Source organism: Callospermophilus lateralis, chromosome 6 (assembly GCF_048772815.1).
Source record: "Callospermophilus lateralis isolate mCalLat2 chromosome 6, mCalLat2.hap1, whole genome shotgun sequence".
Classification (NCBI taxonomy): Eukaryota; Metazoa; Chordata; class Mammalia; order Rodentia; family Sciuridae; genus Callospermophilus; species Callospermophilus lateralis.
This window is the reverse complement of record NC_135310.1, coordinates 102,935,969-103,004,618: the sequence shown is the minus strand read 5'-3', so window position 1 is coordinate 103,004,618 and position 68,650 is coordinate 102,935,969. Positions and strand designations below refer to the sequence as shown.

The window sequence follows — 68,650 nt, the reverse complement described above, 5'->3', positions numbered from 1 at the left end:
GTAACTGAGAATTCCTTCCCCTCAAAAAAAAAGTGCTTAAATAGTAGAATTCTGATATAATGGGGAGGAATTAGTCTATACCCATTTTTAGCCAAAATTCTGGTTTCACTTCTTTGTATGTTTGCAGTTGTATTATCTATCATAAAGGGTTGCGGTGAGGATTAAAGAAGATGAAGGCATTTGAATCACTTGGTTTTCTTCTCACTTTTTATGTCTCAAGTTTGCTTCCTCAGAGGGGTTTCCTCACTATCTATGCAGAGCTCTCACTTGTCCTTGATCCTCAAGTACTCTATCATTGTCCCTATTTAAAATTCTTCACATTCTGATCAAAGGCTCTAATTATTGTGATATTTAATCACCTTCCTTTCCTTATTCCTTCCTTGCTATCCACCCAGCTTCCTTTCTTCCTTCCTTCCTTTTCTGTCTCTTTTCACTAAAAAGTGTATTCCATGAGGTTCAAAGGAATACACATTGTCCATCTCTTTGACCATTGTACCCTGCACCAATGCAACAAAACATAGATTAAGACTCAAAAACAATTTCCTGCATCATGAATAAATTCCTACAATTCAGACGAACTGGCTTTAGGCTCTCTCCACACTTGATCACATAGAGGATCCAAGGATAAATCTTAACCTTTCTGGACCCCAGTGCATTCATCTGTAAAGTAAGGTCACTGGACATATTGAGGTGAAGATGGCCCCCAAATTTTGATGCTATCTTCTTCAATTTTCGTTTCCTTACAATAACACTGGAATAAGAGCGGATCCAAAGAAGGAAGCCTGGATGGGACTTGAGGAAGAGCAGCAAAATAGTAGAGAACAGTGCATGCACATCCCAGGAGCCTGGGGCCAGGCTGCCCCTACAGTGCACAATAGCCTCCCTCCTGCAGTGTGGGGGATGTTTCTCCATGAAATTCCCCTCCCTGCACAACAGCTTCCCAGTGGTAACCTGACAAAAGGATCACTGGAAGAGAGGAACACAGAATGGGAAGGAGCACCATGTCTGGAAGGGCCCCTTGCTGGGAGGTCCAGGGTGGGTAGAGTTGACCAGTGAAGGTGTCATGAGGAAGAGACACTGACACAGACTGGAGAGATGTGCTGGGAGGGAATCTAAGAGAAGAAGGAAAGGAGCATCACCAGAGGGGAACACTGGGGGTGCCATCCTGGAAGGTGACCCAAGCTGCCCTGCCCAGTGGTGCCTCTGCTACCTGGTGTCAGACTCTGGAAACTCCTCACAGCTTTCAACACAAGGCTGTGCTCTGGGGAGGGAGGGCTGTGTTTGGGAACTTGTTATTTATTTTGTGAAAGTTCTGACCTTGTGAAATGAGGCAGGATTAGGTGGATTAGTGTGCCATCATGTTGACAAAGAAGGTAGATGAATCACTAAATAAGAAGAGGGCCACATGAAGACATGAGCCCTGAACTGAGGAAAGCTGGAGGCTCTGGGAGAAAGTTGCTAATGGGAAGAGAGACGGGTTTGGGTTTACCAGAAGAGAACTAACAGAACTAGCTTGGCAATGATTTTCTTGTGTATTGGGCCTGGAATATCCCCCAAAGTCTCCTGTGTTCAGAGGTGGACGTTGGGGAAATCATTGAACCATGAAAGCTCTGGGATTATTCCATCCATGGCTGCATGGACTACTGACTGGGAAATGGGACCTGGCAGAGGAAGCAGGTAGCCAGTGGTGTGCCTGGAAGGGCTCATCTTCTCTCAGTTCCTTTCACCCTCTCTGCTCCTCAGCTGCCCTGGGCTGAGCAACTTTCCTCCACCGTTCCCTTCCACTGTGATGTTCTGCCTCACCTCAGGCCCAGAGCAACAAAGCTGCTGAACATAGACTGAATCCTCTGAAACCATGAGCCAAAATAAATCCTTTCTTCTCTAAGTTGTTTTTGTCAGGTACCTTGGTCATAGCAAGGAAGAGCTGACTAACCCATAGTTAGTGGTTAAAAACTGAAAGTTCAATATTCAGACAGGGAAAGGAGTATAGATTAATTGAATTTTGGAACTAAAATTAGGAAGAAAATAGTCAAAGGAAATACCGACCAGAGATGGAGATTGTTTTTTTCTGATTTGTTTTGCAGTGTTTGTGAGTTTATTCTGAGGAGTGGGGATGAATGTGGCCAAGAGGGTTAGGACAGTACAGAGATAACCCTGTCTATTAGTAAAAGAAAACATGTCAGAGAAGACAGAGGTAGCCAAGAAGGATGGAGAGCAGAGGAATATACTATAGAATAACTGTATACATTTTAAATCTGCAGTTTTTCATTTGCCTTTGTTATTTTTATTGTCAGATTCGGGAATATAATTGACTTACAATAAAGTGCACATAATGTAAGAGTACAATTGGATTACACCCATGAACTCATTACCACACTCAAGACCTGAACATATTCAAGTCCACATGCCTTTTAAAAAATTTTTTTGTAGTTGTTAATGGACCTTGACTCATTTATTTGTTTTTATATGTGGTGCTGAGAACAGAACCCAGTGTCCCACACACACTAGGCAATTGCTTTATTACTGAGCCAAATCCCCAGTCCTCCTCATGCCATTTTGAAATCGATTCATCCTGCACCGTGCTATACTACTGATATATTTTTTGTCACAATTTTCTAGAATTTTAAATAATTAAGTACTTCTAGCAGGTCCTCTAATTTTTGTCAGATTCAACCAAGGATCTGAGTCTCAGTCACTCGCAGCAGTTAGGCTTCAGACAATCACAGGCTTCCAACCAATCAGACCGTGTCCCTATGAGGCAAATTCACCACTGCATTGTACCTTATAAGGCAAAGGCCAACTGCAGCCAATTGGGTTGTTTCTGTAGGTCACTTCATTTTCTCTGTTTATAAATAAAACCTGTACATGGGGGAGGGCATTGTGCTCATCTTTGTTATGGGCTGCTGCCAGAGTCTAGATCACTTCTGTTTCTGGAAATAACTGTTCAATGTAAATGGTCTCAGGTTTTCTTTTAACCCTTTCCTGTGGACATTGTAACAAACTCTCACAAGCTGCATGGCCTAAACTGTACAAAAACATTTTCTCACATTTTCTAGAGGTCAGATATCTGAAACAAAGGTGACAGCAATTTTGTGCCCATCTGCAGACTCTGAGGGAGAAGCCGCTCCACGCCTCTCTCCCAGGTTCTCACAGCAGTCCTTGATGTTCCTGGGCTTGGAGCTGCATCAGTACAGACTGAAGGAAATGGACAGTAGAAAAGGGAGCAAAGAGGAGCCAAGGGAGGAAGGAGAAGAGAACCGGGAATGAGAAGAGGAGGTGGAAGACACCAGAAAGTGTTAAGGGCAGGTGAGGAGGACTTTCCACCTCAGCCTTTGCTGATGCAATTTTTAGTTGCTTTTTGGCAGTGTATTCCAACACAAATTTAAATTTGGTAAGAAAGTGATCTCTATCTTGCATAAAACTCATTGCCCAGGCCACTGCAAGGCCTTGTAACTGTCACTCCATGACTGAGCACCAGAGGGTGCACTGTCCAGCACAGAGTGACCTCCCTGGGGCAGGAAGGACTGCAGTCCTAGGTACAGAGCCTCCACAGTTCTCAGGAGACTTTCCACAGAAGAAACTGAGTCCAGCCTTTTGACTTCCCCCCGTCCACATCACAGACAGAGCCCACTGTCCCGTACCTCTGCCCTCTTTGGGAGCAGAACTTCTGGGAAAGGTTTTCTGTAGCCACAGTCTCCATTTCCTCACTTCTCACTTCTCCTCCACCCACTTTAGTCAGGCCACCTCTGACCTGTCCAGATCACCAGGGTCCAAGTTCCCAATTCAGTCTTCCCTCTTCAGTGCTCACACTCCTCTCCTGGATTCATGAGGCCATGCTGTCTGTCCTGAGTCCCCTGGACCCACCCTCACATCCTCCTCAGCCTCCTTGATGGCCCCACTCAGCTTCCCTTCTCCTCCCTACTGCCCTCCCCACAGGCCATCTCCTCAGTCTGTCACCATCTTACAGAGTTTGGCCTCCAATGTTAGGTTCCAGAGACCTTTTAGTTTCTGTCTTGCTCTCTCTTGTGACATTAGTGTCACAAGGACAGCCAAGAGCCCTAAAGAAGAGCAGACATATCAAGGAACTGAGATCTGTTGCCACCTTTCAGGGGGGAACTTAGTGAGGGGGCCATGTCTGAAGTGGACCACCAACAATTAATCCTTCAGGTGACGACAGTACCTGAAGGTAAACTGACTGCAACATCCTGAGACACCCTGATGCTGAATCCCCCACTAAGTTGCTCCCAGATTCCTAACTTCCATTCACAAATTGTGAGTATAGGGCTCAGGTTGTGGCTCAGCAGCAGAGCGTTCGCCTCGCATGTGTGAGGATCTGGGTTCGATCCTTAGCACCACATAAAAATAAATAAATAAATAATAAAGGTATTCTGTCCATCTACAATTTAAAAAAAATATTTTTAAAAACTGTGAGCATAATAAATGCTTGTTGCATTAAGCCACTAAACTTGGTGGCAATCTCTGCAGCAATAGATGGCTAGCACACTCATGCCCACCTCTCTGACCTCATCTTTCAGTACTTCTTCCCCAGGACCCCATAACACTTTTCCTTCCTTCCTTCCTTCCTTCCTTCCTCCCTCCCTCCCTCCCTCCCTTCCTTCCTTCCTTCCTTCCTTCCTTCCTTCCTTCCTTCCTTCCTTCCTGAAACACACCAAAGTTGTTCCTGACCAAGTTCCCTGCCTTCATCTTCCTTCTGCCTGGGGTTGTCTTAGCCTGGATCATCACATGTTAGCTTCTTTCTCTCATTCAAGCTTTGTTTTTTTATGATAGCCTCTATGCCTAAAGCAATTTGGGGAACACAATGGGTAATCAGTAAATAATAAGTAAAATAAGGAATGAAATCAGGTAGGTATCATTTAGAAGAAATATAATCCTCAAGAAGAGTCTACCAATTTCTGTGATTAAAGTCTGAACAATTTTCTATTAGTCATCCTCCTTTGTTGTCTTGTTGACTTCGACCCTTGCAACTGTACTGAAGGTTCCCAAGAACAGATAGAGTCAAACAACTATGGAGTTTAGAGGAAAGGTGAAAAAAGATTGTGTAAGATACTTTAAAGGCCCTAATGTATCAAACTCTACAAAGATTAAAATTGTGCTGATTCATCCTGCCCCATCTAAGTAGCTCTAGTTGGTAGTACACTGCGAATACACATGTGTTCTTCAAGAATATTTTGGAAAACTGAACATACACAATTCCTCCCATCTTGAATTAATCCCCCTAGTTCAGTCAGATAAGTTGACATCCACATTTACCTCAAAAATACACACATACAGCCTCTCTTTGAAAATGGTGGATTAAAAAACCAAATGTTGGGCTGGGGTTGTGGCTCAGCAGTAGAGCGCTCACCTAGCATGTGTGAAGCCCTTGGTTCTAACCTCAGTACACATAAAAATAAATAAATAAAATAAAGATGATATTGTGTCCAACTAGAAAGTAAATATTTAAAAAAAAATGTTGATTTCTTTACATTTTTATATCACAGACTACCAGGAGAAACATTAAAAATATTTAACATCTGTTATGATAAAGACCATATATAAGTCTGCATGTGTGTCTTAATTAAAAATATATTTCTTCTAATTTTCTAACTAATATAAGTGATGTGTCAGACAATATATAAGTCTGCTATCTTAAAAATGTATTTCTTCTTATTTTCTAACTAATATAAATGATGTGTCAGATAAAGATGGATAAAGCTGTGGAACAAATCGGTCATTAGTCATTGTCCAATTTTGAGTCATATTGTGATTTCATAAACTGTCCCTGCATTCTGGGCTGTTTAATTTGACAGTGGTACCTTCCTCTCTGAAGGCCATCAGGCTCTGGGAGGTGGCCCATCTTGGAGGTGTGATTCTCAGTGTGTTCCTAGGTCCCTATACTAGGACCTTGTCATTTCTGCACTTCTCATTGAGGGATGGGGTGGTAGAGTCTTCTTACTGTTGCCAGCTTCAGAGTTCTCCAGTCCCCACTTGAGGGATCTTAATCCTATACTTATATTTATAAATACGTATTTCATTCAACTTTCTTCAGTGCCTCTCTGCTCTTCTATTTTTCCTTTTTTACTGAGAACTGAACCCAGGGCTGCTCTATCACAAAGCTATACCCCAACTCATTTTTAACTTTTTATTTTGAGACATGGTCTCATGAAGTTGCCCATTGTGACCCTGAACTTGTGACCCTCCTGCTTTAGCCTCCTAAGTACCGGGATTACTGGTGTGTACCACCATGTCTGGCTTCAGCCACTCTTTTGGACTGGTTCTTTGGCTTCTTGCAGGGACCCTCCTTAGCCTAATGTGACATATTGATTTGTAATTCCTTTTATGCAAAGTTTTTTCATTGTGGTTTATTATGCATTCCTCAATCTTGTATTCCTAGCACCAAGAGCAATGAGATAAATCGTAGGAAATTCACTCCAGGATAAAAAGAAATTCTAAATGTATGTCATAAGCTAAGGAGTTCTGGATTGATGAGTTAAAAAATCTTGTTCTAGAGCATGTTAGTCAGCTTCCCTTTCCATAATAAAGGACCTGAGATAATCATCTTTAAAGAGGAAAGTTTTATTTTGGCTCACAGTTCAGGCCTTGCACTCAGGGTTCATTTGGCTCCTTTGTTTTTGTTCCTGTGGTGGGCCAGTATATCATGGCTGGCAAGAACATGTTTCAGAGGAAAACTGCTCAAATCATGTTGGCCAGGAATAAAAAAAGAGCTAAGGCAGGGTGGAGGGAGGGGGAAGAGACCAGCTCCCCACAATCCTCTTCAGAGTCACACATTCAGGCAGGTAAAAATGCCCCTCTTAAAGATTTTCACTACCTTTCGATAGTGCCAGACTGAAGAACAGTCCTTCAAATGTAGTCTTTGGATGGACATTCCAGATTCAAGGTGAAAAAAATTTGCCTCAGATCCCCAAAGTCTCATGTGTATCACAATGCAAAATACATGTTTCTGTTCTCAAGGCAGATTGAGAGTATACTGTTGAAAGGGATTTTAACGGAACCGCCCCCCCCCTAATTTTCTAAGGAGTCTCCAGGTGATAGGAAGCAGGTAAATGTGCAAAGGGAATTGGAAACCCTTTGGGAAGCTATCTAGGAAGGAACATCTTGGTTGGGCTCAGTTTACCTAACATTGAATAGACAAAAAAAAAAAAAAAAATGAGTCCCAGGTCACCCTCTGCCCTACCACAACCATCTGTGGGGAAGCTAACACTATGAAAATGGCTAGCTGGAACTAAGCCAGAAAATTCAACTCCTAGGATCCCATAGGCTTGACAGAGGACAAATGACTAATTATCTCCATCTGTATTTTGAGATTCCAGACCTGAGGGAGACCTCCTCTTCCTTCCCTTCCTGTAGGGCATGTGAATGCTGCTGCTCGGGTAGGAAAATGGTGGCCAGCTTTTGACCAAACCTCACATCAGGGAGTCTCTGAGACAGCAGGGGCAGTGTGTGCAAAGGGCAGCAGAGGACCATTCAGATTTTCAGGTATTGTTTCTGAGCTGCTTGATTCCTTGAATGGAGTAAGCCCCCAGGCTACCCGATATTATGTGGTGTTTAGAATAGTTAATTGGAGGTCACTAGGATCAGAGAACTCAGGTCCCTAAGTCTTATATATATAAACTGAAACTCGACTCTTCAGGAAGGCCATGTGCTCAGGAAATATTAACTAAAGCTCATCTCATCAGAAACTGCTGGCTGACATCTAACCAGTGACTTTCCATTTTAACCAAACAAATATTTCCCTTATTTGTTTCCTTTATTCCCTTATCATTTTCTTCTCACACCATCTGGGTGGTGACCTGATCTTTCTGGTTTGTTAATGCCAGATACATGAAATTCTGTCTCCTGAAATAAACCTGTTAAAAATTTAATGTGCCTAAACTTATCTTTCAACATGGATAAGAGACTCCCAGTGGGGAGAATGTCATTTTTCTGAATTACTTTAAAGAACAGTTTCTAAATGTGATTTCATGTCATTTTGGCAAGATAAGGCGTGTGGGTTTACTTTATGACTTTTTGTTTTGCTCAAGACAAAATCTAACTTGTTTCTATGGTCTCCAAGTCTTTCCTCCAAACTCTGAGCCCTGTTCCCTGATGTCCCCTCAGGGTCACTTGTTCCTGCTTATGCTCCAATGCTCCCCTGAGAGCAGCTGTGTTCTCTTTCCTCAAATACTTGGTGCTTGGCCTCTTCTTGGCCACTGACTGTGCTGACCTCTGCCTGGATTCTACCCCTGCTGCCCAGTGCTGGTGCCACCCATGTATACTGATTGTCCCTCCTGCTCATCTCACCTCAGATATGACTCCCCTCCTTGAGAAACCTATCTCACCCACAGATCCCAGCAGATGTCTACTGATGGTGCCCTCCCAACACTAACTCTCTGAGCATGGTGTTGTAGGAGAAAATCTGTCCTCTGAGAGAGCTATGTTTAAGTCCTACCCTTGACTACTGTCAGTGTGACCTCATCCGGAAAAAGGGTTTCTGCAGAAAGAATACAGGTGAGGTCACCCTGGAATAGGGTGGCTCTTCATCCATCTGGTGGTATCCTCATAAGAAGAGGGCAGTTTGGACAGACAACACATACAGGGAGAATGTCCTGTGACCATGAAAGAGGAGATTAGACTGTTGTGACAAAAAACTGAAAAACTCCCAGAATGGCCAGCACCTGTCAGATACTAGGGAGAGGCTAAGAAAGAGCCTTCCATAAAGCCTTCAGAGAGACCAGGGCACGGCTCATACCTGGACTTCCAACTTAGCTCCAGAACTGTAGGGGAATGAATTTCCGTTATTTAAAACCATAGCAGGTTTGTAGGAATTTCTTGTAGCAGCCTTAGGAAAGTGATACACATGCTGCGTATGATTTTAGATTAGGTTTATCTGTTTTTTTGTTTGTTTCTCTCACTAGATCCATTGCCATGAGTGTAGAGAATGTATCAGGTATTTTTTCATCATTGATTATCTGGCTCCAAGAACACAGAATATTTCATGTTGGATAAATATACATTGAATAACTAACAGGAAAAAAGTTGAAAGAAAATGGTTCTTTATACATTTGTTTTTATGTGATTTGGTGAGAAAGGTAGCAAAACACAAAACAAAAAAGAATATTTTTGTCTAAGCAGAGTGTCATATGAAAATTTCTATTTAATTTTCTTTGAGATAGTTCATGACAGATGATATAAGACAATTTTTCTTAATAGATCAAGCCTAAGAAACTTTCTCATTCTATTCAAATTTAAAGAGATATCCAGGAAGTGATCATGGTTATAAACCTCACTAAAACCAAATGTACTATATTGCAAAGAAGTCTTCATACCTTATTTCTAACTTAAATTTTGGAAAACTTTGTTAGCCTATTAGTAATCAAGATCATCTTTTGGATAAAGCCCAGTATTGTATGTGCTATATCTCCATGTCTGCCTCATTTAACTGAAAACCTTCTTTCCTGCTTCCACACGATTTTCATCATCAAAGGGTTTCCTTTGGCTGCCAGGCTGCAGAAACTTCTTCACTGTGGGCAGGTTGCTGACTCTGGTTCTTAGGGCCTGCAATGCAGAAGAACAAGCCTCAGAGTGGAGCCCAAACCAATACCCATTAACACAACCGGGAAGTCTGAATCCTTCCACCAACACAGGATGCTGTCTCGGAAACACAACAAATGAGAAAAAAATAATAATAATAATAAGAGCTAGAAAATAAAGCTCAATAACAATTTCCCCAACTTCTCTTTAAAACTGTTTTCCATTCCAGCATTCTTCTCATGTGCCTTACACTTTAATCCTGTAGATTCATTGCTACTATATGATATAAGAAAAAAATATGTGACATGTGCCTGTCACATATGAATAAAAGAATCACTCAAACAGAGTGAAAAGAAGATATGGTAAAACTGAGTTAGAAACGATGATAGAAATGGACCAGCAAATCCAGGTGGCAGTCACTACAAATTATCACACTGAGAGATAAAGATGGGATTTTGGGGGGTTGGGGGTTTGCAGAGTGAAGTATAATGTCTGAGGCTGGGAACCTGAGGGGGAGGAAGGAAACCAAATGGAAGGAGACTTGCTCAGCCTGGAAAGACAAGGGCATACATGGGACCAGGGGATTCCCAAGGAAGTCATGGTCAGAACCCAAATGGAATAGGGGCTGGGAAGAGAAAGCTGGCATTTGGTTGCACTTATTCTCCAAACTAAATATACTTCTTAGAGTAGCATCCACCTTAAATGTCCTTGCATAGAAAGATTCTTTTCATTCCACAGAATCAGAGCCTAGAAGACCTTTCTGGAGTCCAGGGCAGGGAGGGTGAAGCCTAGAGATGGAGAGAAGTCAGAACACCACCAGCCCCAGTGTTTAGATGTTAGATTCATGATGGGAGGTGTGGGCCTCTATTAGGACTTGAGAGAGAGCACCTTCAGTAGAGGGAAGTTGGCCAGAACAGTGGAGTCCAGCTCTTCTGTGTGGTAGAGAAGTTCAGTGAGGTGAACGTCAGCCTTGCTCAGCCTGTTGCCAACCAGGTAGTCTTGCCCATGGCTCTTTAACACCTGCAGAATGGGAGGAGTCAAGTCATGAACACACATAGCCAGACTGAGCCCCAGCTTGTCCCTGAGCCTGTCAGCCCAACTCTCCCCAGCTGCTGCCTCCTGGGCCATGTGGAGCTGCAGGTCTTTCTCCAGGTCCCTGACTCACAAGGGAGAGTGAGAAGTGGGGCTCTGCTCTCTCCTCTGTGAAATCCAGCATGATCCTTTCATTCTCCTTCATACATTCTTGCATTGTTCACACCCTTTACCATGACCTATGTCTTCCACACATGCCAAGGGCGTGACATCTGCTGTGCTGCCTTTCCATGAGCCCTATACTCTAAATGGCACAGCAGGTAATTTCAGGATGTTCTTCTCTCTTCTGCTCTCTCTTTCTCTCCAGTCTTCACTTTTTTTAAAAAATATATTTTTTAGTTGTTGATGGACCTTTATTTTGTATATATTCATATGTGGTGCTGAGAATCCATCCCAGTGCCTCATACATGCTAGTCAAGCAAACTTCCACTGAGTTACAACCCCCAGCCCCAGTGTCTCCACTTTAATAAGCACTTTTCCCTATAAGTATATCATTTCAGTATCTCTGTTTTTCCTCTTATTTGATTTCTTAATTTGCTGGTTATGTGTGTAGGATATAAAACAAACTTCAATCGTCATATCTTTTGTGACATTGGCTTTGAACAGTACATTGCAATCTGCATGCTGCATTATCTAGGCGTGAACTGCACTGACATCTGCATCTTAGTATGAAATGCATTGTAAAAGTAATATGTTTGACCAGCAAGATAGGAGTGGAGAGATGGGCACATGATAAAGTGGACATCATAAGATGTAAATTCTGCTATCTCAGAGGTGTGTACTTATGGGTTCTTTAAACTTTCTTTTAATTTCTATGAATGTATTAACATTTTCACAAAAGAAATTTTGGAGTAATATGTGAAATTTGTTTAAACATCTCAGCAATATTGAAGTGAGGAAGCATAAAGAAAAACCACATGGCACAACTAATTAAACAAAATATTTTGTCAACCACCCTATCAGATTAAGTATACATAGAGAAGTGTGAACAATTGCTTGGTACAAGAACAAAACACAACATCAAATTTATGCTATAATTTAGAGCACTCTTTTAGTTTTACCTCCAGTGTATTCAAAACTCCCCACTGCCCAAGGGCTAATTCTGTACTATGAATTCTGTACATAGAGAATTCTAGTTTGATTCCCAGTAATTAAAATTTCAACTTGGTATCACTAGTGCAATCCTTTCTCCCAGTCTATCTTCACACAATGCCTGAGTGCCAGAGTTCTAAATCAGTATGCAAGAAGGCCCTCTGGAAGTGAAGGTCAATGTTTAAGGAATCCCAGATACTGTTTTTCTCCTGCTTCTGTTAAGGAAAGAATATCTGAGTCCCCCAAACTCATAAGTTGTGATCCCAATCTTGTTAGGTGGGGCCTTTGGGACATAATTAGGTCCTGTGAAAAGAGTTCTCAGGAATGGCACTACTGCTCATATAATGAGACCTTAGACCCATCTACCATAGGAGAACATAGCCCAACGTCAGCCATTCATGGACCAAGAAGCAAGGCTTTCTTGACACCAATCCATCAGGTCCTTGATCTGTAACTTCTGAGCCTCCAGAACTATGAGAAATATATGTATAATGTTTAACCTTCCAGTCTATGGCATTGTTCACATAGCAGTCCTAAGTGCTAAGATAACCTGTTAGGACTAAAATGCTCTCTAGACTCTGAGACACCCTCTAAACTCTATCACTGTGCTGCATCCTGTTCTATGTGACTCTTCCCTTGTTTCCACTGGATTCTCCCATCAATAGGCAAGCCTTTCCCAGATAAAGAGAAAGCTCTTGTTTGTGCCAGCCTGATTCTGACCCCTACCCTGGTCCTTCTCACTCAAGCTATAACCTAAATCCTTCCCATGTTGATGTAAGAATACATGAAACACTGTTCTTTTCTTTATGTCTTTCCCATAGAGGTTGTATTTGGTGACAACATAGTTGAGAAGGGCTCTGGGCTGCCCCAGCTTCATCCCATCAGCCTTCAGTTTAGAAAGTGCCCTGAAGGTAAAACAGCTTCCACTTACCTTCTCAAAGGCAGGAAAATAACGGTTTCTCGCTTTCTCTTTGATTTCTGTAAGTCTTCCATCTTTGTCTCCAGGTGCAAAGGATGGGTAATAAATAATCAATTCATTCAAATCTGCCATACCTTCTGAATACATATCAATTCTGAAAGCAAAAAAAAAAAAGTACTCTGTCAAATGCCTTCTGTCCCAGACTTTATAGTTTTGAAATCCAAGAAAACAGAAAACTGGGAATGGAACCAGCATTTGACCCAGCTATCCCTCCCCTCGGTTCATACCCCAAAGACTTAAAAACAGCATACTAAAGGGACACAGCCACATCTATGTTAATAGCAGCACAATTCACAATAGCCAAACTGTGGAACCAACCTAGATGCCCTTCAGTGGATGAATGAATTAAAAAAAATGTGGCATATATACACAATGGAATTTTACTCAGCAATAAAAGAGATTTAAATCATGGCATTTGCAGGTAACTGGATGGCGTTGGAGAAGATAATGCTAAGTGAAGTTATCCAATCCCCAAAAAGCAAATGCTGAATGTTTTCTCTGATATAAGGAGGCTGACTCATAGTGGAGTAGGGAGGGGGAGCATGGGAAGAATAGATGAATTCTAGATAGGGAAGAGGGGAGGGAGGGAAAGGAAGGGGGCAGGGGATTAGCAAGGATGGTGGAATGTGATAGACATCATTATCCAAAGTACATGTATGAAGACACAAATTGGTGTCAATATACTTTATATACAAACAGAGATATGAAAAATTGTGCTGTATACAAGAAACAAGAATTGTAATGCATTACACCATCATTTGTTTTTTTAAAAATCAATTTAAAAAAAGAAATCCAAGAAAATAGAGAACATCATACAATAGCAAAATAATTCACTTCCAGTAGGTTCCCTTCAAAATCCAGTTAAAATCTTATGGGTTTTATTTATAGATTAACATTTATTTCTTAGAGCAACCTACAGGGAAGACATGTCTAAATTTTTGTTATACACCTGACCACACACGATTTCAAAGAGTACACTGGGACATTCAAATTAAGGTCTTTAGAGAATGTGGTGTCTGGAAACACTGCTAATACATATAGGCTATGCTCTCTGTGCATAGGTAAACTCAAGACAGAGCCCCTGGCCCAGCCTCTCAGACAAGTCCCTTTGCCTTGCTCTTCCTATCATATAGCACAGGATCATTTCCATATTCAATGTTAGAAATCACGTGCTCCCAATTATTTCTCATAAATCATGTTCCCTAACCTTTTCCATGTACTGTTGCCAATGCTGATCATGATTTCATTTCTTAAGGTCCCCACCCAAGATTTGGTGCAATTCTTTATATAGTTATAGTATGTGTATAGTATAGGAGAGCCTCATTTCTTTTGCTTCAAATAGGCTTTCCAAAATTCTTTTTAAAAAGCAGTTTTATTGACAAATATACACACCATAATTGTCACTCAGTTGAAGTCTACTATTCAGTGAATTTTTTAGTACACTCACAGAAATCTGCAAATACTAACACTTTCCAGTTCCACAACATTTTTACCATGCTGGATGGATTACAAAAACATGTATACCACCTCTGCTACCAGCTCCAAAACCACTAATCTACTTTCCGTCCCTGTGCATATGAGTGTTCTGCACATTCATGCTAGATAAACCATATAATATGTGGCCTCCTAAGTCTGATTTCTTCTATGTGACATAATGTTGTCAAGGTCCACCCATGTTGCCACATGCATTGGTAATTCATCTCTTTGCACAACAAATACTATTCCAGTATGACTAGAGAACCTTCCTTCATCCATTCATCCACTGCATGTTTAGTTTATTTCCACTTCATGGGATTATGAATAATGAGCTATGATCATTTGTGTACAAATACCACTCAGGGTGTGGTATATTCCCAGTACTGAAATTGCTGGGTTATTGGTAACTCTTTAACTTTTTGAGGAACTTTCCACAGTTCCAAATAAGATTTTATTTTCAATAAAGCAGTTCCAGCCAAGGAGGGAGGAGACCTAAACTCCAGTGCTGAGTCAGTGGGCTTCTTCAAGTCTACATGAAATGCTCTGCATCACCTTCATGTCTTGACACCAGACTCCACCAGCCCTCATCAAGTTGACCCATCTGTAGAAGAAGAGGGTAGCTTAGGTTCCTGCCTGTCAGTTTTGTATTTTCTGGAAATGGAAAATCAGGTGCTTCAGATATTTCCTTCACAGGGTTTCAAGTCTAGACACTCAAATCCTTCCCCTGTCCCAAGCTATTGCATAGAGTTTAACCTCTAAAGCTAAGCAAATGGAATCAGGATTCCACCATCTTCCTGAATTCATAGTTCCTCAGGATTTGCAAAACTCCATGAACCGCATTCTCTCTACATGACACTGCCCTGAATCTACTCCATGCTTACTCTTCCTGCATCTCCACAGCACTCTCCCAAACTGATCTCAGAAGCTACTAATCTACATTCTATCACTGTGGATATGAGTGTTCTACACATTCATACTAAAGAAACTATGCAATATGCCCAGAGTCAGCCTGGTGCTGTTCATGATCCCCCAGCCATGGTTTATCCCACTTAAGGAAGGACCTAAATCCTTCCCATGTTATCTGTTGATTTAAAATAGAAAATATACCATACAGGGCTCTCTCCTTTATGTCCTTCCCATAGAGGTTGTGTTTGGCAGCAATGTAGTTGAGAATGGCTCTGGTCTGCACCAGCTTCATCCCGTCGATCTCCACCATGGGCACCTGCTGGAACATCAAACTCCCATCTTGTGGAAGGAGAAAACAAACAGAATGAAATGTCTGTGGGTCAGACCTGTTCACAAAGTAGAACAGTTGTGAAAATGACTGAAGATGCAAAGGGGAAAAAATATTGCTTGGTAAATTTTCAAGTAACCCACCAATTTATTTTTAGTTTTTGTTTCTTCTTTTATTTATTCAATTGCTTTACTTTTAGCCTTGTATCTCACAGCTGTTCTAATTTCCCATCCATTCATACACATTGTGTGTCCTTGAATATTTGTGCATTTAGCCCATCTTCAGGGCTATTTTAGAAAAATGTGGGGAGCCTGCAACTGGTCAGGAGCCAATTGCATTCAGCATATAAAAGACAAGAAGAGGGCACGCAAGGGGCCCTGAGATTGTTCCTTAGCAAGGATTCACAAAGGCCTCCCTTATTTTTAGTCCCCAGAGAGTAGCCAGGTCTTACATTTTAACCACTCTTTACCTCTCCTCTGTCAGCACTGACATCCTCACGAATACATGAGTACTGTCTGATTTTTCAATCTTCCACTAGGAGCCCTCTTAAGAGACATTAAGATATGTGTTCTTACCTTTTCTTAACTTTTCCAAGTCTTCTCGAGTTTTCATGAATTTCTCTTCAAACTGAAAAGCAGAAAAGATAAATCAGTCCTGATTAGTTCACTCAATCGCCTTGCATGCTTGTCAGCTTGAATCACTCTTGTCTATGTGTGATATGAAGGAGGTAAGATTTTTGACACTGGACATATACATGGAAGAATCTGATCAAGGCTATCTGGAAATTTATACTGCATCTATCAGGAAAAATGCATGTGTCACAACCTGAAAAATGCTTGATCCCATCCATTACAGATGTGTGGGCTGCTCGAGGGCAGGGACCTCATCTGTCTAGTTCACTGTGTATCCCCAGGACCTACTACATAACCTGGTTCTTTATAGGTGCCCACACAATTATGTTGTATGACGAGTTCCATGGTTAATAGGCAGTTTGTTACTGTCTCCTCCCTCCTGCCCACCTCACAATTGTGGTGTGTATTTTCAGTATAATTGCATTCATTTTCTTATGTGGTAGAATTTAGATATTTTTTATCGGGAATTTCTGACATGCATAAAAATAAACAATTGAGTATATTGTTGCTCCTTTATCCCTCACCAATTTCAACAATTTTCAACTGGTATCAACAGACTTTCATCTAGGTGCCCACCCACTCTTCTTCTCTGGTAATAGTTTAAAGGAAGTCTCACCCCAGATTTCATACACAGTCAGGTGCCTCATAATAAAGTTTCAGTCAATCACTGATTAGGTACACAAAGATGGTGCCATTAGACTATAAAGGAACTGAAAATTTCCCATTGACTGGTGAATACATAGTTGAAGAAGAGGCTAGGGAATAGAAAACTAAAGGAGAAGAAAAGGAAGAATCCCTAAGAAAACTCAGTGAAGCATTTTTGTAGAAGTCTTTGTAGACCTCCATAAGTTCCATCAAAATACTGAAAACATGAGGACTGCAGCATAGCGCTCAGTGGTAGAGCACTTGCCTGTCTTACACACTGCCCTGAGTTCAGTCCCCAGCACTGTGAAAACGACAAAAAAAGTTGTGATCACTGAGAATAGCCTATATTAAAAACCATTTTTTTAAAAAAATTGAAAACATAACCTTCAAATGAATGACTAAGTTTCATTAATAGACAGGACTTTTCATGGTACATTATCTGCTTCCAAGCAAATATATATAATGAAAAAAGGAAACCAAGCAATCCCCCATGCACATATTTCTGCACAGTGATGCCTCCTCAGGAGAAGCTTCAGAAATGTCCTTAGTAGCTAGACAGGAAGAAGGCACTGTGACCATGGGAGGAGACAGGACCATGCCTGTTACTGCCCCCAAAACCTTCCAGTGGAACACCATGGGGAGGTAGAAGACAGTGATATTGTTAATTCTGAAGCTGTGTTTGCTTCTTAACTTGTAACAGAAGAATCTTTTAAAATAAAATTAAATAAAAAATAAAAATGGAAAAAGCTTAGAGAATAAGGAATAAAAATACTTTATACACCTGCACAATCTGTCTGAATTTTAAGTGTTATTATTAAAGAGTCAAAAGGTTAAAAAATTTAAAAGATTGTCAAATAAAAATTTTTCAGTAAACTGAGGTTAATTTATTATTGAGGAAGGAAAACATTTTAATAAACTGAGTACAGCCTGTGTGCAGATTCATAAATTGTGCATTGTACTAAATCAGCTTTTCATTATTTTAAGAAATACCTAACATAATCAACTTTTAAGAGGAACAGGTTTTTTTGCTTACCACTGTTTCAGAGATTTTGGTCCCTGGTCATTTGGCCCTGTTGCTTGGTGACAAGACAGAAAATCGGCGCAGGCAAATCATGAGGGAGCAAACCACTCACCTCTTGGATGAGAGGAAATCAAGAGAGACACAGGGGCTGCATTCCCAGTATCCCCTCAAAAGCAAGCCCCCAGGACATAACTCCTCTCACTAGGCCCCACCTCAAATAATTCCACTACTTTCCAGTGGTTCCTCAGACTAGGAACACACCTTTAAAACATGGGCCTTTATGAACTTTTCAAGTCCAAATTACAGCATTAAGTAGTGACCTGGGCCTTCACTTTGACTCAATACCTGCTCACGGACTCACTTGGAGGAATTGCCAGACCTTGTAAACTCTAGGCCTGGTAGAGTACTGAAATTAGGTGTCCTGTTTTTCATATTTTATGCCATACTTTTACTGTGCATGTTTTTGGTTTCAATATACAGATGCTTATCATTGTGTTACAATTGCCTACAGTATTCGGTGCAGTATCATGGCATACAGGTATGTGACTTACCAACAACAGGCCACACAATATAGCCCACAATATAGTAGACTACATCCTCTGGTTTTCTGTTGGTACACACTATAATGTTTGCACAACAAAATTGTCCAATGCCAGGATTCTCAGGCTGTGTCTTCATTGTTCAGGACACAAGACTGTGTTTCATTCTTAAATAGTTCAATTAGTTTCTCTAAAATATAGGAACTATGTTTAAAAATTACTATCACATGTTATCTCACCAAAAACATTAATAATAATTTACTATCATCAATATTCAATCAATGATCATATTTCTAATTTTTATAAGTTTTAGAAATTATGTTCTACAGTTTGTTTAAACACAAATCCAGAAAACTTCCACAAATTGTGATATATTTTTTTACATTAATGTTTATCCTCTTTGATGAGAGTACTGACAATGTATTTGGTTATGTCTGAGAATCTCTTAAAATTGGCAGTTTTGTTTAAAGCACAACTCATGACATGGTAACCAGTAAGAAACATCACCTAGCTTATGTGAGAAAAGTATCTAATAACAGTGAATATTAGATCCAACTTAAAATGACTTGACCCAGAACTTACCTCTTCACCAGCTGCAGCCAAGAGCCATCGGATGGACTCCATTCTGCCCCGTCCATCAAAGTAGTGAAGAATGGGTTTCCCTGCCATGATGGCAGTGTCTGGGTTTCCCTAAATGTGTGTGAGCGAATAAAACTGTCACTATGGCAAAATCTAAACAACCCTTTTGCTTCACTTGATCTTAGTTGGCTTTAAAAAATGACTTATTTTTGATTCACAAAGTTGGGTGTGGGAGGCTAACCTACCGGTGACTGAGTTACACTCCCCAGCTGGGTGCTGAGGCGCTCAGTCAGAGAAATGGGTGTGTCTTGCTACAGCCCCTTAGGTGAAGCTATGCTCACCTGTTCCTTTGTAATATAACCCCTTGCCCTGTTTAGGATAGAATCTTCCATGGAAGTGCCTTGTGTGTGTCCCCTTCTCTTACTGTGCCCTTGGGTGTGGCCTACCCAGGTGTCAGTCAACCTGCTGACAGTGGACATCATGAAGATAGACTCAGCCCCCTGAAACCTGACCCCTTGCCTCATTTGAATAGCTTCTCCTCAATAAAAGGGGTCAGCTCCTGCTCTCCCTCTCTCTCTCTTTCTTCGGACCCTTAAGGTTAGAGGAGCCATCACAGCAACCCCAAAGAAAAAGGTATTTGTGTCTCTTGTGTGGTTATTTTGTGCAGCCCAGTTAGCCCAGTTTAACTAGAGTGACCCCTGAACCTTTTAGTCGCGAGAACAGAAACCCGGCAGTTGGGCAACATTGTTAGTCTTAGGTTAAGTTTGCAAGTAGAAGATAACTCTGACCCAGGCCACCTAAGGGATTTAAAAATTGTTCTTCAGAGAATGTTATCACCCTGTGTCCTCCAGGGGAAAGATGCTTTTTCATCTCACCTGGTCTGTGGGGGAAATAAAACTGTGTATCCTAAAAATACAGAATGAGCTATTCCTGGGAGAAGTAACTAAAAAGAGAAGAACATAAGACTTTCTAATCAGCAAATTTTCTTTCAATTTACAGAACCCAGAACATCCTGTGACCTGTGCCAACAACAATTCAGGCATCAAAAAAGCAGGCCACCCCAAATTTTTAAGTCCACTGGAATGTGTAACTAATCTGGCACCTGCTTCTGTGATGCGATTCTCACAACTCCCGTTATAAGCCTTGCATTGTAACCCTATGCAACATGGTCTTTGTGGGAAGTAGCCTTTGATTTGCTACATTTTCAATAAATCTTTTTTCTTTTCCTCAGCAATCTTCCTTGAGTCACTGGCCTTTTCCAGGAGAAGCAGTGAACAGGGATTGAAGGTTTCAAGACCATCCTATCAAAAGAGGTACTTTAAGACGTATGGTAGAACAGGCTGCACTGAAGAAGGACCTGCCTTCTTTGTGGCAGGGTCAGAGAAGTTCTTCAAATGTACTCCTAGGTCTAATGGGTTACCCATCAGTAGTCACCCTCATAATGCAACAAACCAGTCTCATGTCCCCATTGGTTAAAATCTGACGGTTCTTGGCAGGCTCACAGTCACTGTGAATGGTAGAAGATTTTAGTGGGAAGAGAAAGAACTAGAGAACCAAAATGTATTGAAAACTGCCAGGACCTACCCCAATACAAACTTCATTTGACACATCATGTTTTTAATATCACACAGCTTTGGGCACCAGTTGTATTTAATCTGCACTCTTCAGTTAATGAAACTGAGCCTTATGGAAGTGAAACGCAATGTCCAGTCACACCAAAGTCACCAGGGGACATGAAAAATCACAACATGAAACAAGAACAAGGAGAGTCTAGAACCCCACAGGTGAAGGCCTTGAGAATTTGTGAAGGCTCTGAAATCAGGATGCCACCAACAGCAAGGACCAAGAGGAGCAAAGTCACTGTTCAGTCCTTTGGCTGTTAGGCTGCATTGCATCAGAAGTAGAAATGAGGGCTCAGGATTTGTTCACTTGTAGCTCACAAGGTCCCAGTTCCTCCCAGAGGCAGAGGTTGCTTATTCCTTTCATTTTTGGAACTGTCACACTCTACAGCTTTTTGTGTGATCTAGCAAAGGGATGTGCTACATTCACTTGAGGGTAACATTTGTTCAATGCCAGCCACGCCCTCAGAATGCCACAAATTTATCACAAGTTTTACCTAAAAGAAACTAATCCTGGGGCTGGGGATGTGGCTCAAGCGGTAACGCACTTGCCTGGCATGCGTGCGGTCTGGGTTCAATCATCAGCACCACATACAAAGATGTTGTGTCCACTGAAAACTAAAAAATAAATATTAAAAAAAAATTCTCTCTCTCTCTCTCTCTCTCTCTCTCTCTCTCTCTCTCTCTCTCTCTCTCTTTAAAAAAAAAAAGAAACTAATCCTCAGGGGACTTCATAGTATGTGAGCATTTTACAGTTGGGGGTGATGTGATTTCTAGAAGAACTTGCCCATATGAAGTGATGAACCAGAGTTCAAACTCACCTTTGTTCAAAACCAAAGTCTAGGCTTGAATTTCTGTCATTGATTTTCAAAAAAGCAATCCTTCTGTGGTTTGTGAGATCCATTAATTTTGTAAATGAAGTAGAAAGGAACAGCAAATATCAGGTACAGAAAGGGTACGTAATGTTTGGAGAGGGTTTCACTTCAGTTTTGTGTATGGAGTGTGTATAGGAGTGTGCACATGTGTGTGCTCAGATGGCTATTGTAAGTGGTACTAGACATACTGATGGCGTCCAGTGAAGGAGCTTCAATGGCCCTGGCTGTGTCTCAGGCTGCTCAGGGGGTGGAGCACAGCAAAGATTTAGAGAATGAAAATAAGTGGCTTCTGGAACTGAGGTGACTTTACTATCATGAGTGTGAATACAATCACAGGAGACTCACTGAAAGCAGGAGTCTTAATGAGAGGAGTTCAAGGGAAGACGGTTACATTTCATCTGAAGTTCTATTTAAAAACATTCTGTCTTCTTGCAAAGTTTTGTCATTGAGTTTAACACAAAAATATACTTGTCTTTATCATTAGAAGTACTTCTGAAAAATTGTGTGTGATTGAATTTTAGGTATCAAAGTATTTTAAATACCCACATTTTAAAAGGTGACACACAAAAATCTAACCTTTATGAAGTATTAACTCCTTTAGAAACACTGAATCAACTCTCAGTCTGTTAGTCCATTGTTCTTTATCAGGAGGGAAGTGGAGGAGGCTGGTCAGCACAAGGGAAGGAGAGTGAAACTCACCCAGCTGCCAGGTGCCTTCAGTTGCTCAGAACAAAGGTTCACAGAGTCACATGATTCAAATGATTCAAATGCTTACACTGGGCTTTCTCCAGCTGTTGACCAAGGAGCCTGTTACACAGGGAAGTGAGTTTTACCTTACATAAGGCTCTATTATGATGCTCTTTCTTCTAAGTGACTTTCTCCAGCTTCTGAATGTGAGGTTTCCAAAGGCCAGGCCAAGCCTGGGACAAAGGTGCCCATGAAGCTTTGCTGGGTGCACAGAAAGTGGGAGCAAGAGAGTAGATGCCTTGCTGGGGTCCCACACAGCTTCCTCACTCATGGTTAGTGCCTAGTTGTGAATGTCCCCTCCATGACTGTTAAACAAGAGTTAGGCATGAACAGTAAGTCAGAGTTTAGGAAAATACTCAAGACAGAAGAACATGGTTCATCATCAGCCCTGTCTCATTGGAGCCTCAGTTGATAACAAGATGGCTAAATCAGGACCTTTGCCTGGTCTCAGCTCTATTCCTTCTACAAATGGAGGAAGATAGATGAATTCATGGGCCAAAAGGCAAAGGACAAGGATGTGTTTGCTCAGAGGGCTTACCTGCTAAGACATCTTCAACAAAACCCTACACAAACAACACACACCAGAGATTTTTCAGGCTGAGAAAAGCAGGATGAATTAGACTGCAGGCCCCTGACCTTAAATTCTATAAAGCTAGATTTAATGAAGACCTGTCAGACAGGCCAAGATGACCAAGAGTTGCCCTTTGGTTGTCAGGTACTGTAGTCTGCCAATCCAGAGCCCAGAGGCAATATCTGGGTGGGACCTTCTAACAATCTTCCTCCCACCCAAGTAAAACCTGGGACACAAAAAAGTAAGTTGTTTCTTTCCCCTCTCTCTCCCCTGAAGGTGCTTTCCCCACCCGCTTTCTCTTTAACTGAGCCTCATGGAAAGTGAAAGGCTTTCTCTTTCTTCTTTTTTACTTTCACTAAGTCTGTCTTACTTGAAACCCTCTGATGTGAAAACCCAAGAGCTGAGATTGTTTAATTTTTCTGACTCTCAATTTTCTTTTCTGAAAATTCATAGAATTTCAGTTAACTTTGAGGACTTTTCAGAAATTGGAATAATGTGCATACACTCGTAATAGGCACTCAGTACATGGATGCTCACTGTTTCCTCCAGTTCCTGGGCACTCATCTGTGTGCACCTGGACACATTGGGTAGCCCATGAATCTTTCTCTTTCCATCCATCCACTGACCATCCACCCATCATGTACATTTATCCATCTATCTCTGTCTCTGTTTTGTCCATAGAACTCTGGAGGAGTTTCCATGTACCAAGCAAGGATGATGGCTACAGGGAGCAAGGTACCAGTCTGACTTGGCCTCTTCCCTGAAGGGGTTTAAATCTAGTCAGAGACACAGCATTATAGACACCTGACAGATCAGAATGACTCTGGAAGTGAATTTACTTTATGGGTCTCTGGGAATTCCAACCCAAGATCTGAGACCAGGGCAAAGGACAGGTAGCCAGGTTATCAAAGAAAAGGAAATGGGTAGAGAGCACTTCCCCATCAACCAGTTGCTAACATGCCCAGGGGAGGGAAGAATCATACTCTCCAACACAAGGAATTGCCCCCCTGGGAAGCTTTGTTCCTGCCTTTTGGTCATGTAGGTATGTTAGGAAGAGAAGGAAGAGGAAAGGATAAAAAACCTGACATCTATAAAAATGCAAGACACCCCACTTCCAAGGTACCAGCTCTGGGTTCCTAGCTCCTCTCCAGTGGAGTGGCGATTCATTCATTCTCTCTCTCTCTCTCTCTCTCTCTCTCTCTCTCTCTCTCTCTCTCCCTCCCTTCCTCTCTTTCTCTCTCCCTCTATCTCTCTGATCTCTTAAATAAAATCTGCTTTCTGCACTGCCTCGGTTTATGCAGTTGTTTAATCATCAACACTGGAGGACCTAGGACCTGATCCTGATTTCCAATTCAGGTATCAGAAACGTGATTCTGCTCACCAGGTAGTCAGCACAAGGGGAGAATCCTGCCAGCCTCAGAGAAATGAGGACCCTGCCCTTTTACCCAAACAAGCTGCAGGATACCAGGTTAGCCTCTCTATCTTCAGACTGAATGGATTTTTGCACCCCAAGTGTTTGCTTCCTACCCTGTAAATCAGGATCACAGGTCATCCTTCTCCAAACCCTCTCTGCAGCCTCTTGCAACACACTTTTCTTCTTTGTCATTTCAGTATCTTCCCCCAGAGGTGCTGCACTACATCCTGTGATTCTGGTAGACCCTGGTTTCTCTGACACCTGGATTTTCAGACACTCTCCTTGAAACTCAGTCTCTCCTTTATAGAAATGTTCCTTCTTCTCAATATTAACATTTTTGCAGATAATGCTGGCTTTTAAATTCCAATTCTAATGACTCATGCATTCCACCTAAGTGTTCATTTGCTTTTAAAAACTAGTTACACACTCCAGTGATTGTCTGTTTTGCATGTGGACTTCTGAGTGTTAGCACCTGGATGTCATGTCTTCCAGGGATCCTCAGTTGGGTGGTGCTGCTTCACCTGCACTGAGGATGGTGGGAATATCTGGAGAGTTTTTTTTGGTTTCAAGGTCTACACTGTGGAGGCCTAGGAAGTGCTATGGCATCAGGTGGGGCAAGGCCAGGACGCTTCTGAATATCCTTCTATAAGCAGGACAGCCCCCCACACTCAGCCAAATGAGTAGTCTTGCCAAGTTTGAGACAACTTACCTTAGTCATTCTCCTGTCTTGCCATGAGATGGTGAACCCCAGAGAGGTAAGACTTGCCATCTGGTTAATTAGTAGCAAAGATTGAAATAAAGTCTAGTTCCTCTGGTATTCAGATATTTTTTCTGTATCATAATAAATCTTAATTTTGATGTTCACAGGATAAGTTGTATTACAGTAACACAATTCACAGTTGTGTGTTGATAAACCTTTAGCATAAGCTCCTACATCCCTCTTCATTGTTCACAGACTCAGTTGGTCTACACTGTGATCATCTCTCTTTTCTCTATGTTCCTAGCTCCATGAAACTCTCCTGCCCTAGTTTTCTAAATTCTTCTTGTCAACATTTCTGTAAAGATGTATCCAACAGGAACTGAATCAATAATTCTTGAACTGTCAGCTAAGCACAAAAAGAAGACTTAAAGTGAACATAAGACAGACTTCTGTTTGTAGCTACAGATATTTTAATGTATTTTTCTTGGTATCTAAAATGAGCAGGTGAAGAAATGTAGGACAATTGATTAGATCAGTACTTACCTATTAAGGGTGGCTCCCTCTTAGCTCCACAACACCACAACGGGAAAGAGTCCTTAGTGTGTTTAGGAACTACTTATTCATTGGAATAACTCCTTCCCAGTAAAGAGTAGAGTCTAATTAAGGAAAAGTCACCTGCAAAGTGTTCAGCAACCACAAGTTTCTCTACTGGACCAGAAGGAAAATGCCAAGTCATCTTCTTATCAGAAAACTGTTGGTTAATATGTTGCTTTTCAAGGTTGGCAAAGAAAGTTTAACCAAAACACTTCAGACAGATTTTATTCTCTCTGTCTGTCAGTGAGGATTGGGTTTTTGAGGAATCTGCACAGTTTTCATGAATGGAATGCAAGGATTTAACCTCCACTGTGAGGTTAGGCATGTAAGCCAAGAAATTATAATCACAAACACAATTTTATTCTGCTGCAGAATAAATTTGCACATGGGAACACAGTGGCAGTTTAGATACCAACTGAATACTCCTAAGGTTAAGCAGGACTGAGGTTGTAGTAACAAAAAGAATGTCAATACCCCAGCTTTGCATCATCCAGGGAGGAATGGCAAGATGGCACAAATTCTGTGTCAATCCAGGTGGTCATGTATTTTGTAAATCCACTGGGGTGTCCAGGTCAAGAGACAAAATGACACAGTATTTCTCAAACTTTGTGAAGTATTGTTTTACCACACCACTAAAATCTCTAAAGCTTAGAAAAGGAATTTTCCTCTCTTTTTGACTATTCTGAACCCATTTAGTTTTTTGTATTATTATTTTCTCTTTGTCACAAAAAATCTTCACCAAAGACCACACAGATGAGGTTATCTCTATAGTTAGTGTTTCTTGCTGTGCACAGGAAATCCCACTGAGCTAGGAAGACTCATTCCCAGGAATCATGGCTCACAGGGGAGAGAAGATTTGGTGATTTCAGAACGTGAACAGGAGGAAAAAAGTCCTTTAGGAAAGGTAGGGCTGGGTCAGAACAACACAGAGATTTTTTTTTCCTTGCTCAGGAGGAGAGTTAGCTCCCCAGAGGCATGTCTTGTGGTTTAGACCATCTTGATATGGTCCTTTTCATTTGGCTGCAGTGAGCTATAAACTATGGGGAAGGGGATCTTTGTCTTCCTGGAGCACACTGTGCAAAGGTTGTTTTACTGAAGAGTAATGATTGAGTGATTGATGCTGAGGATTGAACCCCGGGACATGAGCATGCTAAGCACATGCTTTACCTCTGAGCTCCATTGTTAGCCTAAATGCATTTTTTTTATCAGGAAAAAATTTATTTGTGATGATTAAAGTTGTGGCCTATCATTATCGTATTAGCTCTGGATTCTTTGTGGGAAGTCACAGAGTTTCTCTGTTTTTTTTTTTTTTTTAGTTGCTCAAAACATTACATAGATGTTGACATATCATATATCATACATTTGATTCAAATGGGGTATGAATTCTTATTTTTCCCACATGTATAGATTTGCAGGATCACCTTGGTTATACAGCCACGTTTTTACATACTGCCATACTAGTGTCTGTTGTATTCTGCTGCCATTCCTATCCCCTTCCTATCCCCCCTCCCTTCCCCTCCCCTCCCATCTCTCTCTCTACCCCATCTACTGTAACTCATTTGTCTCTCTCTTTTTTTCCCTTCCCCCTCACACCATCTTATATGTAATTTTGTATAACAATGAGGGTCTCCTTCCATCTTCCATGTAATTCCCCTTCTCTCTCCCATTCCCTCCCACTTCTCATCTCTGTTTAATGGTAATCTTCTTCTCGTGCTCTTCCTCCCTGCTCTGTTTTGAGTTGCCCCCCTTATATCAAAGAAGATGTTCGACATTTGATTTTTAGGGATTGGCTAACTTCACTTAGCATAATCTGCTCTAATGCCATCCATTTCCCTGCAAATTCAATGATTTTGTCATTTTTTAGTGCTGAGTAATATTCCATTGTGTATAAATGTCACATTTTTTTTATCCATTCATCTATTGAGGGGCATCTAGGTTGGTTCCACAGTCTAGCTATTGTGAATTGTGCTGCTATGAACATTGATGTAGCTGTATCCCTGTAGTATGCGCTTTTTAGGTCTTTGGGGAATAGTCCGAGAAGGGGAATAGCTGGGTTGAATGGTGGTTCCATTCCCAGCTTTCCAAGGAATCTCCATACTGCTTTCCAAATTGGCCGCACCAATTTGCAGTCCCACCAGCAATGTACAAGTGTACCCTTTTCCCTACATCCTTGCCAGCACTTGTTGTTGTTTGACTTCATAATGGCTGCCAATCTTACTGGAGTGAGATGGTATCTTAGAGTGGTTTTAATTTGCATTTCTCTGACTGCTAGAGATGGTGAGCATTTTTTCATGTATTTGTTGATTGATTGTATGTCCTTCTCTGAGAAGTGTCTGTTCAGATCCTTGGCCCATTTGTTGATTGGGTTATTTGTTTTCTTATTGTTTAATTTTTTGAGTTCTTTGTATACTCTAGAGTTTAGGGCTCTATCTGAAGTGTGAGGAGTAAAGATTTGTTCCCAGGATGTAGGCTCCCTATTTACCTCTCTTACTGTTTCTCTTGCTGAGAAAAAACTTTTTAATTTGAGTAAGTCCCATTTGTTGATTCTTGATTTTAACTCTTGTGCTATAGGTGTCCTATTAAGGAATTTGGAGCCGACCCCACGAGATGGAGATTAGAGCCAACTTTTTCTTCTATTAGATGCAGAGTTTCTGGTTTGATTCCTAGCTCCTTGATCCATTTTGAGTTAACTTTTGTGCATGATGAGAGAAAGGGATTCAATTTCATTTTGTTGCATATGGATTTCCAGTTTTCCCAGCACCATTTGTTGAAGATGCTATCCTTTCTCCATTGCATGGTTTTAGCACCTTTGTCTAATATAAGGTAGTTGTAATTTTGTGGATTGGTCTCTGTGTCCTCTATTCTGTACCATTGGTCCACCCCCCTGTTTTGGTACCAGTACCATGCTGTTTTTGTTACTATTGCTCTGTAGTATAGTTTAAAGTCTGGTATCACTATACCATCTGTTTCACTCTTCCTGCTTAGAATTGCTTTTGCTATTCTGGGTCTTTTATTTTTCCAGATGAATTTCATGATTGCTTTATCTATTTCTTCAAGAAATGCCGTTGTGATTTTGATTGGCATTGCATTAAACCTATGGAGTACTTTTGGTAATATCGCCATTTTAATGATGTTAGTTCTGCCTATCCATGAACAAGGTATATCTTTCCATCTTCTAAGGTCTTCTTCTATTTCTCTCTTTAGGGTTCTGTAGTTTTCATTGTATAGGTTTTTCACCTCTTTTGTTAGGTTGATTACCAAGTATTTTATTATTATTTTTTTTTAGGATATTGTGAATGGGGTGGTTGTCCTCATTTCCATTTCAGAGGATTTGTCACTGATATACAGGAATGCCTTTGATTTATGCGTGTTGTTTTGGCATTACTTGGTATTCAAATATCCACTTATACCGTCGACAAGATACCCACATCAGAGGCATTTAACTCTCTTCATCTTTTAACTTTCTCATTTTTTTTCCTGGAGTTTCTATAAATTTGTCTTACAACTGGGAGTAGGAACAGAAAATTATTTCTTGTTCATTCCAGAGCATTACAGGCTTTTAAACTTGAGCAACTCTCTACCTGGTATGAATAAGGTAAGATTTCTGAGTTCGTCACATACAGAAGAGTTTGATTATAGCCATCTGTAAATGTACATTAAATCCAGCAAGAAAAGGGCATGAGACACATAATAATCTGCTCATTTTGTAGTTTTATTCACCTTCAGAAACCAAACTCAGCCATTTGTGTGCCCACCTACGACCATGGTCTGGTCCTGATTCAGGAGTGGATGTTACTGGAGATGAGGGAACAAAAGTTTTAGTTATGATTCAGTCTGATAAAATGTCTATTTCTTCACTTTCTCCTTTTGTCATCAGAGTATAATCTTGTGTGTCTTATTACCTGGGGGACACTAGGGCCAATTACCCTCAAAAGCATCCACTAGAAAGATGCTTCTGCTATAATTGACATCACCCTATTGCCTGGGTTCCTTACAAGATGGACATAAATTCTACTTTTTGCACTGCTTTTGTCTTGTAACTGAGAGTCCCTTCCCCTCAAAAAAGTTCATAAATAGTAGAATTCTGATACAATGGGGAGGAATTAGTCTATACCGTTTTTAGCCAAAACTCTGGTTTCTGACTTCACTTCTTTGTATGTTTGCAGTTGTATTATCTATAATAAAAGGTTGCGGTGAGGATTAAAGAAGATGAAGGCATTTGAATCACTTGGTTTTCTTCTCATTTTTCATGTCTCAAGTTTACTTCCTCAGAGGGGTTTCCTCACTATCTATGCAGAGCTCTCACTTGCCCTTGATCCTCAAGTACTCTATCATTGTCCCTATTTAAATTCTTCACATTCTGATCAAAGGCTCTAATTATTGTGATATTTAATCACCTTCCTTTCCTCCTTCCTTCCTTGCTACCAACCTTCCTTCCATCCTTCCTTCCTTCTTTTTCTGTCTCAATAAAATGTGTATTCCATGAGGTTAAAGGATTGCACATTGTCCATCTCCTTGACCATTGCACCAACCTTCACCAAGGCAACAACACATAGATTAATATTCAAAACTATTTCCTGCATCAATAAATAAATAGAAAAGGCCTTGGCATCCAATTTATAGGGACTGGCTCTAGGCTGACTCCACTCTGGATCACATATGAGACCCAAGGATAAATCTTAACCTCTCTGGACCCCAATGTATTCATCTTTAAAGTAAGATGCTGTCTCCTTCAATTTTTGTTTCCTCACAATAACACTGGAACAACCAACATAAGGGGATCCTCAGAGGGGAGCCTGGATGGGACTTGCTGAAGAGCAGCAGAATATTAGAGAACAGTGCATGCACATCCCAGGAGCCTGGGGCCAGGCTGCCCCTACAGTGCACAATAGCCTCCCTCCTGCAGTGTGGGAGGTGTTGCTCCATGAAGTTCCCCTCCCTGCACAACAGCTTCCCAGTGGTAACCTGACAAAAGGATCACTGGAAGACAGGAAAACAGGATGGGAAGGAGCACCATGTCTGGAAGGGCCCCTTGCTGGGAGGTCCAGGGTGGGTAGAGTTGACCAGTGAAGGTGTCATGAGGAAGAGACACTGACACAGACTGGCAGAGATGTGCTGGGAGAGAATCTAAGAGAAGAAGGAAAGGAGCATCAGGAGGGGGGAACACTGGGGGTGCCATCCTGGAAGGTGACCCAAGCTGCCCTGCCCAGTGGTGCCTCTGCTGCCTGGTGTCAGACTCTGGAAACTCCTCACAGCTTTCAACACAAGGCTGTGCTCTGGGGAGGGAGGGCTGTGGTTGGGAACTTGTTATTTATTTTGTGCAAGTTCTGACGTTGTGAAATGAGGCAGGATTAGGTGGATTAGTGTGCCATCATGTTGACAAAGACGGTAGATGAATCACTAACTAAGAAGAGGGCCACATGAAGACATGAGCCCTGAAATGACAGAGGATGGCAGGCTCTGGAAGATAGTTGATAAGGGGAAGGGAGACTGGCTTGGATTTACAGTGAAGAGGTCATGTTGAATTAAACTAACAGAACTAGCTTGGCAATGATTTTCTTGTAGTTTGGATCAGGAATATCCCCCAAAGTCTCCTGTGTTCAGAGGTGGACTTTGGGGAAATCATTGAACCATGAAAGCTCTGGGGATTATTCTATCCATGGAATAGATGGTAGAATAGAAGGTAGATGAATCACTAAATAAGAAGAGGGCCACAGGGAGACAAAAGCCCTGAACTGAGGAAAGTTGGAGGCTCTGGGAGAAAGTTGCTAATGGGAAGAGAGACGGGCTTGGGTTTACAGAGAAGAGAACTAACAGAACTCGCTTGGCAATGATTTTCTTGTGTCTTGGACCTGGAATATCCCCCAAAGTCTCCTGTGTTCAGAGGTGGACTTTGGGGAAATCATTGAACCATGAAAGCTCTGGGATTATTCCATCCACGGCTGAATGGACTACTGACTGGGAAATGGGACCTGAGCAGAGGAAGCAGGTCACCAGTGGTGTGCCTGGAAGGGCTTATCTTCTCTCAGTTCCTTTCACCCTCTCTGCTCCTCAGCTGCCCTGGGCTGAGCAGCTTTCCTCCACCGTTCCCTTCCACTGTGATGTTCTGCCTCACCTCAGGCCCAGAGTAGCAAAGCTGCTGAACATAGACTGAATCCTCTGAAACCATGAGCCAAAATAAATCCTTTCTTCTCTAAGTTGTTTTTGTCAGGTACCTTGGTCATAGCAAGGAAGAGCTGACTAACCCATAGTTAGTGGTTAAAAAATGAAAGTTCAATATTCAGACAGAGAAAGGAGTATAGATTAATTGAATTTTGGAATTGAAATTAGAGAAAAAAATAGCCAAAGGAAAAACCGACCAGAGATAGAGATTTTTTTTTTTCTGACTTGTTTTGCAGTGTTTGTGAGTTTATTCTGAGGAGTGGGGATGAATGTGGCCAAGAGGGTTAGGACAGTACAGAGATAACCCTGTCTGTAAGTAAAAGGAAACATGTCAGAGAAGACAGAGGTAGCCAAGAAGCATGGAGAACAGAGGAATGCACTGTATACATTTTAAATCTGCAGTTTTTCATTTGCCTTTGTTAGTTTTATTGTCAAATTTGGGAATATAATTGACTTACAATAAAGTGCTCATAATGTAAGAGTACAATTGGATTACACCCATGAACTCATTACCACAATCAAGACATATTCAAGTCCACATGCCTTTTAAAAATTTTTTTTTTGTAGTTGTTAATGGATCATGACTTATTTATTTATTTTTACATGTGGTGCTGAGAACAGAACCCAGTGTCCCACACACGCTAGGCAATTGGTTTACCACTGAGCCAAATCCCCAGCCTCCTCATGCCATTTTGAAATCAATTCTTTCTGCATGGCCCTATACCACTGATATGCTTTTTGTCACAATAGATTAGTTTCAATTTTCTAGAATTGTAAATAAATTTTAAGTACTGCTAGCAGGTCCTCTTATTTATGTCAGATTCACCCAAGGATCTTTGTCTCAGTCACTCACAGTAGTTGGGCTTCAGCCAATCACAGGCTTCCAACCAATCAGACCATGTCCCTATGAGGCAAATTCACCATTACTTGGTACCTCATAAGGCAAAGGCCAACTACAGCCAATCGGGTTGTTTCTATAGGTCACTTCATTTTCTCTGTTTATAAATAAAACCTGTACATGGGGGAGGGCATTCTGCTCATCTTTGATGTGGGCTGCTACCAGGGTCTGGATCCTCTCTGCTCTTGGAAATAAGTGTTTAATATAAATGGTCTCAGGTTTTCTTTTTGTTTTTAACAGTTTCCAGTGGACATTGTAACAAATTCTCACAAGCTGCGCCTAAACTATACAAAAAATTTTCTCACATTTTCTAGACATCAGATATCTGAAACAAAGGTGACAGCAATTTTGAACTCTGCAGACTCTGAGGGAGAAGCCGCTCCACGCCTCTCTCCCAGGTTCTCACAGCTGTCCTTGGTGTTCCTGGGCTTGGAGCTGCATCAGTACAGACTGAAGGAAATGGACAGTGGAAAAGGAAGCAAAGAGGAGCCAAGGGATGAAGGAGAAGAGAACGGGGAATGAGAAGAGGAGGTGGAAGACACCAGAAAGTGTTAAGGGCAGGTGAGGAGGACTTTCCACCTCAGCCTTTGCTGATGCAATTTTTAGTTGCTTTTTGGCAGTGTATTCCAACACAAATTTAAATTTGGTAAGAAAGTGATCTCTGTCTTGCAGAAAACTCATTGCCCAGGCCACTGCAAGTCCTTGTAACTGTCACTCCATGACTGAGCACCAGAGGGCGCACTGTCCAGGACAGAGTGACCTCCCTGGGGCTGGAAGGACTGCAGTCCTAGGTACACAGCCTCCACAGTTCTCAGGAGACTTTCCACAGAAGAAACTGAGTCCAGCCTTTTAACCTTCCCCTGTCCATATCACAGACAGAGCCCACTGTCCCGTACCTCTGCCCTCTTTGGGAGCAGAACTTCTGGGAAAGGTTTTCTGTAGCCACAGTCTCCATTTCCTCACTTCTCACTTTTCCTCCACCCACTCTAGTCAGGCCACCTCCATCCCCGTGACTCCACTGCGCTGACCTGTCCAGCTGTGCCCTCCAAGTTCCCAATTCAGTCTTCCCTCTTCAGTGCTCACACTCCTCTCCTGGATTCATGAGGCCATGCTGTCTGTCCTGAGTCCCCTGGACCCACCGTCACATCCTCCTCAGCCTCCTTGATGGCCCCACTCAGCTTCCCTTCTCCTCCCTACTGCCCTCCCCACAGGCCATCTCCTCAGTCTGTCACCATCTTACAGAGTTTGGCCTCCAATGTTAGGTTCCAGAGACCTTTTAGTTTCTGTCTTGCTCTCTCTTGTGACATTAGTGTCACAAGGACAGTCAACAGCCCTAAAGAAGAGCAGACATATCAAGGAACTGAGATCTGTTGCCACCTTCCAGGGACGAACTGAGGACTCAGCCAACAGCTGAATGAGGGGGCCATGTTTGAAGTGAATCCCACCAATAATTAATCCTTCAGATGTCAACGGCACCTGTCGATAACTTGACTGCAACCTCCTGAGACACCCTGATGCTGAATCCCCCACTAAGTTACTCCCAGATTCCTGACTTCCATTCACAAATTGTGAGCATAGGGCTGAGGTTGTGGCTCAGTCGCAGAGCGTTCGCCTCGCATGTGTGAGGATCTGGGTTCGATCCTTAGCACCACATAAAAATAAATAATAAAGGTATTATGTCCATCTACAATTTAAAAAAAATATTTTTAAAAACTGTGAGCATAATAAATGCTTGTTGCATTAAGCCACTAAACTTGGTGGCAATCTCTGCAGCAATAGATGGCTAGCACACTCATGCCCACCTCTCTGACCTCATCTTTCAGTACTTCTTCCCCAGGACCCCATAACACTTTTCCTTCCTTCCTTCCTTCCTTCCTTCCTCCCTCCCTCCCTCCCTCCCTCCCTCCCTTCCTTCCTTCCTTCCTTCCTTCCTTCCTTCCTGAAACACACCAAACTTGTTCCTGACCAAGTTCCCTGCCTTCATCTTCCTTCTGCCTGGGGTTGTCTTAGCCTGGATCATCACATGTTAGCTTCTTTCTCTCATTCAGGCTTTGTTTTTTTATGATAGCCTCTATGCCTAAAGCAATTTGGGGAACACAATGGGTAATCAGTAAATAATAAGTAAAATAAGGAATGAAATCAGGTAGGTATCATTTAGAAGAAATATAATCCTCAAGAAGAGTCTACCAATTTCTGTGATTAAAGTCTGAACAATTTTCTATTAGTCATCCTCCTTTGTTGTCTTGTTGACTTCAACCCTTGCAACTGTACTGAAGGTTCCCAAGAACAGATAGAGTCAAACAACTATGGAGTTTAGAGGAAAGGTGAAAAAAGATTGTGTAAGATACTTTAAAGGCCCTAATGTATCAAACTCTACAAAGATTAAAATTGTGCTGATTCATCCTGCCCCATCTAAGTAGCTCTAGTTGGTAGTACACTGCGAATACATATGTGTTCTTCAAGAATATTTTGGAAAACTGAACATACACAATTCCTCTCATCTTGAATTAATCCCCCTAGTTCAGTCAGATAAGTTGACATCCACATTTACCTCAAAAATACACACATACAGCCTCTCTTTGAAAATGGTGGATTAAAAACCAAATGTTGGGCTGGGGTGGTGGTGGCTCAGGGGTACAGCGCTCACCTAGCATGTGTGAAGCCCTTGGTTCGAACCTCAGCACCACATAAAAATGAGTACATAAAATAAAGATGATATTGTGTCCAACTAAAAAGTAAATATTTAAAAAAACAAATGTTGATTTCTTTACATTTTTATATCACAGACTACCAGGAGAAACATTAAAAATATTTAACATTTGTTACGATAAAGACAATATATAAGTCTGCATGTGTATCTTAAATTAAAAATGTATTTCCTCTTATTTTCTAACTAATATAAATGATGTGTCAGATAAAGATGGATAAAGCTGTGGAGCAAATCGGTCATTAGTCATTGTCCAATTTTGAGTCATATTGTGATTTCATAAACTGTCCCTGCATTCTGGGCTGTTTAATTTGACAGTGGTACCTTCCTCTCTGAAGGCCATCAGGCCGTGGGGGTGGCCCATCTTGGAGGTGTGATTCTCAGTGTGTTCCTAGGTCCCTATACTAGGACCTTGTCATTTCTGCACTTCTCATTGAGGGATGGGGTGGTAGAGTCTTCTTACTGTTGCCAGCTTCAGAGTTCTCCAGTCCCCACTTGAGGGATCTTAATCCTATCCTTATATTTATAAATAGGTATTTCATTCAACTTTCTTCAGTGTCCACCTCTCTGCTCTTCTATTTTTCCTTTTTTTTTTTTTTTTTTTTTTTACAGAGAATTGAACCCAGGGCTGCTCTATCACAAAACTATACCCCAACTCATTTTTAACTTTTTATTTTGAGACATGGTCTCATGAAGTTGCCCATTATGACCCCGAACTTGTGACCCTCCTGCTTTAGCCTCCTAAGTACCGGGATTACTGGTGTGTACCACCATGTCTGGCTTCAGCCACTCTTTTTGAACTGATTCTTTGGCTTCTTGCAGGGACCCTCCTTAGCCTAATGTGACATATTGATTTGTAATTCCTTTTAGGCAAAGTTTTTTCATTGTGGTTTATTATGCATTCCTCAATCTTGTATTCCTAGCACCAAGAGCAATGAGGTAAATCTTAGGAAATTCACTCCAGGATAAAAAGAAATTCTAAATGTATGTCATAAGCTAAGGAGTTCTGGATTGATGAGTTAAAAAATCTTTGTTCTAGAGCCCAGCCTTTTAACCTCCCCCATCCACATCACAGACAAAGCCCACTGTCCTGTACCTCTGCCCTCTTTGGGAGCTTCCCTTTCCATAACAAAGAACCTGAGATAATCATCTTTAAAGAGGAAAGTTTTATTTTGGCTCACAGTTCAGGCCTTGCACTCAGGGTTCATTTGGCTCCTTTGTTTTTGTTCCTGTGGTGGGCCAGTATATCATGGCTGGCAAGAACATGTTTCAGAGGAAAACTGCTCAAATCATGTTGGCCAGGAATAAAAAAAGAGCTAAGGCAGGGTGGAGGGAGGGGGAAGAGACCAGCTCCCCACAATCCTCTTCAGAGTCACACATTCAGGCAGGTAAAAATGCCCCTCTTAAAGATTTTCACTACCTTTCAATAGTGCCAGACTGAAGAACAGTCCTTCAAATGTAGTCTGTGGATGGACATTCCAGATTCAAGGTGAAAAAAATTTGCCTCAGATCCCCAAAGTCTCATGTGTATCACAATGCAAAATACATGTTTCTGTTCTCAAGGCAGATTGAGAGTATACTGTTGAAAGGGATTTTAACGGAACCGCCCCCCCCCTAATTTTCTAAGGAGTCTCCAGGTGATAGGAAGCAGGTAAATGTGCAAAGGGAATTGGAAACCCTTTGGGAAGCTATCTAGGAAGGAACATCTTGGTTGGGCTCAGTTTACCTAACATTGAATAGACAAAAAAAAAAAAAAAAAATGAGTCCCAGGTCACCCTCTGCCCTACCACAACCATCTGTGGGGAAGCTAACACTATGAAAATGGCTAGCTGGAACTAAGCCAGAAAATTCAACTCCTAGGATCCCATAGGCTTGACAGAGGACAAATGACTAATTATCTCCATCTGTATTTTGAGATTCCAGACCTGAGGGAGACCTCCTCTTCCTTCCCTTCCTGTAGGGCATGTGAATGCTGCTGCTCGGGTAGGAAAATGGTGGCCAGCTTTTGACCAAACCTCACATCAGGGAGTCTCTGAGACAGCAGGGGCAGTGTGTGCAAAGGGCAGCAGAGGACCATTCAGATTTTCAGGTATTGTTTCTGAGCTGCTTGATTCCTTGAATGGAGTAAGCCCCCAGGCTACCCGATATTATGTGGTGTTTAGAATAGTTAATTGGAGGTCACTAGGATCAGAGAACTCAGGTCCCTAAGTCTTATATATATAAACTGAAACTCGACTCTTCAGGAAGGCCATGTGCTCAGGAAATATTAACTAAAGCTCATCTCATCAGAAACTGCTGGCTGACATCTAACCAGTGACTTTCCATTTTAACCAAACAAATATTTCCCTTATTTGTTTCCTTTATTCCCTTATCATTTTCTTCTCACACCATCTGGGTGGTGACCTGATCTTTCTGGTTTGTTAATGCCAGATACATGAAATTCTGTCTCCTGAAATAAACCTGTTAAAAATTTAATGTGCCTAAACTTATCTTTCAACATGCATAAGAGACTCCCAGTGGGGAGAATGTCATTTTTCTGAATTACTTTAAAGAACAGTTTCTAAATGTGATTTCATGTCATTTTGGCAAGATAAGGCGTGTGGGTTTACTTTATGACTTTTTGTTTTGCTCAAGACAAAATCTAACTTGTTTCTATGGTCTCCAAGTCTTTCCTCCAAACTCTGAGTCCTGTTCCCTGATGTCCCCTCAGGGTCACTTGTTCCTGCTTATGCTCCAATGCTCCCCTGAGAGCAGCTGTGTTCTCTTTCCTCAAATACTTGGTGCTTGGCCTCTTCTTGGCCACTGACTGTGCTGACCTCTGCCTGGATTCTACCCCTGCTGCCCAGTGCTGGTGCCACCCATGTATACTGATTGTCCCTCCTGCTCATCTCACCTCAGATATGACTCCCCTCCTTGAGAAACCTATCTCACCCACAGATCCCAGCAGATGTCTACTGATGGTGCCCTCCCAACACTAACTCTCTGAGCATGGTGTTGTAGGAGAAAATCTGTCCTCTGAGAGAGCTATGTTTAAGTCCTACCCTTGACTACTGTCAGTGTGACCTCATCCGGAAAAAAGATTGCTGCAGAAATAATACAGGTGAGGTCACCCTGGAATAGGGTGGCTCTTCATCCATCTGGTGGTATCCTCATAAGAAGAGGGCAGTTTGGACAGACAACACATACAGGGAGAATGTCCTGTGACCATGAAAGAGGAGATTAGACTGTTGTGACAAAAAACTGAAAAACTCCCAGAATGGCCAGCACCTGTCAGATACTAGGGAGAGGCTAAGAAAGAGCCTTCCATAAAGCCTTCAGAGAGACCAGGGCACGGCTCATACCTGGACTTCCAACTTAGCTCCAGAACTGTAGGGGAATGAATTTCTGTTATTTAAAACCATAGCAGGTTTGTAGGAATTTCTTGTGGCAGCCTTAGGAACATGATACACATGCTGTGCATGATTTTAGATTAGTTTATTTGTTTTTTGTTTGTTTGTCTCACTAGATCCATTGCCATGAGTGTAGAGAATGTATCAGGTATTTTTTCATCATTGATTATCTGGCTCCAAGAACACAAAATATTTCATGCTGGTAAATATACATTGAATAACTAACAGGAAAAAAATTGAAAGAAAATGATTCTTTATAGGGTTGTTTTTATGTGTTTTGGTGAGAAAGGAAGCAAAACACAAAACAAAAAAAAAAAAATATTTTTGCCTAAGCAGAGTGTCAGATGAAAATTTCTACTTAATTTTCTTTGAGACAGTTCATGACAGATGTTATAAGACAATTTTTCTTAATAGATCAAGCCTAAGAAACTTTTTCATTCTATCCAAATTAAAGAGATAGCCAAGAAGTGATCATGGTTATAAACCTCACTAAAACCAAATAGACTGTATTGCATAGAAGTCTGCATAGCTCATTTCTAATTTAAATTTGGGGAAACTTGGTTAGCCTCAGAGTAATCAAGATCATCTTTTGAATACAGCCCAGTATTGTATGTGCTATATCTCCATGTCAGCCTCATTTAACTGAAAATCTTCTTTACTGCTTCCACACATTTTTCATCATCAAAGGGCTTCCTCTGGCTGCCTGGCTGCAGAAACTTCTTCACTGTGGGCAGGTTGCTGACTCTGGTTCTCAGGGCCTGCAATGCAGAAGTGGAGACCACAGCCTCAGAGAGAGCCCAAACCAACACCCATTAACACAATCAGGAAGTCTAAATCCCTCCACCAACACAGCATTCTGTCTGGGAAACATCACCAATGAGAAAAAAGATAAGAGCTAGAAAATAAAGCTCAAAAACAATTCCCCCAACTTCTCTTTAAAACTATATTCTGTTCCAGCATTCTTCTCATCTGCCTTACATTTTAATCCTGTAGATTCATTGCTACTGTATGATATAAGAAAAAATATGTGACATGTGCCTATCACATATGAATAAAAGAATCACTCAAACAGAGTTAAAAGAAGATATGGTAAAACTGAGTTAGAAACGATGATAGAAAGAGACCAGCAAATCCAGGTGGCAGTCGCTACAAATTATCACACTGAGAAAGATGGGATTGTTGGGGGTAGGGGTTTGCAGAGTGAGGGGGAGGAAGGAAAACAGATGTAAGGAGACTTGCTCAGCCTGGAAAGACAAGGCATACATGGGACCAGGGGATTCCCAAGGAAGTCATGGTCAGAACCCAAATGGAATAGGGGCTGGGAAGAGAAAGCTGGCATTTGGTTGCACTTATTCTCCAAACTAAATATACTTCTTAGAGTAGCATCCACTTTAAATGTCTTTGCATAGAAAGATTCTTTTCATTCCACAGAATCAGAGCCTAGAAGACCTTTCTGGAGTCCAGGGCAGGGAGGGTGAAGCCTAGAGATGGATAGAAGTCAGAACACCACCAGCCCCAGTGTTTAGATGTTAGATTCATGATGGGAGGTGTGGGCCTCTATGAGGACTTGAGAGAGAGCACCTTTAGTAGAGGGAAGTTGGCCAGAACAGTGGAGTCCAGCTCTTCTGTGTGGTAGAGAAGTTCAGTGAGGTGAACGTCAGCCTTGCTCAGCCTGTTGCCAACCAGGTAGTCTTGCCCATGGTTCTTTAACACCTGCAGAATGGGAGGAGTCAAGTCATGAACACACATAGCCAGACTGAGCCCCAGCTTGTCCCTGAGCCTGTCAGCCCAACTCTCCCCAGCTGCTGCCTCCTGGGCCATGTGGAGCTGCAGGTCTTTCTCCAGGTCCCTGATTCACAAGGGAGAGTGAGAAGTGGGGCTCTGCTCTCTCCTCTGTGAAATCCAGCGTGATCCTTTCATTCTCCTTCATACATTCTTGCATTGTTCACACCCTTTACCATGACCTATGTCTTCCACACATGCCAAGGGCGTGACATCTGCTGTGCTGCCTTTTCATGAGCCCTATACTCTAAATGGCACAGCAGGTAATTTCAGGGTGTTCTTCTCTCTTCTGCTCTCTCTTTCTCTCCAGTCTTCACTTTTTTAAAAAAAAATATTTTTAGTTGTTTATGGACCTTTATTTGTATATATTCATATGTGGTGCTGAGAATCCATCCCAGTGCCTCATACATGCTAGTCAAGCAAACTTCCACTGAGTTACAACCCCCAGCCCCAGTGTCTCCACTTTAATAAGCACTTTTCCCTATAAGTATATCATTTCAGTATCTCTGTTTTTCCTCTTATTTGATTTCTTAATTTGATGGTTATGTGTGTAGGATATAAAACAAACTTCAATCGTCATATCTTTTGTGACATTGGCTTTGAACAGTACATTGCAATCTGCATGCTGCATTATCTAGGCGTGAACTGCACTGACATCTGCATCTTAGTATGAAATGCATGAGAAAAGTAATATGTTTGATTGGCAAAATAGGAATAGAGAGCTGGGCATATGATAAAGTGGACATCATAAGATGTAAATTCTGCTATCTCGAGATGTGTATTTATGGGTTTTTAAACTTTCTTTTCATGTCTATGAATGTATTAACATTTTCACAAAAGAAATTTTGGGGTAATATGTGAAATTTGTTTAAATATCTCAGCAATATTGAAATGATGAAATATAAAGAAAAACCCCATGGCAATACCAATTAAACAAAATATTTTGTCAACCACCCTATTAGATTGAGTATACATAGAGAAGTGTGAACAATTGCTTGGTACGAGAACAAACCACAACATAATATTTATGCTATAATTTAGAGCATTCTTTTAGCTTTACCTCAAAGTGTGCTCAGAACTTCCCAACGCCTAAGGACAAATTCTGTACTATGAATTCTGTACATACAGAATTCTAGCTGGATTCCCAGTAATTAAAACTTTGAACTTGGTATCACTAGTGGAAGCCTTTCTCCCAGTCTATCTTCATACAATGCCTCAAGTGCCAGAGTACTAGATCAGTACGCAAGAAGGCCCTCTGGAAGTGAAGGTCAACGTTCATGGAATCCCAGGCACCGTTTTTCTCCTGCTTCTGTTATGCGAAGAATGTCTGAGTTCTCCAAACTCATAAATTGTGATCCCAATGCTGTTAGGTGGGGCCTTTGGGACATAATTAGATCCTGTGGGAAGAGTTCTCAGGAATGGCACTACTGCTCATATAATGAGACCTTAGACCCATCTGCCATAGGAGAACACAGCCCAAAGTCAGCCATTCATGGACCAAGAAGCAAGGCTACCTTGACACTAATCCACCAGGTTCTTGATCTGTAATTTCTGAGCCTCCAGAACTATGAGAAATATATGTATAATATATAATTAGCCTTCCAGTCTATGGCATTGTTCACATAGCAATCCTAAGTGCTAAGATAACCTGTTAGGACTAAAATGCTCTCTAGTCTCTGAGACACCCTCTAAACTCTATCACTGTGCTGCATCCTTTTCTATGTGACTCTTCCCTTGTTTCCACTGGACTGTCCCATCAATAGGCAAGCCTTTCCCAGATAAAGAGAAAGCTCTTGTTTGTGCCAGCCTGATTCTGACCCCTACCCTGGTCCTTCTCACTCAAGCTATAACCTAAATCCTTCCCATGTTGATGTAAGAATACATGAAACACTGTTCTTTTCTTTATGTCTTTCCCATAGAGGTTGTATTTGGTGACAACATAGTTGAGAAGGGCTCTAGGCTGCCCCAGCTTCATCCCATCAGCCTTCAGTTTAGAAAGTGCCCTGAAGGTAAAACAGCTTCCACTTACCTTCTCGAAGGCAGGAAAATAACGGTTTCTCGCTTTCTCTTTGATCTGGGCAAGTCTTCCATCTTTGTCCCCAGGTGGAAGGAATGGGTAATAAAGAATCATTTCATTCAAATCTGCCACACCTTCTGAATACATATCAATTCTGAAAGCAAAAAAACAAGTACTCTGTCAAATGCCTTCTGTCCCAGATTTTATAGTTTTGAAATCCAAGAGAACAGAAAACTGGGAATGGATCCACCATTTTACCCAGCTATCCCTCCCCTCGGTTCATACCCCAAAGACTTAAAAACAGCATACTAAAGGGACACAGCCACATCTATGTTTATAGCAGCACAATTCACAATAGCCAAACTGTGGAACCAACCTAGATGCCCTTCAGTGGATGAATGGATTAAAAAAAATGTGGCATATATACACAATGGAATTTTACTCAGCAATAAAAAGAGATTAAAATCATGGCATTTGCAGGTTAAATAGATGGCACTGGAGAAGATAATGCTAAGTGAAATTAGCCAATCCCCCCCCCCAAAAAAAACAAATGCTGAATGTTTTCTCTGATATAAGGAGGCTGACTCATAGTGGAGAAGGGAAGGGGAGCATGGGAGGAATAGACAAACTCTAGATAGGGAAGAGGGGAGGGAGAAAAAGGGAGGGGGCAGGGGATTAGCAAGGATGGTGGAATGTGATAGACATCATCATCCAAAGTACATGTATGAAGACACGAATTGGTGTCAACATATTTTATATATAACCAGAGATATGAAAAATTGTGCTGTCTACATGTAATAAGAATTGTAATTCACTCCACTGTCATTTGTTTTTTTTTTTTAAATCAATTTAAAAAAAGAAATCCAAGAAAATAGAGAACAGCATACAATACCAAAATAATTCACCTCTAGTAGGGATCATTCAAAATCAAGTTACAATCTTCTGGGTTTTATTTATAGATTAACATTTATTTTTTAGAGCAACCTACAGGGAAGACATGTCTAAATTTTTGTTATACACCTGACCACATATGATTCCAAAGAGTATACTGGGACATCACAAGTTAAGGTCTTTAGAAAACGTGGTGTCTGGAAACACTGCTAATACATATAGGCTATGCTCTCTGTGCATAGGTAAACTCAAGACAGAGTTCCTGGCCCAGCCTCTCAGACAAGTCCCTTTGCCTCGCTCTTCCTATCATATAGCACAGGATCATTTCCATGTTCAATGTTAGAAATCACGTGCTCCCAATTATTTCTCATAAATCATGTTCCCTAACATTTTCCATGTACTGTTGCCCAATTCTGATCATGATCTCATTTCTTGAGGCCCCCACCCAAGATTTGGTGTAATTCTTTATATAATTATAGTATGTGTATAGTATAGGAGAGCCTCATTTCTTTTGCTTCAAACAGGCTTTCCAAAATTCTTTTTAAAAATCAGTTTTATTGACAAATGTGCACATCATAATTGTCACTCAGTTGAAGTCTACTATTCAGTGAATTTTTTAGTACACTCACAGAATTCTGTGAATATTAACATTTTCCAGTTCTACAACATTTTTACCATGATGGATGGATTACAAAAATATGTATACCACCTCTCCTACCAGCTCCAAAACCACTAATCTACTTTCCGTACCTGTGCATATGAGTGTTCTGCACATTCATGCTAGATAAACCATACAATATGTGACCTCCTAGGTCTGATTTCTTTTATGTGACATAATGTTGTCAAGGTCCATCCATGTTGCCACATGCATCGGTACTTCATCTCTTTGCACAGCAAATACTATTCCATTGTATGGCTAGAGAACCTTCCTTCATTCATTGCATGTTTAGTTTATTTCCACTTCTTGGGTATTATGAATAATGAGCTATGAACATTTGTGTACAAATACCACTCAGAATGTATTTTATTCCTCTGTGTATATCCCTATTACTGAAATTGCTGGGTTATTGGTAACTCTTTAACTTTTTGAGGAACTTTTCACAGTTCCATACAAGATGTTATTTTCAATAAAGCAGTGCCAATCAAGGTGGGAGGAGACCTAAACTCCAGTGCTGAATCAGTGGACTTCTTCAAGTCTACATGAAATGCTCTGCATCACCTTCATGTCTTGACACAGACTCCACCAACCCTCATCAAGCTGACCCATCTGTAGAAGAAGAGGGTAGTTTAGGTTCCTGCCTGTGAGTCTTGTACTTTCTGGAAATGGAAAATCAGGTGCTTCAGATATTTCCTTCACAGGGTTTCAAGTCTAGACACTCAAATCCTTCCCCTGTCCCAAGCTATTGCATAGAGTTTAACCTCTAAAGCTAAGCAAATGGAATCAGGATTCCACCATCTTCCTGAATTCATTGTTCCTCAGGATTTGCAAAACTCCATGAACCGCATTCTCTCTACATGACACTGCCCTGAATCCACTCCATGCTTAGTCTTCCTGCATCTCCATAGCACTCTCCCAAATTGATCTCAGAAACTACTAATCTACATTCTATCACTGTGGATATGAGTGTTCTACACATTCATACTAAAGAAATTATGCAATATGCCCAGAATCAGCCTGGTGCTGTTCATGATCCCCCTGCCATGGTTTATCTCACTTAAGGAAGGATCTAAATCCTTCCCATGTTATCTGTTGATTTAAAATAGACAATATACCGTACAGGGCTCTCTCCTTTATGTCCTTCCCATAGAGGTTGTGTTTGGCAGCAATGTAGTTGAGAATGGCTCTGGTCTGCACCAGCTTCATCCCATCGATCTCCACCATGGGCACCTGCTGGAACATCAAACTCCCATCTTGTGGAAGGAGAAAACAAACAGAATGAAATGTCTGTGGGTCAGACCTGTTCACAATGTAGAACAGTTGTGAAAATGACTGAAGATGCAAAGGGGAAAAAATATTGCTTGATAAATTTTTGAGTAACATACCACTTTATTTTTAGTTTTTGTTTTTTCTTTTACTTATCCAACTGCTTTACCTTTAGCCTCGTATGTCACAGCTGTTTTTTTAATTTTTTATTTAGTTTTCAGTGGACACAACGTTTTTATTTTATTTGTATGTGGTGCTGAGGATAGAACCCAGCGCCCCGCGCATGCCAGTCGAGCACGCCACCACTTGAGCCACATCCCCAGCCCGTCACAGCTGTTTTAATTTCCCATCCATCCATATACATTGTGTGTCCCTGAATATTTGTGGGTTTAGCCCATCTTCAGGGCTATTTTAGAAGAATGTGGGGAGCCTACAGTTGGTCAGGAGCCAATTGCATTCAGAGTATGAAGAAGGCAAGAAGAGGGCACGCAAGGGACCCCAAGATTGTTCCTTAGCAAGGATTCACAAAGGCCTCACTTATTTTTAGTCCCCAGAGAGTAGCCAGGTCTTACATTTTAACCACTCTTTACCTCTCCTCTGTCAGCACTGCCATCCTCTTGAATACATGAGTACTGTCTGATTTTTCAGTCTTCCACTAGGAACGCTCTTAAGAGGTGTTAAGATATGTGTTCTTACCTTTTCTTAACTTTTCCAAGTCTTCTCTAGTTTTCATGAATTTCTCTTCAAACTGGAGAGCAGAAAAGGTAAATGAGTCCTGAATAGTTCACTCAATAGCCTTGCATGCTTGTCAGCTTGAATCACTGCTGTCTACGTATGATATGAAGGGGCTAAGATTTTTGAGATTGGACATATTTATTGCAGAGTCTGGTCATGGCTATCTGGAAATTTATACTACATCTACCAGGAAAAATGCATGAGTCACAACCCTGAAAAATGCTTGATCCCATCCATCACAGATGTATAGGAAGCACGAGGGCAGGGACCTCATCTGTCTAGTTCACTGTGTATCCCCAGGACCTACTACATAACCTGGTTCTTTATAAGTGCCACACAATTATGTTGAATGACTAGCTTCCATGGTTAATAGGCAGTTTGTTACTGTCTCCTTCCTCCTGCCCACCTCACAATTGTGGTGTGTATTTTCAGTATAATTGCATTCATTTTCTTATGTGGTAGAATTTAGATATTTTTTATCGGGAATTTCTGACATACATAAAAATAAACAACTGAGTATATTGTTATTCCTTTATCCCTCGCCAATTTCAACAATTTTCAACTGGTGTCAACTGGCTTTCATCTAGGTACCCACCCACTCTTCTTCTCTGGTAATAGTTTAAAGGAAATCTCACCCCAGATTTCATGCACAGTCATGTGTCCCATAAAAAAGTTTCAGTCAATCACTGATTAGGTGCACAAAGATGGTGCCATTAGACTATAAAGGAACTAAAAATTTCCCATTGACTGGTGAATACATAGTTGAAGAAGAGGCTAGGGAATAGAAAACTAAAGGAGAAGAAAAGGAAGAATCCCTAAGAATACTCAGTGAAGCATTTTTGTAGAAGTCTTTGTAGACTTCCATAAGTTCCAACAAAATATTGAAAACATGAGGGCTGCATAATAGTGCTTAGTGGTAGAGCACTTGCCTATCTTACACACTGCCCTGAGTTCAATGCACAGCACTGTGAAAACAAAACGACAAAAAAAGTTGTAATCACTGAGAATAGCCTATATTAAAAACAATTATTTTTTAAAAAAACTGAAAACAAAAACTCCAAATGAATGACTAAGTTTCATTAATAGACAGGACTTTTCATGGTACATTATCTGCTTCCAAGCAAATATATATAATGAAAAAAAGCAAATGAAGCAATCCACCATGCATATATTTCTGCACAGTGATGCCTCCACAGGAGAAGCATCAGAAATGTCCTTAGTAGCTAGACAGGAAGAAGGCACTGTGACCATGGGAGGAGACAGGACCATGCCTGTTACTGCCCCCAAAACCTTCCAGTGGAACACCATGGGGAGGTAGAAGACAGTGATATTGTTAATTCTGAATCTCTGTTTGTTTCTTAACTTGTAACAGAAGAATCTTTTAAAATAAAATTAAATAAAAATTAAAAATGGAAAAAACTTAGAAAATAAGGAATAAAATTATTTTATACACCTGCACAATATGTCTGAATTTTAAGTGTTATTATTAAAGAGTCAAAAGGTTAAAAAAATTAAAAGTTTGTCAAATAAAAATTTTACAGTAAATTGAGGTTAATTTATTATTGAGGAAGGAAAACATTTTAATAAACTGAGTACAGCCTGTGTGCAGATTCATAAATTGTGCATTGTACTAAATCAGCTTTTCATTATTTTAAGGAATACCTAACATAATCAACTTTTAAGAGGGACAGGTTATTTTGCTTACCACTGTTTCAGAGGTTTTGGTCCCTGGACATTTGGCCCTGCTGCTTGGTGACAAGGCAGAACATCATGGCAGGCAACTCATGAGGGAGCAAACCACTCACCTCTTGGATGTCAGGAAATCAAGAGAGATACAGGGGCTTCATTCCCAGTATCCCCTCAAAAGCAAGCCCCCAGGATATAACTCCTCTCACTAGGCCCCACCTCCAAATAATTCCACTACTTTCCAATGTTGCCTCAGGCTAGGAACACACCTTTAAAACATGGGCCTTTATGAACTTTTCAAGTCCAAATTACAGCATTAAGTAGTGACCTGGGCCTTCACTTTGACTCAATACCTGCTCACGGACTCACTTGGAGGAATTGCCAGACCTTGTAAACTCTAGGCCTGGTAGAGTACTGAAATTAGGTGTCCCGTTTTTCATATTTTATACCATAGTTTTACTGTGTGTGTTTTTTATTTCGATATACAGATGCTTATCATTGTGTTACAACTGCCTACAGTATTCTGTGCAGTATCATGGCATACAGATGTGTGACTTACCAACAACAGGCCACACAATATAGCCCACAATATAGTAGGCTACACCCTCTGGTTTTCTGTTGGTACACACTATAATGTTTGCACAAAAAAATTGTCCAATGCCAGGTTTCTCAGGCTGTCTTCATTGTTCAGGACACAAGACTGTGTTTCATTCTTAAATAGTTCAATTAGTTTCTCTAAAATTTAGGAAATATGTTTTTTTTTGTTTTTGTTTTTGTTTTTAAAGAGAGAGTGAGAGAGGAGAGAGAGAGAATTTTTTTTAATATTTATTTTTTAGTTATAGGCGGACACGACATCTTTGTTTGTACGTGGTGCTGAGAATCGAACCCGGGCCGCACGCATGCCAGGCGAGCGCGCTACCACTTGAGCCACATCCCCAGCCCCCCTAGGAACTATGTTTAAAAATAACTATAACATGTTATTTTTAAACATAGTTCCTAATAACAAAAACATTAATAATAATTTACTATCATCAATATTCAATCAATGATCATGTTTCTAATTTTTATAAGTTTTATAAATTATGTTCTACAGTTTGTTTAAACACAAATCCAAATAAGTTCCACAAATTGTGATATATTTTTTACATTAATGTTTATCCTCTTTGATGAGAATATTGACAATGTATTTGGTTATGTCTGAGTATCTCTTAAAATTGGCAGTTTTGTTTAAAGCACAACTCATGACATGGTAACCAGTAAGAAACATCACCTAGCTTATGTGAGAAAAGTATCTAATAACAGTGAATATTAGATCCAACTTAAAATGACTTGACCCAGAACTTACCTCTTCACCAGCTGCAGCCAAGAGCCATCGGATGGACTCCATTCTGCCCCGTCCATCAAAGTAGTGAAGAATGGGTTTCCCTGCCATGATGGCAGTGTCTGGGTTTTCCTAAATGTGAGTGAGCGAATAAAACTGTCACTATGGCAAAATCTAAACAACCCTTTTGCTTCACTTGATCTTAGTTGGCTTTAAAAAATGACTAATTTTTGATTCACAAAGTTGGGCAACACATTATTAGTCTTAGGTTAAGTTTGCAAGTAGAACACAACTCTGACCAAGGCCACCTAAGGGATTTAAAAATTGTTCTTCAGAGAATGTTATCACCCTGTGTCCTCCAGGGGAAAGATGCTTTTTCATCTCACCTGGTCTGTGGGGGAAATAAAACTGTGTATCCTAAAAATACAGAATGAGCTATTCCTGGGAAAAGTAACTAAAAAGAGAAGAACATAAGACTTTCTAATCAGCAAATTTTCTTTCAATTTACAGAACCCAGAACATCCTGTGACCTGTGCCAACAACAATTCAGGCATCAAAAAAGCAGGCCACCCCAAATTTTTAAGTCCACTGGAATGTGTAACTAATCTGGCACCTGCTTCTGTGATGCAATTCTCACAACTCCCCGTATAAGCCTTGCATTGTAACCCTATGCAACATGGTCTTTGTGGGAAGTAGCCTTTGATTTGCTACAGTTTCAATAAATCTTTTTTCTTTTCCTCAGCAATCTTCCTTGAGTCACTGGCCTTTTCCAGGAGAAGCAGTGAACAGGGATTGAAGGTTTCAAGACCATCCTATCAAAAGAGGTACTTTAAGACGTATGGTAGAACAGGCTGCACTGAAGAAGGACCTGCCTTCTTTGTGGCAGGGTCAGAGAAGTTCTTCAAATGTACTCCTAGGTCTAATGGGTTACCCATCAGTAGTCACCCTCATAATGCAACAAACCAGTCTCATGTCCCCATTGGTTAAAATCTGACGGTTCTTGGCAGGCTCACAGTCACTGTGAATGGTAGAAGATTTTAGTGGGAAGAGAAAGAACTAGAGAACCAAAATGTATTGAAAACTGCCAGGACCTACCCCAATACAAACCTCACTTGACACATCATGTTTTTAATATTCACACAGCTTTGGGCACCAGTTGTATTTAATCTGCACTCTTCAGTTAATGAAACTGAGCCTTATGGAAGTGAAACGCAATGTCCAGTCACACCAAAGTCACCAGGGGACATGAAAAATCACAACATGAGACAAGAACAAGGAGGGTCTAGAAGCACACGGGTGAAGGCCTTGAGAATCTGTGAAGGCTCTGAAATCAGGATGCCACCAACAGCAAGGACCAAGAGGAGCAAAGTCACTGTTCAGTCCTTTGGCTGTTAGGCTGCATTGCATCAGAAGTAGAAATGAGGGCTCAGGATTTGTTCACTTGTAGCTCACAAGACCCAGTTCCTCCCACAGGCAGAGGTTGCTTATTCCTTTCATTTTTGGAACTGTCACACTCTACAGCTTTTTGTGTGATCTAGCAAAGGGATGTGCTACATTCACTTGATGGTTCAATGCTAGCCACGCCCTCAGAATGCCCCAAATTTATCACAAGTTTAACTTAAAAAAAAAAAACTAATCCTCAGGGGACTTCATAGAATGTGAGCATTTTACAGTTGGGTATGATGTGATTTCTAAAAGAACTTGCCCATATGAAGTGATGGACCAGAGTTCAAACTCACCTTTGTTCAAAACCAAAGTCTAGGCTTGAATTTCTGTCATTGATTTTCAAAATATGCAAAGGGATCCTTCTGTGGATTGTGAAACCCATTAATTTTGTAAATGAATCAGAAAGGAACAGAAAATATCAGGGTGCAGAAAGGGTAAGTAATGTTTGGAGAGGGTTTCACTTCAGTTTTGTGTATGGAGTGTGTATAGGAGTGTGCACATGTGTGTGCTCAGATGGCCATTTTAAGTGGTTATAGAGATACTGATGGCGTCCAGTGAAGGAGCTTCATTGGCCCTGGCTGTTCCTCAGGCTGCTCAGGGGGTGGAGCATAGTGAAGAATCAGAGAATGAAAATAAGTGGCTCCTGGAACTGAGGTGACTTTACTGTCATGAGTGTGAATACAATCACAGGAGACTCACTGAAAGCAGTTGTCCTAATGAGAGGACTTCAAGGGAAGACGGTTACATGTAATCTGAAGTTCTATTAAAAAACATTCTGTCTTCTTGCAAAGTTTTGTCATTGAGTTTAACACAAAAGTATACTTGTCTTTACCATTAGAAGTACTTCTGAAAAATTGTGTGTGATTGAATTTTAGGTATCAAAGTATTTTAAATACCCACATTTTAAAAGGTGACACACAAAAATCTAACCTTTATGAAGTATTAACTCCTTTAGAAACACTGAATCAACTCTCAGTCTGTTAGGAAGTCCATTGTTCTTTATCAGGAGGGAAGTGGAGGAGGCTGGTCAGCACAAGGGAAGGAGAGTGAAACTCACCCAGCTGCCAGGTGCCTTCAGTTGCTCAGAACAAAGGTTCACAGAGTCACATGATTCAAATGCTTACACTGGGCTTTCTCCAGCTGTTGACCAAGGAGCCTGTTACACAGGGAAGTGAGTTTTACCTTACATAAGGCTCTATTATGATGCTCTTTCTTCTAAGTGACTTTCTCCAGCTTCTGAATGTGAGGTTTCCAAAGGCCAGGCCAAGCCTGGGACAAAGGTGCCCATGAACCTTTGCTGGGTGCACAGAAAGTGGGAGCAAGAGAGTGGTTGCCTTGCTGGGGTCCCACATAGCTTCCTCACTCATGGTTAGTGCCTAGTTGTGAATGTCCCCTCTATGACTGTTAAACAAGAGTTAGGCATGAACAGTAAGTCAGAGTTTAGGAAAATACTCAATACAGAACAAAATGGTTCATCATCAGCCCTGCCTCATTGGAGCTGCAATTGATAACAAGATGGCTAAATCAGGACCTTTGCCTGGTCTCAGCTCTATTCCTTCTACAAATGGAGGAAGATAGATGAATTCAAGGGCCAAAAGACAAAGGACAAGGATGTGTTTGCTCAGAGGGCTTACCTGCTAAGACATCTTCAACAAAACCCTACACAAACAACACACACCAGAGATTTTTCAGGCTGAGAAAAGCAGGATGATTCAGACTGGAGCCCCCTGACCTTAAATTCTATAAAGCTAGATTTAATGAAGACCTGTCAGTCAGGCCAAGATGACCAAGAGTTGCTCTTTGGTTGTCAGGTACTGTAGTCTGCCAATCCAGAGCCCAGAGGCAATACCTGGGGGGACCCTCTAACAATCTCCCTCAACCCCATAAAACCTGGGACACACAGAAGTTCCTTGTTTCTTTCCCCTCTCTCTCCCCTGAGGGTGCTTTCCCCACCCCCTTTCTCTTTAACTGAGCCTCATGGAAAGTGAAAGGCTTTCTCTTTCTTCTTCTTACTTTCATTAAGTTTTGTGTCTTGCATGAAACAAGACAGTTAACTTTGAGGATTTTTCAGAAATTGAAATAATGTGCATACACTCGTAATAGGCACTCAGTACATGGATGCTCACTGATTCTCCAGTTCCTGAGCACACATCTGTGTGCACCTGAACACATTGGGTAGCCCATGAATCCTTTATCTTTCCATCCATCCTTCTTACCAACTGACCATCCACCCATCATGTACTATCTCCATCTATCTCTATCTCTGTTTTGTCCATTGAACTCTGGAGCAGTTTCCATGTACCAAGCAAGGACGAGGCTACAAGGAGCAAGGTACCAGTCTGACTTGGTCTCTTCCCTGAAGGGGTTTAAATCTAGTCAGGGACACAGCATTATAGACACCTGACAGATTAGAATGACTCTGGAAGTGAATTCACTTTATGGGTCTCTGGGAATTCCAACCCAAGATCTGAGACCAGGGCAAAGGACAGGTAGCCAGGTTATCAAAGAAAAGGAAATGGGTAGAGAGCACTTCCCCATCAACCAGTTGCTAACATCTCCAGGGAGGGAAGAATCACACTCTCCAACACAAGGAATGCATCCCTGGGCAGCTTTGTTCCTGCCTTTTGGTGGCATGAGCATGATAGGAAGAGGAGGTGGAGAAGGAAAGAAAGCATGACATCTATAAAAATGCAAGACCCCCCACTCCCAGGGGCACCAGCTCTGGGTTCCCAGCTCCTCTCCAGAGTAGTGGCGCTCTCTCTCTCTCTCTCTCTTTCTCTCTCTCTCTCTCTCTGGTGTCTCTTAAATCAAACTTGCTTTCTGCTCTGCCTCAGTGTTACATAGGTGTTTAATCATCAACACTGGAGGACCAAGGACCTGATCCTGATTTCTAATTCCGGTATCAGAACCCTGATTCTGCTCACCAGGTAAGTCAGCACAAGGGAAGAATCCTGCCATCCTCAGAGAACTGAGGACCCTGCCGTTAACCAAATGAACTGTTAGGTACCAGTTTAGCCTCTCTATCTCCAAACTAAATGGATTTTGCCCTCCCAGGTGTCTGCTTCCTACAGTGTAAACCAGGATCACAGCTCATCCTTCTCCAAACTCTCTCTCTCTGCAGCCTCTTGCAACACGCTTTTCTTCATTGTCATTTCAGTATCTTCTCCCAGATGCTGCACTATGTCCTGTGATTCTGCTAGGCCCTGGCTTCTCTGACACCTGGATTTTCAGACATTCTCCCTGAAATTCAGTCTCTCCTTTATAGAAACTTTCCTTCTTCCCAATATTAACATTCATGCAGATCATTTCTGGCTATTAAATTCCAATTCTAATAACTTGTGCATTCAGGTAAGTGTTCCTGTGCTTTTAAGAACCAGTGATTGTCAGGTTTTGCATGTAGACTTCTGAGTGTTATCACCTGGGAAATCATGTCTCCCAGTGATCCTCAGTTCAGTGGCGCTGCTTTGCCAATGCTGAGGATGGTGGGCAATGTCTGGAGAGGTTTCTTGGCATCAAGGAAGTGCTACAGCATCAGGTGGGGTGAGGCCAGGATGCCTCTGAATATCCTTCTATAAGCAGGACAGCCCCCCCCCCACTCAGGCCAAATGGGTTGTCTTGTCAAGGTTAAGAAAACTTACTTAGTCATTCTCCTGTTTTTCCATGAGATGGTGAACCCCAGAGAGATAAGACTTGCCATCTGGTTAATTAGTAGCAAAGAGTGAAATAAAGTCTAGTTCCTCTGGTATTCAGACTATGTTTTCTATATCATAATAAATATGAATTTTGAACTTCACAGGCTAAATTGCAATACAGTTACATAATTCACAGTTGTATATTGATGACTATTATAGAAAAAAACACAACTCTAGCATAAGCTCCTAATTCCTCTTCACTAGTCACAGCCTCAGTTGGTCTATGCTGTGGTCATCACTCTTTTCTCTTTTTCTTGCTGACATTTTTTTTTCTCATACCATGAAACTCTCCTGCCCTAGTTTTCTAAATTCTTCTTGTCAACATTTCTGTAAAGTTGTATCCAACAGAAACTGAATCAGTAATTCTTGAACTGTCACCTAAGCACAAAAAAGAACGCTTTATGTGAACATAAGACAGACTTTTGCTTGTAGCTACAGATATTTCAATGTATTTTTCTTGGTATCTAAAAATGAGCATGTGAAGAAATGTAGGACAATTGATTAGATCAATAATTACCTATTAAGGGCAGCTCCTTCCAAAACACCACAATGGGAAAGAGTCCCTAGTGTGTTTAGGAGCTACTTATTCATTGGAATAACTCCTCCCAGTACAGAGTAGAGTCTAATTAAGGGAAAGTCACCTGCATAGTGTTTAGGGGCCACAAGTTTCTCTATTGGACTAGAAGGAAAATGCCAAGTCATCTTCTTATCAGAAAACTGTTGGTTAATATGTTGCTTTTCAGGTTTGGCAAGAAAGTTTAACCAAAACACTCTGACAGATTTTATTCTCTTTGCCTGTCAGTGAGGATTGGGGTTTTTGAGGAATCTGCACAGTTTTCATGAATGGAATGTAAAGATTTAGACAGATTTGAAACTTCCACTGTTACGTTAGGCATGTAAGCCAAAAAAAAAAAAAATCATAATTGAAAACACCATTTTATTCTGGTGCAGAATAGATTTGCACATGGGAACACAGTGGCAGTTTAGATACCAACTGAATACTCCTAAGGTTAAGCAGGACTGAGATTGTCATAACAAAAAGAATGTCAGTACCCCAGCTTTGCATCATCCAGGGAGAATTGGCAAGATGGCTCAAATTCTGTGTCAATCAGGTGGTCATGTATTTTGTAAATGCGCTGGGGTGTCCAGGTCAAAAGACAAAATGACACATTTAGTATTTCTCAAACTTTGTGAAGTATTGTTTTACCACACCAATAAAATATCTAAGGCTTAGAAAAGGATTTTTCCTCTCTTTTTGACCGTTCTGAAGACATTTAGGTTTCTGTATTATCATTTTCCCTTTGTCACAAAAAATTTTCACCAAAGACCATACAGGTGAGGTTATCTCTATAGTTAGTGTTTCTTGCTGTGCACAGGAAATCCCACTGAGCTGGGAAGGCTCATTCCCAGGAATCATGGCTCACAGGGGAGAAATTATTTGGTGATTTCAGAACATGAGGAAAGGGTGGGGGCAGTCCTTTAGGAAAGGTAGGGCTGGGTCAGAACAACACAGAGATTTTTCTTGCTCAGAAGGAGAGTCAGCTCCCTAGAGACATGTCTTGTGGTTTAGACCATCTTCATATGGTCCCTTTTCATTTGGTTGCAGTGAGCTATAAATTATGGGGAAGGGGATCTTTGTCTTCCTGGAGCACACTGTGCAAAGATTGTTTTACTGAAGACTAATGATGAGTGATTGATGCTGAGGATTGAACCCAGGGACATGAGCATGCTAAGCACATGCTTTACCTCTGAGCTCCATCACTAGCCCAAATGGATTTTTATTGACAACCTTGGTGAGCTCTTGACAATATGCAAGAATTCCTCCTTGTGTGATTTAAGAGTGCAGGGCTACAGGACAAAGGGCATAGGGTTTTTGTCATGATTTTAAATGGAGAAAGATGCTTTCTCTAAGGGAGATAGGCCTTAAATTGGACACAATTATGGGAAGAGCTCTGGGCTATGGCAGTGTCAGAGTCTATACATTTTACCAATTGAGTGTGTATAACATAAATGCTCTAGAATTGGTCAGATTCTACAGATATTTGTCTGATTTTCCAGCAAAATAAGGACTTTTATCACTGTGTAATCTCCCAATTTGGACTCATGATCATTTTAGATGCACTTTAGATGATTTGTTCCATAGTTCTGTACCAGTAGCTCATCTATAAGGAAATAGCTTATAGATGATTATAGCTCATCTTTCATCCAATGAGAAAACCTACAAACTAATACTAATAAACATGTTAATAGCACAGTTATGCAAATATGACTTAAAGAAGGTTAAACACCATTTTAACATCCATTTTTCCGTGTAATGTAACAAATCAAACAAACTAGTTTATGTTTTCTCAGCCTTCCAGGGTCTTATGAAATGTTTAAAGTTCTCTTGAATCCCAAAATACTTAATTTTAGAATCTGATTTGTGCAAGTATGTCATATACTAAGGGTTTCAAACACTTGATCAAAATAAGATTATAGGTTACTGTGAAATAATAGCTATTTATTTAGTCACTGTGATTTATAAACCAGATTTAACCACCTATAAAGTGATCATGACTTTCAAACAAATAAATTTAAAAAATCTTTATTCTTCAAAGGCCCAGGTTTTCTTTTTTAAGTAATAAAAATTTAATTAAGATAGCAAAAGAAAAACAAAACAAAACAAAAAAACATCTTGTCAAAACACAAACTCTGTGCTTTTTAGGTTAGTTACCAAAAGGTAAAGAAAATCCTGTATTGTGATTGTTTCTCCTGCAGGGAAGCAGTTTAGGTTCCTTGAGTGTCAAACTAGTCCTTGGAGCAGGGAAATACATGACTGTTAGATAACATTTTTAATTTGGGCCCTAACAGCAGAGTCAGAACTGGGAAAAAATAATATGTTTATAGAAGCCAACCAAAGAATTGAGGGAGTCACGCCTAATTGCATATTGTACCCATTCATCTATTCAAGGGCACCTAGTTCCATAATTCAGCTGTTGTGAATTAAACTGCTATAAACTTTCACATGGCTGCATCACTGTAGTATGCTGATTTTAAGTCCTTTGGGTATAGACCAAAGAGTGGAATAGCTCTGCTAAATAGTGGTTCCATTTGATAGAATATTACTCAGCTTTAAAGAAGAATGAAATTATGGCATTTCCCAGCAAATGGATGGAGTTAGAGAACATCATGCTAAGTGAAACAAGCCCATTTCAAAAAACCAAAGGCCGAATGTTTTCTCTGACATGAGGATGCTAATTCACAATGTCCGGGAAGTACTAAGGAAGAATAGAGCTACTTTAGGTTAAGTAGAGGAGAGTGAAGGGAGGTGAGGGAATATGGAGTAGAAAGGATAGTAGAATGAAACAGACATTATTCCTGTATGTATATATATGACTGCATGACCAATGTGATTCTACAACATGTACAATCAGAAAAATGATTGCACACCACATTTATGTATGACATATCAAAGTCCACAAATGCATTCTACTGTCATGTGTAACTAATTTAAAAATTTTTTAAAAAGTGTATATTGTAAAAAGGAAAAGCAAAATTCAGAAAATGGTTGAAATTTTTTTAAAAAGCAGATTTTGGAATTAAAAACCAAACATCTTGCTGGTTTTTATTAAGAACAGATCACTATTTTAAGAAAATATATTGCTTTAAACACAAAGAATTAAATTTTGTCTTCAACTTTGTGGATGTGTAACTTTTAGACAAATCTATAAAAAGTTTTTTTTTAAATTATAGCCAACTTGATCACATAAAACTTTTCATTAATAAGATTTGTCATTTATAAACCGTTCATGATTGCTTAAATCTTTAGTTCTATATTGCACATATATTTTTTCATTCTGGAGCAATCTAGTCATTCAACTGTCAGATAAAAATTTTACTCTATCACAAATTTCTTTCTCACACAACAACAAAAAATTCTTTTTCTCTTTTTAAGTTTCTATACCAAAAATATATCCTCATATTTACACCATTCTTTGCATCTTTCCCCACTACTTACTAGTTTCTATCCATCTGGTTTTTATATCTTTTACTAAATTTACTTAAAATCTCTGAATTTAGAGAAACTTCGTCTTTCCAGTAAAAGAATTTATGTCTTTATAATTTTTTATCAAACAACTTAGTTTTTGTATCTTTGCATAGAGAATTGCATATGTTTATTAGACTTTTAAATTTTTAGCAACCTTAATTTTTAGTGAAAACTAGGAAGCACTGAGAGTTGTCCTGTATCAGAATTTACCATTTTATAACTTCTAGAAAGATATGTTTTCTCAATTTCTTATGATTATTAATAGAGTTATATATTTAACATTCCTATACCATGTAGAAACAAGATGTCAAAATATATGAACTAAGTTTTATAATTAGTAATTAATGTTTTTATATTTTAAGTTTCTTAGAAATGACTTCATCATTTTATAAATATCTGTCAAATAGAATAACTTTAAGACTAAGTTAATAAAAGATTTTTGGAATTATTTTTAGTAGATATATGTTATATAATTATTATTGCGACATAGTTGGTTTTTATATTTTTATTCCATTACTTTGATGTCATATTTAATTTACTTAATTTTAATAATTATGTCTAAACCATTTGTAAAGAACAAGACTAGTTATTGTCTCAGTTCTTAGTTGCAATTTTATTTACTTATATTTTTAAAGCAAAACTAAACTAACCTTGACTTTGTCTTTTGTATATATTGTCTTTTATATATATTGTCTTTTATATATATTGTCTTTGTATATTTTGTCTTTTATATATATTGTTTACTTGTTAATGGACCTTTTTTAAATTTTTTTTTTTGTTTTTCGTATGTGGTCCTAAGAATAGACCCCATTGCTAAACGAGCACTCTGCCACTGAGCCACAACTCTAGCACCAGGCTCATCTTTTTAAAAAATTTTTTACAGGGAAGTGAACCCAAGGGTACTTAACCACTGAGCCACAACCTCAGCCCTATTTTGAGACAGGGTCTCACTCAGTTACTTAGGGCCACACTAAGTTGCTGACACTGGCCTTGAACTTGCAATCCTCCTGCTTTAGCTTCCCCAGGTGATTATAGGCATGAACCACCATGCCTGGCTTTAGCTAACCTTGTCTTAACCAAGGCCTCTGAGACATCAGACACTATCCTTTCCAATCCCTCCTTCTCCCTAGTTAGGTGGTGTCCCAAGCACCTATATGGCTCTTAGGGCAGCTATGAAACAGGGCCCATCTGGTCTGGGTGCTTTGATTTATACACTGGGTGTAGAACCTAGGACAGAAGACAGGCAACTGTGAATGCCTGTGGGCTCTGACCCCTTCCACAATGGCCAGCAGGCACAACCCAGCCAGGGAGAATAAGCCCTATTTGTTTAGCTTTGCCTTGTAGCTGGAGGTCCAGGAGTTTCAGACACACACACATGTCCCCAGATTTTACCATGGTCACCTGCCTAGACCTTATCCAGAGGCTTAAAATTGAAGACATAGTTCAAAATAAGATATGTGCAAGGCTTTGGGATCCCAACAGCCGGCTTTTACAGCTTTAACTCACTGACAAATCAAGCAAGCATCAGAAATATCGAAGTAGCAACTGTTTTATGGCCTTACAACATTTAGCAGAGACAATATAACCTGTTTGACAGGCAGACCCAAGCAAAAATGTCCATTATATTTAAATACTGAAAATTTTGAACTTTTTATTTTATTTTACTAACTATTTCAAAACTGGCTTTATTTAGCAAAGATTTATTAACTCACATGAACAAAAGTGATTTGGATTAATTACTCTATATGAATTTTAAGAGGATAAGTTTTTTTTATTATAAGTGCTGAGTTAATTTGCTTAAATTAATTAAAATACAGCATTTATATATCAGTGGTAGAAAAAAGTCACACATTTATTAAATAAACATATATAGACACAAATGCATGAACAGAAATAGATTTTATAGTTTTTGTCTGTGAAGCTCATAGTCATATCTAGGTCCTATAATTTAAAACATATAAATTGGGCTTGGCAAATGAAATAAGTTAAGATTAAGAAAATTCTTTTAAAACTTTATTGGCTCAAATTTTAAATTGTGAAAGGAATGTGAAGGGAACTTTTAGAAGCATATTTTAGTTTTTCTTTCATTTTGTTTTTGAGCACGTAGTACAATTTAGCTCAGTTGAGAAAGCAGGAAAAAAAAAAAACAACAACCAAAACAAGTTTCTTACCTCTCTTTTTTGAGCCAAAGGAATCTTCTGAGAAGAGGGATTTAAAGAATATCCAGGTAATTTTCTGGTGTTTATATTTGAAGGACAGGAAAGGCCGCCAGCTGTCCAGAGCTGTCCAGAGCGGGGTGGGGTGAGGGGGAGGGGGGATGGAAGGAAGGGGAGGGGAGGAGGAGGGAGAGAGCCAGGGAGAGAGGGGAAGAGAGCAAGCAAAAGGGAGTGAGAGAGTACACTCCAGTGTGGCAAGAGAGCTGTCATAGGATTTTTTATTTTTCTAAATTCAGTCGTTTGCTAGGTAACCTGAGAACTACTTTCTCTAAGAGAACCCATAGTTGATTCACTTTATTTGCTTTTTAAAAAAATACCAGTGTATTTTATGTGGCTTTACTTTGCCTTTCCAATTGAAAGCACACATAGATTAATTTGGGGGTGTCAAAAGATTCCCAAGTTGTTTCAACATGTAGTTTGTAGTAATCTGTGATAGGAGCCACAAGAAACTGGTACATTCTTTCCTACTTCTCTCCCACTAACATGGGATTATTTTGAAACCAATGACAGACACCATATCACTTTTCATATGCTGGCATTTATGTCTAACAGGTCAGGAGTCTTTACTAAACGTAATCACGCTACTCTCCTACCATGCCAACATTTGAATTCGTTAAATTCAGCAACTATTTAGCAACTATGTCTAGTGTAGCTCTCACACACTTACATATCCTGTGTTCTTATTATGACCATGAAATTCAGTCAAACACAGTATTTTAGATTGGAGTCTAGAAAACTGATGAAAAATCATATTGTAGCCCAACTTTTTCTTCACAGGCTATTTTTATAATTTTCCTTGAGAGTAAAGATTCTGTATTCAAGAAGGCTGGTCAGAAGAGGTCAGTGTCCCAAGAATGAGCAGGCATTATTTTTTTACTGTCCTCTTACTGACAGGTATTTACTTTTTCAAGAAAAAGGAAGTAAGAAATTGTGGTTTTCTCTGTAATCAAAGTGAGAATGTGACATCTTTTTTGATCAGATGACCCTATTAGGAAATGAATAATCATTCCACTCAAATCAGCCACACTTTCTGCATATATGCCAATCTTGAAAGACAGAAACAAAAACAAAACCCTGAATTCTTCAAAGCCTCCTGTCTTGGGTTTCACAATTTGAAAGGGGGGTCACCTTTATTGCATGCTAATCTGTGCCCGATTTTTCTTATATTTATGCATTTAATCCTTAGAAATCCATTGAGATGATACATTTCAAAAACTTTTATTATATGCATAGCCAAATCCAGATGTAGAGAGCATGTGTGATCCTCAACACTACAGCCTACAGCTGTGATAGGCATTGTTTGAAGCACTACTAGCAAACACTGATGTGATCCCTAGGGTTTGCTCTTTGACTTATGGGGTTTTTTGTTTTGTTTTGTTTTTTTGTACAAAGACTTAGTGTGATTCACATGGCTAGAGATCTGCCTTCTAAGCAATCTCAAGACAGAGGCCTTGGCACCACATCTCATCTTAGTCATGTCTCACTCCCTCATCCTATTATACCTCTTAGGCCCATTATTAGAACCAACATTACCAGTTCTCCCAATTATTCTCCACTTAGCATGGAGGATTCCACAACCAATTTTACATAGTCTTACCCAACACCGGCCATGTTTGCATTTCTGGGGAATCTGCAATATGGTATAACCAATCCTTCCTTCCTTTCTTCCCTCTTTCCCTCCTTCCATCATTTTTTTCTTCCTTCTTTCCTTCCTTCTCTCATTTCCCAGGGATTGAACCCAGGAATTCATAACCACTGAGCTAAATCTTCATCCTTTTTTATTTTAAATTTTGAGACAGGGTCTTGCTAACTTGCTTAGGGCCTCACTAAGTTTCTGAGTAGGGCTTTGAACTTGCAATCCTCCTGCCTCAGCCTCCCAACACTCTGGGATTACAGTGTGCCACCATGTGTGCCCAGCTGGTAAGATTCTTTATAAAGGTCCAAAAAAGTATATGTTATGTATTATAAAGGTCTAATACATATTATGGGGACTTTTTCTTCCTTTGTTACAAACATAATCTCCTATGATAATTTTACCAAATAACATTTTTATTGAAATATAATGCACATACCATAACGTCCCTCCTTCAATGTATACACATTTGTGAATTTTAAAAATGCACAAAAATCTGAAAACACCACCATTCTCTACTTTAGGAGTATTTCCACCACACTGAGAAGAAATGTATAGGCTTTCTTGCAGTTACTTCCAATCCCCATCTCCCTCTAGTCCCTGGTACCACTAACCTAATTTCTATCTTTATGGATGTGAATGTTCGGACATTTTATACTGATATAATCAGATAATTTGTGACTTTTCATGTAAGATAATATTTCAAGGTTCAACCAACATAGCATGAATTGGAACTTCACTCATTTTTCAAGGCCAGATATTATTCCACTGTATGGCTAGGGCATATTTTGTTTATCCATTTAGCCATTGTTGGGCATTTAGACTCTTTCCACTTTTTAAAAATGGTGGCTAACCCTTCTAACATTTCTGTACAAGAATTACTAACACTATCTTTTTATTATGCTAGCAGTGGAGTTGTTGGTTCATTCATTGATAACTCTTATTTAACTGAGGATGTATCCACAGTTTCATACAAGATTTTATTATCAGTCATGCAGCTTTGTCAAAACAGGAAGGACAGATGCCAGTTTGGTGGGGCTGAATCAGTCTGGGTGCTGCAGTCCTTGTCAAATGCTTCAGGTAACCCCTGTGTCATGAATATTTACTCACCCTTGTTAAATGGGTCAGTCCTTATAATGACCTGGTAACTTCTGTTTCTTTGCAGCATTTTTAAATTTTTTAGAACTTGAGAATCAATTCCTTTAGAACTTCAGTTTCCTAGGCCTTCTCATCTACACACACACCCACACACATTTTCTTTATCCACAAATTTTTTTTTAATCCAAATTTTTCCTAATTTCACTCCAAATCTCTGTTCTCATTCTCAGGAGATTCTAATGTACTTTTAGTTCAGTGTATATGCCCAAGTCTGTTGCTGGCCATGAACCCCAGCCATGGGCCTTAGGAAAGACCTAAATCTTCCTGTGTTATCTGTTAATGTAAAAGCAAAAAATGTTCCATGCAGGGTGCTATCCCTTATGTCTTTTCCTTAGAGGTTGGATCTGGTGGCAGTGTAGTTGAGAGTGGCTCTGCTGTACCAGCTTCATCCCCTCAGTCTCTCCTGAGGGCACCTGCTGGGACTTCAAACTCCCATCTTTTGGAAGAAGAAAAAGGAGAGTGAACTGTCTATGGGTCTTACTCCTTAAGGTTGAAATGACATTTGATCAAAGGACCGAAGAGGTAAAAGGAGAAAGAACTGTAAGCTTTGTAACCTTTCAAGTCCAATCACATTTTGTTTTCACTTTCTAGTACTCCTTCTTTTTATTATTAATCTTCCTTTTTATTTTATTTTATTATTTTTTGGTGGTTGTTATTTCATATGTTTATGAAATAAATATAAACAAATGTTCATATGTTTATGTTGTATTTTCATATGTTGTTCTTTCAATATGTGTATTTTCTTTCCAAATTCAATTTCTGTGTTGATAATTTTCATGAATGTTTTGGGACAAAGTGGAGAGTAACTGCAATAGAGCCACCAACGAAAGGCCATTTCAGGTAGGAAGTTCCCGAAGTAAATCTCAAGATGCTTAGGACTCTGAAGGTAGGTTCTATCTAGTGGTTTCCTTCTGTGCTCTCTCAAGCTTGCAGTACTGGGAGGACCTCACCTTGTCCTAAGCCATAGAAGAAACAGCTGAAGGTAATTCAATGGCTCGTTCTGCGCTCCTCTTGTGATGCATGTCCCTATGTGCACCTGGATGGGAGGACAGTGTGGGATCCTGAGTTGATGGCAGCTTATTCTGGTGCGGCCAGTGTGAGAGAGCAAGGAGAGGACACTCTCAGGGCCCTGAGGATGGTTTCTTAGTGAATACTCAGAGATGTCTAGCCCTTTCACCATTGGAAGTGTTGCCATATCTGCTGAAGGACTCTCAGCCCTTCCAGGGTACACTTTCTGTCTCTCCACAGTCTCCACCTACCACCCTATCAACACGTTGGAATTACCTGGTATTCAAATATCCACTTATGCCGTCTAAAGAGACCCTTATCAGGGGCATTTAGCTCTCTCCTTTTTTTAACTTACTCATTTTTTTCTGGAGTTTCTATAATAATTTGTCTTAAAACTGGGAGTAGAAACAGAAAATTAATTCTTGTTCATAACAGAGGATTATAGGCTTTTCAACTTGAGTGACTCCTGTCTGTAGATGATATAAAAAGGTACGATTTTTTTTAGTTTGTCCATACACAGAAGAGTTCGAGTATAGCCATTTGTAAAGTTACATTAAATGCAGCAAGAAAATGGAATGAACCATATCATATAGCTGCTCATCTTGCAGTTTGCTTCATTTTCAGAAACCAAACTAAGCGACTTGTATGCCCACCTGTGTCCATGGTCCTGTCACGACTCAGGAGTGGATGTCACTGGAGACCAGGGATTAAAAGTTCTAGTTATGGTATTTCGGTATCCTAGGAAAGGTCTGTTTCTTCACTTCCTTCTTTTGTCATCAGAGTATAATCTCGTGTGGGGGACACTGGGGCCAATTGCCATCAGAAGCATCCACCACAAAGGGGCTTCTTCTATTAAAGACATCACCCCCATTGCCTGGGATCCTTACAAGGTGGAAATAAATGCTACTTTTTGCACTGCTTTCATCTTGTATTTCAGAATCCGCCCCTCCCCTCAAAAAGCTCATACATGGTAGAATCCTAATACAATGGAGAAGAATTATTCTATAGCTTTTTAAAGCCAAAATTCTGGTTTCTGATTTAACTTTTTTGATATGTTTGCAGTTATGTTGTCTATGATATAGGGTTGTTGTGAGGATTAAGTAAGATGAAGGCATCCAAATAGTTTAGTGTGTTTTATTCTCATTTTTTGAGTCTCATCTTAAGGTTGCTTCCTTAGAGGGGTTTCCTCATTATCCACGTAGAGTTCTCACTTGCCCTTTGCCCTCAACACTCTATCATAGTCCCTGTTTAAATTCTTTCACATTCTGATCACAGGCTGTAGTTAATGTGAAATTGAATCACCCTTCCTCTTCTTTCTTCCTTTTTTCTGTCGTTCCTTTTCTGTCTCTTCACACTAAAATGTCTTTGTGAGGTTAAAGGAATGCACATTGTCCATCTCCTTGACCATTGTACCAGGTACCAATACAACCAAAAAGTAGATTAAAACTCAAAAACTATTTCCTGCATCAATAAATAAATAGAAAAGGTCTTGCTTCCAATTCAGAGAGACTGCCTCTAGGCTTACTCCATTCTTGATCACATATGGGATCCAAGGATAAATATTTTTTTAATATTTATTTTTTAGTTATAGGTGGAGACAATATCTTTATTTCTATGTGGTGCTGGGGATAGAACCCAGTGCCTCACGCATGATAGGCAAGCTCTCTATCTCTGAGCCATAGCCCCAACTCAAAGATAAATCTTAACCTCTATGAGCCCCACTGCATTCATCTATAAAGAAAGGTCATTGAATATATTCAGGTGAAGATGGCCCCCAAATTTTGATGCTGAATTCTTCAATTTTTGTTTCCTCACAATAACACTGGAACAACCAACATAAGGGGATCCTCAGAGGGGAGCCTGGATGGGACTTGCTGAAGAGCAGCAGAATAGTAGAGAACAGTGCATGCACATCCCAGGAGCCTGGGGCCAGGCTGCCCCTACAGCGCACAATAGCCTCCCTCCTGCAGTGTGGGAGGTGTTGCTCCATGAAGTTCCCCTCCCTCTACAACAGCTTCCCAGTGGTAACCTGACAAAAGGATCACTGGAAGACAGGAACACAGAATGGGAAGGAGCACCATGTCTGGAAGGGCCCCTTGCTGGGAGGTCCAGGGTGGGTAGAGTTGACCAGTGAAGGTGTCAAGAGGGAAGAGACACTGACACAGACTGGAGAGATGTGCTGGGAGAGAATCTAAGAGAAGAAGGAAAGGAGCATCACCAGAGGGGAACACTGGGGGTGCCATCCTGGAGGGTGACCCAAGCTGCCCTGCCCAGTGGTGCCTCTGCTGCCTGGTGCCAGACTCTGGAAACTCCTCACAGCTTTCAACACAAGGCTGTGCTCTGGGGAGGGAGGGCTGTGGTTGGGAACTTGTTATTTATTTTGTGCAAGTTCTGACCTTGTGAAATGAGGCAGCATTGAGTGGATTATGTTGTCCATCATGTTGACAAAGAGGTAGATGAATCACTAACTAAGAAGAGGGCCACATGAAGACATGAGCCCTGAAATGACAGAGGATGGCAGGCTCTGGAAGATAGTTGATAATGGGACGGGAGACTGGCTTGGATTTACAGTGAAGAGGTCATGTTGAATTAAACTAACAGAACTAGCTTGGCAATGATTTTCTTGTGGTTTGGATCTGGAATATTCCCAAAGTCTCCTGTGTTCAGAGGTGGACTTTGGGGAAATCATGGAACCATGAAAGCTCTGGGGATTAATCCATCCATGGATGCATGGACTACTGACTGGGAAATGGGACCTGAGCAGAGGAAGCAGGTCACCAGTGGTGTGCCTGGAAGGGCTCATCTTCTCTCAGTTCCTTTCACCCTCTCTGCTCCTCAGCTGCTGTGGGCTGAGCAGCTCTCCTCTGCCATCCCCTTCCACTGTGATGTTCTGCCTCACCTCAGGCCCAGAGCAACAAGGCTGCTGAACATAGACTGAATCCTCTGAAACCATGAGCCAAAATAAATCCTTTCTTCTTTAAGTTGTTTTTGTCAGGTATCCTGGTTATAGCAAGGAAGAATTGACTAACCCATAGTTCATTGGTTAAGAAGTAAAAGTTCAATATCACACAGCAAAACTAGAGCTGGAGTGAACACTACTTAATTTTAGAATTAAATTAGAGAAGAAAATAGCCAAAGGAAAAACCAACCAGAGATGGAGATTGTTTTTTTCTGATTTGTTTTGCAGTGTTTATTAGTTTATTCTGAGAAGTGAGGATGAATGTGGCCAAGAGGGCTAGAAGAGTACAGACCTAACCCTGTCTGTAAGTAAGAAGAAACATGTCAGAGAAGACAGAGGCAGCCAAGAAGGATGGAGAGCAGAGGGATGCACTGTAGAATAAGTGTATACATCTGGCAATATAATTGATTACAATGAAGTGCACATACTTAAGAGTATATGGGTTTACACCCATTAACTCATCCCATAGTCAAGATGGTGAACATCCAAGTCCTCATGCCCTTTTGTAATCAATTCGTCCTGCACCGCCCTATATCACTGATATACTTTTTGTCACAATAGATTAGTTTCAATATTCTAGAATTTTAAATAGTTTTTAAGTACTGCTAGCAGGTTCTCTATTTTTGTCAGATTCAACCAAGGATCTGAGTCTCAGTCACTCAGAGCAGTTGGGCTTTAGACAATCACACATGGTACCTCATAAGGCAAAGGCCAACTGCAACCAGTCGGGTTGTTTCTGTAGGTCACTTCATTTTCTCTGTTTATAAATAAAACCTGTACATGGGGGAGGGCATTCTGCTCTTCTTTGTTATGGGCTGCTGCCAGGGTCTGGATCCATTCTGTTCCTGGAAATAACTATTCAATGTAAATGGTCTCAGGGTTTTTTTTTTTAACAGTTTCCAGTGGACATTGTAACAAATTCTCACAAGCTGCATGGCCTAAACTATACAAAAAAATTTTCTCACATTTTCTAGAGGTCAGATATCTGAAATAAAGGTGACAGTAATTTTGTCCCCCTCTGCAGATTCTGAGGGAGAAGCCGCTCCACGCCTCTCTCCCAGGTTCTCACAGCTGTCCTTGGTGTTCCTGGGCTTGGAGCTGCATCAGTACAGACTGAAGGAAATGGACAGTGGAAAAGGAAGCAAAGAGGAGCCAAGGGAGGAAGGAGAAGAGAACGGGGAATGAGAAGAGGAGGTGGAAGACACCAGAAAGTGTTAAGGGCAGGTGAGGAGGACTTTCCACCTCAGCCTTTGCTGATGCAATTTTCAGTTGCTTTTTGGCAGTGTATTCCAACACAAATTTAAATTTGGTAAGAAAGTGATCTCTGTCTTGCAGAAAACTCATTGCCCAGGCCACTGCAAGGCCTTGTAACTGTCCCTCCATGACTGAGCACCAGAGGGCGCACTGTCCAGCACAGAGTGACCTCCCTGGGGCTGGAAGGACTGCAGTCCTAGGTACACAGCCTCCACAGTTCTCAGGAGACTTTCCACAGAAGAAACTGAGCCCAGCCTTTTAACCTTCCCCTGTCCACATCACAGACAGAGCCCACTGTCCTGTACCTCTGCCCTCTTTGGGAGCAGAACTTCTGGGAAAGGTTTTCTGTAGCCACGGTCTCCATTTCCTCACTTCTCACTTCTCCTCCACCCACTCTAGTCAGGC

At 40.6% G+C, this 68,650-nt stretch overlaps 2 protein-coding genes across 2 annotated transcripts; both read right to left on the bottom strand.

Annotated features, from left to right (window-relative positions):
* Positions 1-9,425: 9,425 nt before the first annotated feature.
* On the bottom strand, positions 9,426-60,272 carry LOC143401308 (glutathione S-transferase alpha-3-like). The gene is made up of 7 exons (XM_076858600.2): positions 60,189-60,272; positions 18,824-18,931; positions 15,980-16,031; positions 15,283-15,415; positions 12,647-12,788; positions 10,420-10,551; positions 9,426-9,555 (listed from the first exon to the last, which is right to left on the bottom strand). The coding sequence occupies exons 2-7, from the start codon at positions 18,908-18,910 to the stop codon at positions 9,436-9,438; spliced, it is 666 nt and encodes a 221-aa protein (XP_076714715.1). The 5' UTR covers positions 18,911-18,931; positions 60,189-60,272; the 3' UTR covers positions 9,426-9,435.
* LOC143401307 (glutathione S-transferase alpha-3-like) lies at positions 38,567-60,265 on the bottom strand. The gene is made up of 7 exons (XM_076858599.2): positions 60,189-60,265; positions 48,877-48,984; positions 45,807-45,858; positions 44,965-45,097; positions 42,308-42,449; positions 40,078-40,209; positions 38,567-39,254 (listed from the first exon to the last, which is right to left on the bottom strand). Exons 2-7 carry the CDS (start codon positions 48,961-48,963, stop codon positions 39,135-39,137), a joined length of 666 nt encoding a protein of 221 aa, XP_076714714.2. The 5' UTR covers positions 48,964-48,984; positions 60,189-60,265; the 3' UTR covers positions 38,567-39,134.
* Positions 60,273-68,650: the final 8,378 nt, after the last annotated feature.

Bases quoted from the DNA above. Each gene is read 5' to 3' on its own strand.
- LOC143401308 (XM_076858600.2), bottom strand. From the start codon at position 18,910: ATGGCAGGGAAACCCATTCTTCACTACTTTGATGGACGGGGCAGAATG. The intron at 16,032-18,823 runs GTAAGTTCTGGG...TCTGCTTTTCAG, and splicing joins TGGCTGCAGCTGGTGAAGAG to TTTGAAGAGAAATTCATGAA. The intron at 9,556-10,419 runs GTGCTCTCTCTC...TCTGCATTGCAG, and splicing joins CCAACTTCCCTCTACTGAAG to GCCCTAAGAACCAGAGTCAG.
- LOC143401307 (XM_076858599.2), bottom strand. From the start codon at position 48,963: ATGGCAGGGAAACCCATTCTTCACTACTTTGATGGACGGGGCAGAATG. The intron at 45,859-48,876 runs GTAAGTTCTGGG...TCTGCTCTCCAG, and splicing joins TGGCTGCAGCTGGTGAAGAG to TTTGAAGAGAAATTCATGAA. The intron at 40,210-42,307 runs GTAAGTGGAAGC...CCCATTCTGCAG, and splicing joins ATTTTCCTGCCTTCGAGAAG to GTGTTAAAGAACCATGGGCA.